This window comes from Apium graveolens, chromosome 4 (genome assembly GCF_009905375.1).
Source record: "Apium graveolens cultivar Ventura chromosome 4, ASM990537v1, whole genome shotgun sequence".
NCBI lineage: Eukaryota > Viridiplantae > Streptophyta > Magnoliopsida > Apiales > Apiaceae > Apium > Apium graveolens.
In genome coordinates this window covers 164,520,930-164,593,018 of record NC_133650.1, presented here as the reverse complement: position 1 = coordinate 164,593,018, position 72,089 = coordinate 164,520,930, and the positions used below count along the sequence as shown (strand labels likewise).

Sequence of the window (72,089 nt, the reverse complement as noted above, 5' to 3'; positions counted from 1 at the left end):
CGAGAATTTTGGATGTTTTTGTCTAAAAAAATGCCTCACAAATATAATTTTCCAAATCCTGACACTGTGGAACAGGGCACATCCAACCCTATTCCTGACCAAAGTGTCTATTTTTCTTCCCTTAAGTTGAAAAACTCTATCACCTCTGGTTCTTCTCAATAGGAATCAGTAGCAAAATCAAAGTCAATTGTGGCGCCCTAAAATCCGGGGTCAGGAATCTCGGAGGCCACGCCATCTAAACTACTACAACCACATAACTCACACTACAATATATAAATACTCACGCTTCACGAGCCCACACTTATGACACACACACACACACTTACAGGTTATTGTCTTGGAAACGAACCATTCATAACTAGATTAATTCAACCATCAAGTGATAATTATTAGAACCCAAAAGTGGATAAGTCTTACCGGGGAGTAACCTATAAGTAAGGCTAGTCCCTCGGACAAATATACGTTTCTTGTTTATTACTTTACATAAGTCATAGTTATAAATAAGCCGAACTAAAAACAACTGAAAACTAATCCAGCTTATTCGGACTACCTGTGGTACAACACCAAACAATCTACGGAACAACTGGCCATTTCCTACCCGTTTCCTGGCTGTGGTTCTCATGGCAGGCATCTTGATTCACTGTTGTGTTGTGTCAATTTAAGAAAACAAGTGTGAGCTATAATGCCCAGCATAATAATGTACAGCATGAAAATGACTGTATAATAACTTACGTAAAGCATCATATATGATAATTATGTTTTATTCGAAATTAGTTTTCCTTGGTGATACCCACCTTCTCATAAAAACAATTCTTTAGGGGATTTTATTATCCTGCGAATACCTTAATAGTAAGCCCAGCACCTAGGCTTGGGTTACGGTATTGCATCACAATTCTAATTGGAAGAATTTGGACACTCGTTGGAGCCACCGTATACGATGATCAGTCGTAATAAGATAATAGTAACCTTTTCTACTAGTAGAAGGACGACACCTTCGTATCCCGGTTATCACCCTTGCCGCATTCGGGCTACGTGTCCCATTTTTGGGTATACACATACTTCACAAGTTCCTGAGTACACGGAGTACCTTTGCCTGCGGTACCTTTAGTAGTCCATCTAGCACACATAGTACCAGAGTCTACTCCTCCCTTGTCCTTTACAAGAATTCTATCAATCTCGAGAACTCGAACCACATCGAATTTCCCCAAGCGTTTTGCTTGTTGATAGAAACAGTTTATCTTACTAAGATATAAATGTATATATATATACATATATATACGTACTTCCGAGATTTTCGGAGGAAGTACTAAGGATGTGAGTTAACCGCTGTCAACATATAATTTAATAAGGGGGAAAAGTTTCTCCTTGAAACTATATTAAATAAGTCGGGATAATAATCTCCGACGATCTGAAATTATTCGAATGATTTTCCGAAATCAGAAAGTATATTTTTAAATCAGGATCTATGATTTTTAAATCGATAATAAACCCTTTAATGAATAATAAATAATTAAATGATAATCGATAAATGATTAAACCTCGAAAGAGTTTACTTTCTAAAAGAATATTTAAAATAATATTCCTCAACTAGTTTATGTCTACGTAATTAATAATCTTTAATGAATAATCAGGTTTGAAATAAATAATCGTTGGAGTATACTACTTCCATAATAAAGGATTAGGTATATAGTATTTATTATTCGAACCATAAAATATAGTTGAGGGAATAAGATCGTTGAGAAATCGTTTTAATAAAAGTTCGAGGTAATTTAATGTTTCGTATGTGGACGTTAAGTCCCTTTAAAACGTACTATTATGGACTTGTACTCGTCCTATAATATCACCGAAATGATTCCCGGGTTTTCATCTTAAAATCCTGACCAGCTCTCGGTCTTATAATCATACGTCACGCTTACAGCGAAATTAAATATTTTATGATATACTTATCGTACAACATCGCTACATTATGCGAAAAAGTTCAATTACTATGTATCATGGCAAGCATGGTATTTATGAAATGATAGTAAAACAATCCTTTCACAACACAACAGTAAAATGGAGTTGGGTTCGTAAACTTGCATGGGTATTTCGATGTGGAGGATGCTCTATGTTCCGCTCGGAAATCTATAATCATAAACACAATTCGTCAGGTCCCGTTCTAAATTTACGGCGACTCGCACTCATGCGCTACTTATTATGCACCCTCTCAATTTGTACTACCCTTATTATTACTTTATGTCCTTATTCACATCATGATTGCTTCATTTTTCTAAGTATCTTAGGTTCATTTTCATTATCGTCGTCGGCTCCGCTTATGGATTCTACGGTTTTTAATCGTGCGGTCTCGGCTCCGATATTTTTATAAAATTGAAAATTCATTATTTTCACTTCAAATTTTTATGGAAGTTAGGAAACTCAATATGTTACTCTCTGTAAAAATTTCATGATTTATAAACACTTTTAAGTAGATCCTTTATATTTTCAAAGTTCGTAATTCGTAGCAGTTTTTGTCGCGTAAATAACTTTTAGTAAAACGGCCATAACCTTTGATCCGTAAATCGGAATCAAGCGATTCAAGCGCCTAAACAATCCTTATATCATTTTCTATCATAATCAAGGGTTATTGTTCAAGAAACTACAGTTTACATCTTCGGGACTTTCTGCAGAAACTTAAAGTTACGATTTGTTCATTTTAATAGAATTACGTTTACGATTGGGGTTTCGTTTACGCCCTAACTCTTAACACAACCACCAACAATAATCATCTCATCATGAACACACAAACTCCTCTCAAGAACATCATGTTCTTGAGGCAACAACAATCAACCTCACATCTACTTAACTAAACATCAAGATTTCAACAATACCACTTCTAAAACTAGGTTTACAACTACATACTAAATGGATCTTGAAGATGAATCTTAAATAAATTTGGGCCAAGGATTTTTAACTTTATTGAAAGCTTGAGATGTGTTCTTGAGGATGGTGGAGTCTTGGAAGTGCTTGGTATGATTTTTGGAACCTAAAACCACCATTCAAATCAAGAAACCAAAGAAGAGTTACTATTCATACTATTCACTAGTAACTTTGTTGATTTTATTTCACCCATCAAACCTTGATAAAAAGAGATGAAAGAATTTTATTACCTTAGTTTGGTTGTTAGGAAGCTTTAGAATTAATGGGTTGATTTTACCATGGCTAGAACTTGTGATTTTGAATTGGATTTCCTTCTTTTTCTTGAAATTGCCGAATAAAAACAATGAAGGGGGGAGAGAATTTTATGCTTGCTTCCTTGGTTGATTCTAGGAAATGAGATTGGTGATATCTTATATTGATTTGATATTCTCCTAGTTTGAATCCTGGGTTTATTCCTTGTTGCAAAACTTGGGGACAAATCCAAGTTGCTTGCTAGCTTACAAGCTAAACTATATGTGCTAGCTTCCTTAGCACACTATTTGGCTAGCTTGCTTGATCATCCTAAGTTTAGCTCACTATTTGATAAAATAACCATGGTTACTTTCTTACCATGGTTAGTTAGTGCATTACGTTTATTTAATCATTTACGCGTTCGCTCGGTCGTTTAAGCGTTTTCGTAATACTTACTCGTAAATGGTTCGCGACGTAATTCCTTTCGTATTTATTCCTTATATTTTGAATTATCATACTTGAATATAAATCCGTAGGGTTTTAATCTTGTAATTATATTGGGATTCCCGTAATCCTCGATGAGTCGTAAATATGGTCGTTTTTCAAAGTTCATTTTCTTCGAAAACTAATAGCGTTTACATATACTCATTTGGTACGTATAACCGTAATATCAACTCCGAAACTCATTTTCTCATGTACTACATAGTGTGGGCTCAAAAATTTTTCCCGCCCGTTAGGGTTACTATTCATTAAACATTTTACAAGGTCTCAAAAATTTGAGTTATTACATAATAGCTAAGACTGATGTGTCTAAGAGACAATCTGGTCTAAAGGTTGTTTCCCATTCAGCTAAATCTTTCGAGCAAAAAGGTGGAGAGAGGAAGAAAAGTGTTTCCTCGGTAAAAAAAATTAAGGAGAATGTAGGAAGGAAAATTAGAGTTGGTGTTAAGTTGGTTGATGAATCATCAAACACTGAGAGTGACAGTGATGATTCAATTGTATTAAAGAAACCTGCTAGACTAGTGGAGGTTATTGGTGCTAATACAGAAGAAGACCAAAGTCTAATTGCAGTTGTTAAACCTAAGAAAAGGAGACTGATGAAGGCAGCAGGAAAGGTTTAAAAGAAATCAGATGGTCTTACAGTGTTGGCTGATATTGCTCTGGATTAGGAATCTACACATCCTGATAAGTCGTTGTCAAATCCTGACAGGTCTCATGCAATTCCTGACAAGACAGTGATAATTCCTGATCAGACAGTTACTAAATCTCAAACAGCCAAGATAGTTGAAATTGCTAAGGAAGTTGGTCTGCAGAAGTCTATCAAGAGAAAAGCACAGACTTCCATAGTTTATCAAGGTAAAAAGACTAAAATTCAATCACCATATAAGGGGTACAGTACACAAGAACCATCTTCTCAAAGTGAAGATGCACATGTTAATGCCCCAGCTACACAACAACCACCTACTCAAAGTGTAGGTGCAAGCATAACATCACATCTGACTATTCATAACATTGCTCAAGGAAGTCATATTTCTATGGATGATGACATTCTCAAGACAGTACAAGACAGGGAAGCTCATCAAAAGCACATTGTTGGATTGGATGTTGTTATCAATGATCCTATCTTTGAGGGAAGCACACAAGAACCTTCAGTTCAAAGGATTGAAGAAGCTTCTACACCTCAAGTCACACAAGAACCAAAATTTCAAAGTATTATTGCAGACTTAGTATCAAATCCTAATATGGGGTCAAGACCTAAAAAACAACACATTCTTGACAAAAGGAGAATTCCTAATAAAGTTGTTCCTGATTCCACAAATCCAGATGTACTGCTCACTTCTCAAGATAGGATTGAAGCCATCTTGGTACAACCACTCACGACTATACCAATGGTTTATACTCCTCAAGGTACAAATCTTATACACTATATTTTATCTAATGACACGAATATGATTAGACCTTTACAAAGGAATACCTCTAGTCATATGATCACAAAAAACTCTTCTCAGCCACATCTTATTTCTGCAAGACAAACTTATCTGAGCTTTTCATGTGAGAATGAGAGAAAAGATTTAGCAAAAAACAGAATTAAAGAGAGGCACGATCTTTACCAGGCAAAAGGAGGGGTAGATAAGTGTCATGATTTAGTTAATGCTTGTGAGGAAGCTATGACTATTGAAAGTCATGAGATGAGTGGTGTTAGAAGTGATGAGATCACTTTAAAAGAACAGAGAGATTTAGGTACTCATGGTTATTTTCTTACGAGATCTACACAGGTAACTAAGCCTTCTAAGTCAAATTCTGATTTAAAGTTCAAAGGCATAGTTCCTGATTCTGATAATCCCGAGAAATCTTTTGGTGATCATGATGATTTTGATGATACTGATGATGCTGCTCTGAAAGATGGTATTGAAGCATCTAAATTATCTACTTTTGGTTCATCATCTGGTCATGCTCCTATTCTTCATCCTTATAGGGCTAATAAATGGAATCATTCTTGGAGATTATCCAGTGAGAAGATCTCTATGGAATCTACTCAGACTTTAGCTGATCATGCTGTTCAATTAGTTTCAAGTTCTGATATGAAAGCATCTATCAAGTCCACTACAGTGTAAGTCAAAGGACTGCATTCTTCTGTCTCTGCCCTCAAGGAAGATAATATTGATCTTAGAGAAGAGATTGTTGATCTTTCCGTGACCATTAAAGGTACAAATAAAGACAGTGGTTTCATAAAGAGAATGTTTAGCTTGGAAGTAAAACAAGATTACATGTCTGAGAAGCTGGTAGCTTTGGAAGCTGCTCAGAATGCTACAAATTCCAAGTTCGATGCTATTTTCTCTGTTCAACAAAGTCTAGATGCCAAAAAGGGGGAGATAGTAGCCAAGAAAAAATGTCAACCTAAATCAGTTTTGAGGAGAAATACCAATTCTGATAATGATGGTGATAAACAAGAGAAGGAGACCTCTGATGCAGTGAAAGTTCAAACTGGAACTGGAATTCAAAGTCGAAAGACGCAGTCAACTCAAGTCTCTAAGGGTAGATCACATGGATATATTATATAGAAGCTGCTCTTGTTAATCTTAGTTCAATTCCTGATGACAAAATTACAAGTTCTGATTCTTTTCCCGACACTGAAAGAGTGATAATGATTCCTGATTCTGTGAAAAATGAAGAAGAAATTCTATTTTGGATGGATTTACAGATTCTCTCTGCTTATGTTGAAGATGTTAATGCTAAAAATTTCTAGGAAGAAGAAATGGTTTTTGACAGAGAAGAAAGGGCACATGAAGGAAAAATCAGACTTGTTGTTGACAAAACAGATCAAGTATACAATAATAGGCTTAAAAGATTTGAGAGGAATAGATGGGGAAGTACAGATATGAAGATATTACATAAATGAGAAGAAAGGAGAGCTCAAGTATTTCTAAAGATCAAGGACAAATACAAGTGGAGAAAAATTGATGATCTCATTTGTAATGATAAATTGAGCTTTTCTCCTGGAGGAATAAGGATGGATGGTTAACTTGGTTCTAATACCATGGGAGATAAGAAGTCTTGGTCAGTACAAGCCAAGAATCTCATGTTGATTGAATGATTCACAAGAGCTGGAATAGGACATCATGAAGCTAAACTTGTCAATTTAAAGTTGTTGAACTTCACACTTGTAGATGGTCCTGGTTAGGAAGTGATTGTTGATTATTTGGATAGACTTGAAGCTGTGAAGATTATTCTTGACAAATATGATGGTTCCAAACCTAAACAGAAGATCTTACTCTTATTGAAAAATGATTAAATTCAAGTTCTTTCACTTGATGAACTGATGATCATGTCTACAAAGGAATTGAAGTACATTCACTATTTGCTAAGAGTTGAAGATAAAACTTCAAAGTTATGGTTAAACATGATTCATGCCAATATCAGAAGAAGGATACTAAATCATGGTCAATATTATTTTGGATCATATGTTCCTAAATACATAAATTTCAAAGGGCAAGAAGTCAACATAAAGAAAGGAGAAGCTGTCATTGAAAATGTTCTTACTCAGAGGCATATAACCATGAATCCTGATGGAAGAAAAACTTGTTATGTGTCACTGGAAGACATGATGACAGAAAGAGCTCAAATCAAAAATCTAAGAGCTGCTATCAATCAATTATCTTATAAAACAGAGTATGAGAAGAATTTGAAGATCAAGTTAGAAGATATTTTGTTGAAAAAGATTGATGACATAGTTAAAGCTTCTGTTTAGAGATACTGCAGAATTTATCAAGAAATATGAAGATCAAAGTCTGAAACAAAGTAAGCTTTACACTACATTTTTTGTCTATCTGGTTTTTAGCACTAGACAATTCTATTAGAATTTATGCTTATTCTGCAAAGCATAAATTGAGGGAGATTGTTGAGAATTGGCTAAGCTGAGAATCAGGATCTGTCTAACAATCAGTATATGATCAACTGCTGTGATATGATAATCCGTTGGAAGCTTCATTATCTACCGTTGATAATCTTTAGTCATCCATTGATATATACAAATGATTATCCACTGAAGCTACAACATATATATCTATTAATCAGGTTATCCGTTGAGAATGATTTGGATGATAAGTCAGGACTACGAGATAAATCAGAAGGTGTTGATTTATAGGATCATAGTTGATTTAGATATATATAGAAAGTGTTTGAATAATACTGTAACATATCTTGAAATTGATAGAGGATTGATTGTATATGTGTAGTATATAAACACAGAATAGGTTATTACTTTGTAAGAGATGAACTCGAGTATTCTCATAATCTAGAAGCTCTTAAAAATATTATTCTTGAGAGAGTTTTGTAACAGTTTATTAAAGGTCAATATAAATTATTATTTGATACATCTTTCTTACTTTAATTTCATAATACATCAATTTGGTTAGTAATTGTATTCAACCCCCCTTAAACAATTACTTTACTTTACTGGGCAACAAAGGTATATTGCATATAGGTAAGAAAAAGCTTCCAAATGAACATGTGCCAGAAGTAACTTTTTTTGGATGGATAATCAATCTTAATACCATTATGGTCCAGTATAAAAAAAATTGAATATCCCAAAACCACTATAGTACACCAGTGCATAAACTTCTTTCTTGGTTTTGAAATCTTCATAAAATAAACCAACATTTTCAAACTTCTTTCTTTCTTTGTTAAAACGGCAGTAGTACTGGTATCCATTTGGCAGTTGGATAATAATTTGTTCGGGCACATGAACTTCTCATTGTTTCATAAAAGGCGAGTGTGATTTCTACATAACAAATCCAGTAAGTAATTAATAACAAAAAACATAAATGATATACTAAATTAAGAAGAGTACACTAAATGTATATTACAGAATTTTAACAAATGTTAAACAAAACTAACCATGTGTGTCTTTGGAAATTCTTGGACATATAAACGAATGAAGAATGAAGGATGTGTGTGTGCTTGATATTGAGAATTGACAACTGAACATGTTAAGTTTCTTTTCACATATAAGCAAATTAGCAATTATTGTATATGATTTTAGTAGGTAAAACAAAAAACAGAGTATGACATAACATATTTAATATGTTGAATTATCATAATATATGTTTTCAAACACAAAGTTAGCATAATCTTGTCTGCATAAGGTACCAAATTTATATAAGTTGTGATATTGAATGATAATCTTTGGAGATTTAAGTCAATATTTGGTAATGAGTTAAGTACATTGTAATTTAATAAAGGCCTTTTGTTATTATGCAAAGGGTTTCATCATGAAACTTATACTCACTCCAGCAAGACTCCGTGCATAATTTAGAAATTGGACAAAGATTATAACAACATATTTATGCGTTGGTACACTAACTTATATCGGATTACTTTCTTGAGAAATTACATAAATTAATCCGACACTAATGTCAAAGATGTAACATTATCTATGGAAAAATCTTTGTACAAATACCAAAAACAACATAACAATCTACGTTGCACTATAATTGATTCTACTATGGTACAAAAAATCATTCAATTTAATATATTGATCAATTATGTATTTACTAATAATAACAGATGTTCACATTGATTTCTTTTAATTTAGTTTTCAATAGATCAAGACGACCCATAAAAATCAAAATATCCATAACAGTTGTATACCGATAGGAACTTCAATATGACAAATATAGAGTCAAACAACGAAGATATCACCATATTAGTATAGGAATGATAGAGATTAATAATGCATGTATAGAACTTACCTCCATTTCCGTGGATTTTGAGTTTGAACAATGATAGGGTTCTGGTATCGTGGATTGAAATGTGAAAGCCCGTATATTATTTATAAAATGAGGTTAGTACAAAACGGGGTTATGTAATGGGATCATGTAACGTAATTTTTTTATTGTTAGGACTAAAACAAATATATGAAAAAATAGTTTTATTGAATATATTAATATATTATAGATCAATACAATACTCTCACAAAAAATAAAAATTTATGATTATTTATTAATCTACGATCAGTTACAAACTTTGTTGTCCATACAATACAAAAATTAATAAATAGCGCTGCATAAAATTTAAAATCAATTTTAATGTGTAGTTCTAATTAATATTTGAAATTAAATTGATTTTTCCAACTTATTTGTTCATGTACTTTATCATGTAGCATTCTTAGTGCATTATGGTCATAACGTGCATTTGTTGGAATTTTACAGATTAGTGAAAAATGATTTCATGCATGCATATCAATTAATATGTGATAAAAAACTTTTAATTTGTTCAATACACACACGTCATAGAATTATTGAGAATATTTGGAAATTAGAGATAATTAATTAATCATATCCGAATTTTCAATTTTTGTATTTTTTGACTCCAAAATTAAACTAAATTTACACTATCTGTCGTATCATTACAAATAGTAACACAATAGTGTCCGTAACAAAATAACTACAAAATGGGTTATAAAGTATATTTTTAATACAAAGATATAAATGCAAGTAAAAGTATAGTACATCAGATGGTGTCAGATTTAAAGAAAATAACATATACTAATAACCCATGTATAAATATATGCCATTCCTTTTTATGTAAATATTTAAAATTGAAGTAACCCATGTACATAATTTTATCGATGAAAAACTACAATTTTAAGCAATTTTTATTACTAAATTGCATATATTACTTAGTAAAAGAAACAATTTTGAGCTCTTTTATCCAAATCACAACTATTATCGTATAAAATTAATTCGTAAGTTTAATATAAAATAATTTTATTATTTTATAACGAATCCTACGTTATATGTTCCCAAAAAGAGGTAAAACCAAAATTTGTATTATCAAATAATATATACTGGTTACTTGGGTCAAAAAGAGGAAACCCCAAATTATTAATTAGCGGAAACATTAGAAAGAATTGCCTGTGGATGAGTAAGATTTTGAAGAAAGAATAACAACCAAAGATCGACATCAATCATAAACAGGTATGTAATTTCGATTACTTGGATCTATATACATTGATTTCTAGACTTTATTGAATGTATTACGAATTAGAAGTTGAGTTTTAAATGATATGAACTTTTTCATCATACTTTAATTCATTGAAGTTATAGATCCAATATGAACTTCTAAATCATACTGTAATTGATTGTTGACTATCATCACCTACAAATAATAAAGAATGTCGAGCTCTATTGTAATGTACTCAAATACAGGTGCTAAGACTTTTAAAATAGCAATTCATTTTATCAACATTTGATGTTTTTCTTTAAATATATCGTATTCCTGTTTCATTACTTAAATTGTACATTTCTCATTGATAGGTGAACAATCAGAAAACCGATTTAAGTTTACTTATAAATGTAAATGAGGTATCTTGATAACCGGTGCTCCTGTAAGTAAATCGCCATTTGGTTTAGGCTTTACATATGAGCCTGAAATAAAAATTTATATAGGGAACTTTGTTTTTTTTAGGCAATACCTTATTCCCTTACATGAAGGTTTGGCTCTAATATTTCAAGAACCGTTACATTTGGTTTGAAAAATGGCGAGATGTACACGGGAACATTCACAAGAAGTAATTAGAGACTTGGTGGACTTGCCTTTAATAATGAAAAAAAATATAAAACCTTATGATAAGATCAATTTCACACATACTGGATCAGGATATTTTATATTACAAATCATTGATATTGACGGCATTGAGAGATTGCTGGATAGAGGCAAGAACTTCCTAATATCATGTCTTATTTGTTATATTTTACATAAACATATTTATAATATGTAATCAGGTTATATGATGAAATTCTAAACTCCATAATGAATTAGGAGAACTGATTCAGAACAACCAAGGAAATGGTAGTATGGATATGGAAGTTGAGATTGCAGAAGGTGCACATGTTCAATTCATATCAATTATGAAGCCATCGAATGCGAATAATAGCTCACACGGAGTGGTACAATTTCAAATTAATTACAAAACTCATCATTTATGAGATAATATAAAACACTCTTTTCGCGTTAATTTGGGATTTTCTCATAAGTTGTATTTAATATTACATTTGTTTCATCTGTAGCTCATTCCTCCAGAAATCCATCCATTAAATCATTCGTTCAAAGTTGGTGATAAGGTAAGATTGGTCAGAAATGCAAGAAGTTGGAAAGTAGGAATTGTTCTTTCTAAAGTGGTACCGAGATTTTCAGCGGGATGGAACAAATTCAGCAGTGATAACAATTGAAAGCCAAGGACGGATTGGTTTTTAATTTCTCAGACAACGTTCACGGTGTTGTTTTCAATGTTGACGTTTAGAACTGGTTTACATCAATCGTGTCATTTCACACCTGGAATTTATGTTTTAAGGAATATTGATGGTTTGATACCTTAGACTTTGAAGTTGTTTCATGTATTCTAAACCATATTTGCTTAAATGCTAATGAGTTGTACACGTTATGATATTGATTATTATTAAATTAATCATTGGTTTGGTTTAAGTGTCATTATAAGGCATGAATATACGGAGTACATTTAGTATGAGGGTACCTTCATTACGAAATAGTTCATTTATTAAAATTCTTAAAATATAATATTTTTGCGATAATGTGACGAAAATTAACTTATAATATCAAATAAAATTTCAATAGCTTGCATCTTTACAATAGTAAAGTATTTAAGTCTTTCATCCTTCTTCTGATCTTTAACAAAAGGTTGGAATTATTTAATCAATCTTGCAAAAACCTACATATAAAAAAGTACAGGAGTGGGAAATATCATATAACTAAGTAAAAAAATTCACAATTAGCTTGATTAATTAAAGTAGCATGTACACTGATTCTTGACTGCTTCCACCTCTGGAATATCAAGATTTACATAAATTGCAGAAAAGGGCAAATTTGTGATGATAGAACGTCATGTATAAACGGAATATGTATTAATTATAATCATTTTATTATAAATTGAATTTTAATAAATAAGTGTGTTTACCAATATCAGCCTTATAAAACTACCGGATATTATTTCTGGTTTAGACAATGATAGTATTACAACTATCAGTTGTTGAATATCATGGTAAAAAAATTCATTCGCCTCTTTAGCCAAATCACCCGTTATTTTTACTTGAACTTTGGAAATGTCATCACTAATATAGAAATTTAGGCATTTAGTTTTTCCATATACTGTCTGTACCGTGCTCGAGTGGATCTCTTGGTAGACAACTCCAATTATAACTAAAATACAAAATACATCACAAATTTGAATGATTATATAAATATTTCATTGTCTGTGCAAATTATGTGTATGAAAATATCACATTACTTTAATCAAATGATATTTTGTGAATATCATTGGTGACATAACTGATGCAGCAAGAGGAGAGTCATCATAGTCGTCATGAGAATAATGAATTTTAACATTATTAGTAAAGTTTTGCAAGCTCACAAAATCATACTTTTGTAACAGAACACTCCAATCATCACCAATGACATGTTTTACTATAATTGAATATGAAAAGTGTATTTTCATCGGTGAGGAATTTTCACATGGTGTTTTCAAAGCTTGAACGCAGCGAAAGTGTGATATTTCATATATACTCATGTTAGCCGCTAAACACGCGCTAAAATTCACGCAAGTGTACGCGTTTGAATACATAAATCAGATTCATTCCCACAAAGACTAGTCTAGGTTAATTTTGTGATTTATGCACATATGCAACAATGATGTGGCTATTATTCGATGCTAAGACAAATAACAATTTGGGGTTTTGATTATACTACGATTAACTATTGAGAATTATACTAGAGAACATTAACTAAAGAGAGTAAAGAGAGTTTTATAATATATGACACAAACATGGAATTCTAACTTCATTAAGTACTTCATTCAGTAGCCTTTTCATTCCTAACCTTAGCATGTAATGGTGATGACACTAACCAGATAACACAAAATTGATAAACGCCAACTTTCGTTGCACGAATACCATACTACCAGACATCTACAAAAGAGATAGAAGCTGAATAGACATCTATAAAATTTGACAACATAACCGTTGAATGCATAAGTTATCTATTGTGATTACATAGGGCAAGTAAGATGGTTAAAATTACCTACGAATCATGCATAACAATAACACATGAACCTATGCTAGCATGGCAAGTTCTAAATCCTTAAATTCACTGTCGCTTCATTAAGAATTAACACACTATCTTATAAGTTCGCGACGCTCATAAGACGAATAAGCACAACCAATACTAGGATATCATAGAATCACCACACACTAAGGCATCGAAGAAATCAACTAAAGAAATCCATAAATAAATCCGCCAGAACCCCACGATAACGATTAACCCATAATCGGACTCATCATCAACGTGGGTTCTGATGAAAGCATGGTATAATAAACGTAGTGTTTATAAAAAAATAATAAACAAAGTAGGAAATCTAGAGTATTAGGTTCAACAAAACAAGAAATGAGCATCCAAGATTACAAATTAGAACAAAGATTCATAAGAATAAACTAGATCTTCTTCGCCTTCGTTGAATTGTGCTATAGGTCTTCTTGTTGTCTTCTCCTTAAGCTCCGTTACGTCTCCTTATTGAAAAATATTTTTTATTTATGTATATATAGCAGCCCATGCAAAGTAGAAGTCCTCCAATTAGAAGCCAAGTAGAATAAGGATTTTAACATCCCGACCCGGCGCGGCGGCGCACTTGATCAGCGCGGGCGCTGTGTCTCTGAAGTTTGGGCGCGTCCACGCGCTATGACAACGCGGGTGCGCTGGCCTCTTGGATAAAATTCTGCTTTCTTTCTTTTCTTGCTGCAATGAGTTGGTTTCCCAAGCTTTATTCCTTGGACACCATCCTAACACCATATTAGCATCAAATCAATGCTAATTCACTTGAATTCCGGATTAATGCCTGAAATGCAAAAAAACTAAAAAACACATTAAAACAACAACAATCTTGAGTACAAATACACCAATTCAAAGCTTAATAGAGCATTATAAAGTGTCATAAATTCCACTCAACATACCCCCAAACTTGAATCGATGTTTGTCCTCAAGCATAAACAGACTCAAAGAACAAGAAATAAAAATGCATAAATGTAACTAAATGAATGCAACGATCCCCATAGAATAACTAAACCAATCAACAAGCAACATCTCAATAAATACAGTTATTCACATAAAGATCAATCAAACTCCACAAATCAACCTACAAACCAGAGATGTGCGTGTGTGCAACTGCTTACAGATATACTATCGCAACTAGATCAATAATCATGACTCAATACTCATCAAAGCAATCACAAGGTTATAAATAAAATATAAGCTAGACTCAAAATAACTTATAACACTTCAATTCTTATTTTGGATTTTCATACGAATTCATGCTTTTATTCACAACAAAATAACACAAGTATGCTTATTTGACCGAGCAATGAGTGAGGTCCACAAAAGACTTGTACAATAGTACCCATGTAACAAGCGTTAGGTTAGCGGATCCCAGACTATAAAAGCCTTAGGTCACTAGGCACAAAGTCCCCTAAGAACTTAATAACTTGAGTACTAAAGAGCCCACTCGTGATCAATTATACATAACACTTATTTTTTTCTTTCTTTTTTTCTTTCTTTTTTTTTCTTTACTTTTTTTTCACAAATTTCTGAACGAGTGTGTTTCGCTCCATCTCGCTCAACCCTAGACTACTCATATAAATATGAGCCGGCTACTAGCCATTTGACACCTAGCCACAACAACTAGCAATGAAATCCAATCTCTCCAATTTTTAAAAATCCATGTTATTTTATCATTAAGAGAATATCCTCAATTCTAAATATAAACAAGCGATTAAACCTCGACAAACAAATAAACCATGATCATGATCTAGCACTCAAGAAACCTATAAGACTTAGTGAAATATAATTGTCTCTAGCATACAAATTAATTCGACAAGACCTAACATCACTAAATACGACATCACTAAACTAGCATCAATATCACAAATCAATCGGAAAATCATCTACGGGATCATGTTATTATGCAAATGCATGAACTATATGAACAAACTATCATAAAAACTACAAAAATAAAAGAAAACTACATGGAAAAATATACCACTATATGCACTAAACGATCATGAATATGCAAACTATATGTGACTCACACAAAACATATTCCTTCAACTACTACCCCGAAACTTAAAATTTTCACTATCCTCAATGAAGGTAATAGTAAGGAATCAGGCATACCTACTCGGAATCAGGATCCTCACCCCCAACGGGTGGAGTGTCGGACGTGTCTGGAGGTGGATACACGGAGTCCTCCCCAAATACTGGCCACTGCATATCAACACTTATGGCTCTGAATACAGTCCCTAGTGCCTGGGTGAGATCACGTGCAAACCGACTATGGATGTCATGCATCGCATCCATCCTCCTCACTAAACGCCTATACTGCATCATGCTCAAACCAACTCCAACATCCGCTCATGCTTCCTCGTGCTCCTTCTACGATGGACTAGCCTCCTCACCTAACTGAGATCTCTATGCAGTCCTGCTCGACTGAGCTGCCCCATCAGCTTGCCTCCCACCAGGAATATGGTCAAAAGAATAACCAAGTCCTTTCAAATCAGGCTTGCCTCCATCCCACTCTTGTATCATCGCCAAAGTAGTGCTGTTAATCGGAGCACTCGGAATTTGGAGCTGCTCGTGTGCTGGCCAATGAACACCAAATACGAAGCACAACTTCGTCATAATGGACGCATACGCATTCCATGCACGGGAAAACCTGTTCATGATCGAAGTAGGGAACGTGGAATAATCAGTCGTGCCCCTCTTGAACTTCCAATGAGTCTCCGACACACACAGAGTAGCAACTATCAAATCCAATTCAAATTCCTCCAGAGTCTTATCATTTCAGGTGTCCTGATCGGGCTTCCTCATGGGTTGCTCAATCACCCTCCTTATCACATCCGCACTGTACTCCACCATCATCCCCCTAACCACAGTGAAACCATCCTTCTCCGCCTTAGCATTTGCATTAAACTCTCGAACAACACTCATGGGCACATCAGCGGGTACCTCACAAAAAGCAACCCAGCCCATCTCCAAGATCATCTCCAATAACTTTCCATCCTTTCTCGATGGCAGAACACCTCGCTCCTTTGCTACAGGCTTCGAGAGAAGCCTCGTATACTCTGCTTCAGCCTCGGGAGTCGAAAACCTCGGCCTCACACCACCTGCACTCGAAGAATCAGTGGTGTTGCTACTGACTTGAGTTCTTTGTCTCTTGGGTGCCATTGGGATTGAATAAGAGAGAATAAAAGATAAGTGTTTGAGAGAGAATTGTGTTGAGAATTTGAGAAGTGGTGGAGAAGTTTGTGTATAAGTGTATGTATATATAAGAGGTGAGAAGAGAATTAGATATGGAGTAGAAGTGGAAATTGATTATGGGAATAGTGGGAATAATGGGTTTGATTTGGAGAGGGAAATTTGGGATGTGGAAGAGTAAAATTCGGGTAGAAATCGATTTTTATAAGAAGCCCTCGATTTTCTCTTCACAACTGCCTTTTATATTTTTTTCTAAATCGGGAGCCCAGCGCGGTCGCGTGCTAGAACAGCGCAGGCACACTCACCTTCTTCCAAATTGGTGCGGTCGCGCGCTAGATCAGCGCGGGCGCGCGCTAGATCAGCGCGGGTGCGCTTGGTTTCTGTAATTACAGCACGGTCGCGCGCTAGATTAGCGCGGGTGCGCTCGACTTCTGAACTTGGCCCTGAAATTTTCTGTTTGTCTGATTTTTTTTTATGTTTTTCTCTTTTCTTCTTGCTTCCTCTACCTACTAATGTACAACAAACTTGGGTTACCTCCCAAGAAGCGCTTGTTTTACGTCATTAGCTCGACGTAGAAATGCGAGATCAAACAGACAACAAAACGGCATTAACCACCTCACGGTTTGCCATGTCACCATAGTAATGCTTCAACTTCTGACCATTTACCTTGAATGCTTGGCCTGGATCATTCTCAAAAATCTCCACCCTCCATGTGGAAACATAGTTTTGACAACAAACGGCCCTGACCACCTTGACTTTAATTTTCCTGGAAAAAGACGGAGACGAGAGTTGAACAAGAGAACTTGTTGCCCAGGCACAAATGATTTGAGCACTAGACCCCTATCGTGCCACCTCTTGACTTTCTCCTTATACATTTTGTTATTTTCGTATGCTTGAAGTCGAAACTCGTCGAGTTCATTCAATTGAAGCATCTTCTTCTTTCCAACTGCATCCAAATCAAGATTCAACTTCTTCAAAGCCCAATATGCTTTATGCTCCAGCTCCACCGGCAAATGACACCCCTTACCATAAACCAACTGAAACAGAGACATTCCCAATAGAGTCTTGTATGTTGTTCTATACGCCCAAACATCTTCATCAAGCTTCAAAGACCAATCTTTTCTTGATGGACACACAACCTTCTCTAAAATGCGCTTGATCTCTCTATTAGATACCTCGGCTTGACCATTCGTGTGAGGATGATAAGCCACAGAAATGCGATGATTTACATTATATATTTGCATCATAGCAGTGAACTTGTAATTGCAAAAATGCGACCCCTCATCATTGATTATGACTCTTGGAGTTCCAAATCTTGTGAATATCTGCTTGTGAAGAAAATTAAGCACTACTTTCGCATCGTTCATTGGCAACGCCTTAACTTCAACCCATTTTGACACATAATCAATCGCCAACAAGATATATTGATTGTTACAAGATGAGACAAATGGCCCCATAAAGTCAATTCGCCAAACATCAAAGACTTCAACCTCGAGAAGAACATTAAGAGGCATCTCATCCCTCTTGAACATATTACCCACACGTTGACATCGATCACATTTCAAAATAAACTGATGAGCATCTTTAAACAAAGTCGGCCAAAAGAAACCTGCTTGAAGAATACAAGCTGCTGCCTTTTCTCCACCACAGTCTCATCCATAAGCCGTTGAGTGGCAATCTCGCAAGATCCCCCCTCCCCCGTTTCGCTGTAAAGAATACATCTCCTGATGATTTGGTCTGCTCCTTGTCAAAAAAGAAACGGTTCATCCCACATATACCACTTCACTTCATGAAGAAACTTCTTCCTTTGAGCGTATGTCAAGTCGGGAGGCATGATATTACTCACAAGGTAGTTCACAATATCTGCAAACCACAGTTCTTCCACTTGCACTCCAAATAGCTGCTCATCGGGAAAAGACTCATTGATCAACGACTTATCTTGTGAAGTAGCAATTGGATCCTCTAAAGACGAGAGATGATCAGCGACTTGATTTTCAGTCCCTTTCTGTCCTTGATCTCTAACTCAAATTCTTGAAGTAAAAGAACCCATCTGATCAATCTAGGCTTCGAGTCCTTCTTTAAGACGAGATATCGAATTGCAGCGTGATCAGTGAAAACTGTCACCTTCGTCCCAAGCAGATAAGATCGAAATTTCTCAAACCCATAGATAATAGCCAAAAGTTCTTTCTCTGCACCATTTAGGGTATTACTAGCATAGTAGACCACATGAAATATGTTGTTCTTTCTCTTCTCAAGAACTGCTCCAAATGCATAGTTACTTGCATCGCACATCATCTCAAAAGGTTTACTCCAATCGGGTGTAATTATGAAAGGTGTCGTGATTAAACTCTTCTTCAAGAACTCAAAAGTAGCCACGCACTCATCATCAAACTTAAATGGGACATCCTTCTCTAGAAGATTGCACAAAGGTTTAGAAATCTTTGAGAAGTCCTTGATGAACCGCCTGTAGAAGCCCGCATGACCAAGAAAACTGCGAACTCCCTTAACAGAAATTGGTGGGGGAGATTTTCGATTACCCCCATTTTAGCTTTGTCCACCTCTAGACCCTTACTAGAGACCTTGTTCCCAAAAATAATGCCATGTCGCACCATAAAGTGACATTCCTCCCAATTGAGAACCAAATTGGTCTCAACACACTTCTTGAGAACGTCGCCTAGATTCTGCAAGCACTCATCAAATGAATCGCCAAACACAAGAGAAATATTCCATGAAAACCTCCACATTCTGACCAATCATATCAGAGAAGATAGCCATCATGCATCTCTGAAATGTGGTCGGTGCTCCACATAACCCAAAGAAAACTCTTCGAAAGGCGAAAGTACCAAATGGACAAGTGAAAGTAGTCTTCTCCTGATCTTCTAGAGAAATGCAAATTTGAATATAACTAGAATAACCATCCAGAAGACAATATTCCTCATGCCCAGCCAATCTGTCAAGCATCTAATCAATAAACGGCAGAGGGAAGTGATCTTTTCTTGTGGCCTTGTTCAACTTCCTGTAATCCATGCTAACTCACCACCCCATGACTGTTCGAGTAGGAATGAGCTCATTCTTCTCATTAGCAACGACTGTGATACCTCCTTTCTTTGGTACACACTAAACCGGACTCACCCAAGAACTGTCAGAAATGGGATAGATGATCCCTGCATCCAGCCACTTAAGAATTTCCTTCTTCAAGACTTCCTTCATGATAGGGTTTAACCTTTTTTGTTGTTCAACAGTAGGCTTGCTACCTTCCTCTAGCAGAATTTTATGCATACAATAAGAAGGGCTGATTTCTTTGATATCTGCTATAGTCCCAACAATTACCGATTTAAACTCTCTAAGAATTCTTAAAAGATTCTCCTCGTCGCTACCTGAAAGGTCAGATGCAATAATAACAGGCAAAGTAGATGCATCATCCAAAAATGCATACCTCAAATGTTTAGGTAAAGGCTTAAGCTCAAGAGTAGGGGCTTCCTCAATAAATGGCTTGAGGTGCTTAGGGGCTTTGTTCAACTCCTCTATTCCCATAGATTCAAAAGGCATATCAATCTTCCTCTTCCAGGGAGAAACATTCAGAAATTGCAACTGCTCATCTCCTTCATTATCTTCACTATCAAAATTCCCAAACAAGGCCTTCTCTAAGGCATCAGACCTTAGCAATTGATCAAGTTCTGAAGTAACCACAGAATCAACCAACTCCACTTTTAAGCACTCCTCATTTTCCGTAGGGAACTTCATGGCATTGAACACATTAAAAGTTACATCCTGATCCATCACTCGAATGGTGAGCTCACCTTTCTGCACATCTATCAAGGTTCAGCCAGTAGCCAAGAAAGGTCTTCCCAAGATTATGGGAATCTTTTTATCCTCCTCAAAATCAAGAATTATAAAATCAGCAGGGAAGATGAGTTTATCCATCTTGACCAAGACATCCTCCACAATACCTCACGGATATGTAATAGAACGGTCGACCAACTACAAAGTCATATAAGTAGGCTTTGGATCAGGCAAGTCCAACTTCTAGAAGATTGACAAAGGCATCAATTTGATGCTAGATCCCAAGTCATATAGACATTTGTCAAATGACACATTTCCAATGGTGCATGAAATAGTGAAGCTTCCGGGATCTTTAAGCTTCGGAGGCAACTTCTGTTGCAACATAGCACTGCATTCCTCCATGAGAGCAACGGTCTCTAAGTCATCAAGCTTCACCTACCTAGAGAGAATACCTTTCATGAACTTCATGTTACTAGGCATTTGCTCAAGAGCTTCGGTGAAAGGTATATTGATGTGAAGTATTTTGAACACCTCCAGAAACTTCTCAAACTGCTTGTCCGGCTTTTTCTTCTACAACCTCTTAGGAAAAGGAGGTGGAGCATAGATCTGTTTCTCCCCTGTATTACCCTCAGGAGGAGTGTGCTCAACAGTAGTCTTCCTTGGTTCCACTTCTGCTTCCTTCGGCACTTCTTCTTCATCAGCCTCAACTTCAGATTCTGGAGTCTTAGCTTTTTCAGGATTTGCAACCTTGCCATACCTCAATGTAATTACATTAACATGCTCCTTAGCTTCCTTCTTGCCTGGCACTTTAGTATCGCTCGAAAGCGTGTCAGGTTGACGATTCAGTAATGTATTAGAAATTTGCCCAATCTGATTCTCCAAGGTCTTGATAGACACGGCTTGGCTCTTGCACATGAGCCTTAACTCCTCCGATTCAGATTTTTCATTAGCTTGCGGTAGCTGCTGAAGTTGAAGTTGTTGCCTAAGGGCTTATTGCGGTTGCTGAAAAGCAGGAGGGTTAAAACTAGCTTTGTTGTGTATGGCTGATAAAATTGTTGTACCGCATTCTGATTATTACTCCAACTGAATTTAGGATGATTGCGGTTATTTGGATGATAAGTGGCTGGAGCTTGTTGTTGTGATCTTTAAAAGTTGCTCACAAATTGAGCTGATTCGCTAGAAATAGCACACTGCTCAGTTTCATGTGCCCCGCACAAAGCTCACAAACACTAGTGATTTGATTAACTCCATAATTAGCCAAAGTGTTCACCTTCATCGTCAAAGCCTTAAGTTGGGCAGCTATAGCAGTTGCTGCATCCAACTCCAAAATTCCTGCTACTTTACCCTGATTTAGCCTCTGAGAAGGATTCTGGTATTCATTAGCAGCCATGAGCTCAATCGACTCATAAGCTTTATTATAGCTCTTAGCCCACAAGGCTCCTCCTAATGCTGCATCGAGCATGGGTTTAGAAGTAGCACCCAATCCTTTGTAGAAATGATTTATAATCATCCAATCAGGCATGCCATGGTGTGAGCAATTCCTTAGCATCTCCTTATATCGATCCCAAGCCTCACACAGAGATTCTCCAGTTTGTTGTGCAAACTGAGTAAGAGCATTCCTGATTGCAACAGTCTTCGCCATAGAAAAGAATTTAATGAGAAACTTTTGAGCAAGATCCTCCCATATGGTGATAGACCTTGGTGGTAGAGAATGTAACCAGCACTTTGCTTTATTCCTCAGAGAGAATGGGAAGAGTCGTAGCTTGATAGCATCTTCAGTCACCCCATTGAACTTGAAAGTATCGCAGATCTCGATGAAATCCCTGATGTGCATGTTGGGGTCTTCTGGAGGAGAACCCCCAAAATGGACCGAGTTCTGTATCATCTAAATCGTGCTCGACTTGATCGCAAAAGTGTTAGCCGAGATGGATGGTCTGATGATGCTTGGATGGTCTTTTTGCCTTTGTTGGAACTTACACTTTCGACAATAGCCTCACAGGCTTTCTTCGATTCTTTATTCAACTTGATATAATTTTCATCATGTTTCTTTCTCATTTTTTTATATCGTACCCTGTTTCTTCAATAATTAAACCATTGCCACTATTGTAAAAAAGACTTCTGGAGGATACGATATTTTTGGGAAATCTCTTAAGTTCTTTGCAGTATCGTTCAAATGTTTTTCAATTTCTGCAAGAACATATATAGCATTGTTTAAAGTATTCTTTTGGTATATTTATGAATTAAATGGATAAATAACATGAATAACGTGCTTTGATCCTATTGATAATATATAGAAAATGCGACTACATTGGGTCAGTGATGATGTAATTTTTAGAATGAAGGCCAATTTTAAATATAATTTTACCTGCACGAGCATAATTTTGAATGTCACCATCTGGGGGGTTGTAAATTTCTATTCTGACATTCTTTATGCTTTAGCAAGAGGATATCGTCACACATACATTTCCATTGAGCATTCCATAAATACAGCGGAATTGATATAGAGCAATATGCCAAAATGTTGACAAACATTTCATGGAGTTATTTCGTAAGTGATGAGTGAGAATTCTTGATCATTGCTTCATGCCATTGGCTGTCATTCTGAAGAAGACCCATAGTAACACATGCTTCCTTGAAAAATTCAAAAACATGACCTTCGATCGTTCTTAGCTCTTCGAATGAAGTACAACCTTTTCTCTGCATTCGTAACATGCGGAGATACAATAAATCACCGCCAGTAGCATGTACTTCTGTTAATCTACCAACTAAATCACCTCTCTACCAAGGTCTCAATTTATACTCTCGGGGTAGCCACGTAAAATGCGTAGGAAATTCAGCATATGTAAAATCTCGAGCGGTTGGAAAAATTTTATTAGCTACAAATCAAGCTTCAAGTTTTGTCCTATTAGAATCAGCTTGTTGAACAACTTTCGATAGTGTTGTACCTGTTCTAAAACTAACGTACTTGTTCAGGGTAAATGAATAAGTAATCTATCAACGGATGGCCACTGAGAATATACATCAAAACCAAATATTCTCCATGCTGCTTCAGAGGCACAAACATAACGACCATCAATATATTGTTTTACTTCATCTAGACATATTTGCTTCTTCTTTACAGTTTTATCTAGCGCTGACTTCTTTTTTTAAGGACCATAGTAGCAGTATCATAACCTTTAAGACAATATTTGAATAGATACTTAAGGGACCGAGCACTGTTACAGACTTCGAGATTTATATGGCATTGGAAAAGAACCAATAAGTCTCTATCAAATGGAACAACAAACTTGTTGTCCAAAAAAACACCTTTCTTTTTAATATTTATGCCAATGTTGTGTCTGTGATAAATGGGAAAACCACAATCATCATATATGTGTTACTGTTGAACCTACAATAAATTTTACCAGTCATTACATTATCAATGACAGGAGACTGTATATAATTACATGGTTGTGCACAAAAGTATATATATATATATGGTTTCAAATGATTTGCTGAAATAATATAAAAATAAATTGCAAAGTTTATAACATTTTATAATACCTCTTAGGAAAGTGTCTCATACATCTTCCTTTAACCATGCAAGGTGACTATGTGTTGTCAACTCCACAAGGCCCATGAATCATATAGTTGCTGACAACGACACAACCAACAGGATTTGTATTTTTGTCAAGAATTTCAGCACCGACCAGAGCATCTATTTGAGCAACTATTTAAGGCCTAGCATCCGGGTGTAGCCAAATCAATATATGCATGTGTGGAAGACCCCTTTTTTGAAATTCTATTACATGCATAACTTACATTGTATTTTAGTAGAATTTTCAGAATAAAGAGTTTTTAAATCATCATGATCGGAAAGGTTCATCAAACATTACCTCATATGCAATTTCCAAAGTAATTTTTTTTCTTGATCAAATTGATGAGTTGATCCAGCTTGAGTTTAAAAACTCTGGAAACTATGTCAGGTGCATCGCACACATCAACACCGGGTAAGGCTTTCATCATCTCTTTTATTTCAGACCACTTTGTATTATATGTCATTGTCAAGAAAAGAAAAGGGTGTCCAATAGCCCTACATGACGCAAGTGCATCCTTAAAATGTTGTGATATATACCTTTGTGAACCTGTGAAGGATGCTGGTAATACAACAACTTTTTTGTAGGATTTTATACATCACGGAAGCATGGTGAAATAATTTTCTTGATATAAAATCCAAATAAAGGCATACAAATCGTGATTAAATCATATGGGATCGTTTCTAACCTTTAAAAGTGATCCAAGAACGACGAGCGGAGATCCCTAGCAGCTGCTCCTCAAGTGTGAAGCACTCCACCGGTATCCACCGAGAGATCAATGTGATGGAGGAGGAAGGGGTTGGGAGAACTAGGGTTTTGTTTAACTTTTTAGGTTGAGGCAAATAGGGTTTATAATAGTATATTTATAGGCCAAATTTTCAGCTGAAAATTTTTCATAAAATATTATTATTATTAACCCTTTAATTGATTATTCTTATTAACCAATTAACTAATAATTAAAACACCTTTTAATCATTAATCCTTTTTTTCTAAACAATTTAGAAAATAATTCTCTCACTTGATTTAATTTCCAAAAGTTAAATTCTTAATTAATAATATTAAGAACTTTTCTTAATTAATTTATAATTAATTAAATCTCATTTAATTAATTAATAATTTTTTTAATTATTTATTTATTTCACAAATAAATAATTACCAGCCATTATTAATTAATTCCTCCACCATTAAATCATTCTCTTTTATGGTCTGACCCTGTAGGTTCAATATTAAGCCGGTAGAAGAAATAAATAATAATAAAACTATTTTATCATTATTTATATAAATTCTCTAATTTATTAAATATGATTAATTAATAAATTAATCATGTTTATTCTACATCGTGAGGGATACTTCTCAGCATATCGCGACTATCCGGATAATACGAATTCACTGCTTAGAATACCAAGAACCTATTCAGTGAATAGTTACCGTACAATTAATTCCTTCTACCCCGCAATGTCATGATTAAATACAAGGCATGGAACTCGTGTCAAGCCTATCTTATTTAATCATATGCTTTCCCATTCACTATGCTTAGTTCTAATTAATGTAAATTAGAAACTCCTTTCTAATTTCATTCACTGTGGCCAGAGATTCCTGAACTAGCATAAGTGGATCAGCATTGAACATTCTCTTCCTTTACTGGAAGGGGTAGATCCTTATTGATCATACACTATCTTCGTGTACAAATTCCTATACCCAGTAGAGCCCTTATAATTGTCCCTAGAGACTAAGAACTAAACCAAAGCATAGTTCAGTGTACACAAGATGACTATGATGACCTCAAATCTAAGGATACTTGTACAACTATCACTATATGAACAACTATTGACACGTGAGTGAACTCCATCAGTTGTTCAGCTGTGTGAGTCATGTTCAGTGAACTTATTCTATAATAAGTACCTACATACTAGCTATAGTGTCACCACACAAATGTCTATGAGTACAGACAGCCTTCATAATGAAGCAAGCATAGTATGTACCGATCTTTGCGGATTATTAATTACCAGTTAGTAATCCTACGACCAGGAACTATTTAAGTTTAGAGTTATCATCTTTTAGTTCTCATTATTATGATCTCATCACAATCCATAAAAAGCTTTACTCTAAACTGTGGTATATCTTATTTAAACACTTAAAATAGATAAAGCCCGTAATAAAAACAAAACAAGTCTTTTATTAATATCATTGAAATCAAAACAGATTACATAAAAGTTATTCCTAAATTCTCATACATGATTGGACTTAGGACACATCTCTTTCATTTTTAACATAATTGGGATCGTGATCACCTTTATGCAAAGCATCACGGATGGAAGAACACAGATCTGACCTTATAGTTGTCTGATGAGTAGTAACCCAATCCACCCGATATCATTTAATTGCATAAAAAGCATCAACGATGTACTGTTGCCATAAATGACCTGATAAATTAAGAGTCAACCCTGACAAACAAAACGTTGGTTCAGTTAATGACCATATATGAAAATTCTTGAATAAGTTCTTATAGCTATTAAACATTAATTGCTAAAAATTAAACATTTAAGAATATCCAGTATACCTTCAGAAAAGAGGATCATCAACTTATAGCAATAATATTCTTTCATGAAAACATATTCTCACTACTTCTTTTCAAAATCATTATCATCAGGATTTATATCGCCTAATTTGGATGCCTTTGTTTTTTCAATGGAATCTTTATATGAAAACCTTCATCTGTATATGGAAAAAAGTGGATACTTGAGCTCTATAAAAAAGTCAGTTTCCCAAACCTTCTTAAGTGATTTCGTATGCATCTCCACAATTGTATCCCAAAAACCCAATGAGTCTCCACATATTATAAGACCTCCAACCTCATCTGTTGGTCCAATTATATTAGGAAGACCACTCGCTGATTGAGAAGATAAGAGAACCACTCTAAACTCATCATGTTCATTATCTTTGAAGTGCTCGCGTGGAGTATGAAAATGTCTAACTAGTTCATTGTGTTGATTAACATATCCATCAAAGCTTCAATAATACTTTCATCAATTTCATCTATGCATCCACCTACTAGGTTCCTCCTATTCTCCAGTTCATTTTCAGTATCATAAATGTATACTTGACAAAAATTTGGGAGATTTACCATCTTGCGGAAGCATACTACCAAAGAGATGAAGATTTTGACCTTTGACCTTAAAGCAATAGGGAGCTCCTCCATTATTAATTTTATGATCCATTTTACCACCACTTGAACATATCACAAATAATGAATTGTAAAGATGATGGTTTATCTTGAAGTGGATTGTCCTATCATTTCCATATAGCATGGATCTTAAAGGCTCAAGAGGTTATTTCTCAGCTGGGAGCTGAACCTGTCCATTTTTGCAGCATGGAGAGAAAGTAGGCGAACTATTTTTGAAGGATTTGTTGTTCCATTCTATGTTCCACATAAGGGAACTACACTTCACACATGTAGAGGTTGGCAGACCAATATTAACTTAACTTTCCCAAAGATCAATCCCAGGAAAATCTACGTATTCAGCTTCTTCATAACAACCATAAACAAAAATTATAATAAATGAAATTTATTTAATTGCGTGAGACATGACATGTATAATTTTGAACAAACAATAATCAAAATACCTTCGTCAAAAATTTGTTCTTCCACATTCGTTCCATCATATGCTTCATCAAAATTATTAATGAGATTGGAAGCCACAGGAGAAAGTAATCGACTATTGCTCATATTGAAGTTCTGCCTACGTGACAAATCTGCATGAATGAAGATATAATATTTACTCAAAAAAACAAACAAATTCAATTGGTAAATAAGAATAATAATCAAAACAAATTAGAAAAAATATAATAGATGAAATTTATTTAATTGTGTGAAACATGACATGTATAATTTTGAACAAACAATAATCAAAATACCTTCGTCAAGAAGTTGTTCTTCCACATGTGGGTCATCATATGCTTCATCAAAATTATTAATGAGATTGGCAGCCATGGGAGAAGGTAATCGATAGTTGCTCATAATGGAGTTCTGCCTACGTGACAAATCTGTAGGAATGTAGGTATAATATTTACTAAAAAAACAAACCAATTCAATCAGAAAATAAGAATAGTTATACTAATGGGCTATCATAGAAATAAGGTAAACATAACAAAATTAAGCTTCTCATACTTTGTGAAGCATGATCAATATTTTCCTTTATTTTTTCTTTGTCTATTATGACGCTGTATATATATCATAAATATGAACATAGACGATGTACATATATCATAAATAAACCATGTTAGAATTCTATTGCCAATAAATACAGATTCAGCACCACCATTAGAAGTTTGTTTATTTTTAGTATTTGATTTGACAATTGAAGGCAGAGTGGTACCTACATAAATCAGTTCGTAAAGCATAGTTGCACGTAAAGTATGATATATATATGTTATGTGAATTAAAAAGGAAATAAGAAATGAACACTTACGATTAGATATACAGGATAATATTTGGCTGTTATTGCAAAGCGGTGTATGATTCTGTATAGCTTTACCAGAGCCTAGAAATAAAAAAATAATTAAAAAATAAACCTTATAATGACAAACAAAAATTTAGAACGTAAACTAGAAATATGAGATATTGATGTAACATACTAAATGTTAACTAAATGGTATCTAAATAACATACAACTATTGGCAATAAGAGATCTCGATGACATTATTGTTGAGGTCTTGCTAGATGTAGAATATCTTCTTATATCACGTTTGTAACGCCCCCAAATCCGGGATCAGGGGATTTGGTCGTCACTATGAAACCTAAACCTCAATCTAAAATAACCTGTTTAATCAATAAATAAATGCCAGCGGAAGATATTTAGCATAATGAACCCAAACTATTCCAAGATCTTTTAAGGTTACAGTTCTAGAAACAAGATATCTAAATTCCATAAATAATTTTTCACTTTCTTTTAAAACTCTTTTTAATAAATTCCAACTCAAAACTAAACCCACTAGTATAACTTCGAAATAAAGTATACTAGGCCCAAATAAAATAACACAAATATAATACAATATAATATAAACAGATTTACACAATAGAACTTACACTAGCCCGCAAACCCTGGACCAATCACCTTCCAAAAGCTTCTTCTTTGCTTCCTCGAATTACGCAGCTAAACAGCGCAAGTTAATCCTCACTGGAGGTTAAATTTGAAAACAGGCAAGTATGAGCGGAAGAAATGCTGAGTAAGTTCATTATAACATATATAGGGTCTTTTGATATAAAACTGATGTCTGCAATAGAGCAGAATCTTTAAAAATCATAGTTGCTGAATCATAAAATTTTAGTTGAGGAATCCCAGAATTGGTTCCTTAATTGTATTCAAAATCATTTTGATATTTTTGAGCAAAATGCTTCAGCAATACTTTGAATCTTGACGAGAATAAAACTCGTAAAATAATGTTTATGGAAATATCGTAAATGACAATAACAAGAAGCAATGATTATGGATGGAATCACAAACTTTGTTCAAAATCGAACTCATTTTGTTGTCATATCAAATTAGATATCAATAGGAACTTTGATGCTCACAACATCCCATATTGAAGTCAACATCAATCATCTATACTAATACCACCTTTGATAGTTCACAACAAAGTAAGTATCAGCATAAATCAAAATCTGAATAAAAACTGTATTTCACCTTTAATCCAAAACAGAAATAATTGATAAATCATTTATTCTATGATTATCAAAATAATAAAGAAATTTAGATATCAATTTAGATTGGAACCAATTATATTTCATGTTGTTCCCGATGATCAGTCGTGAAACAACACCGGTATCCCGCACCCATACCGTAAATATAGGTACTACCCGTATCCCACAGCCATACGGTACCTATAGGGCGCCAGAAAAGGCATATACTCGCCTTGAAAGATATTACAGCTGGACCGATATCTCGATCACCTACGCTGTAACCAGTAACCAGTAACCATTCCAATCTTAAAACCTTTTTATGGAAAAAGGAGCTGAATCAATCGACATCCTAAATAATTTTATTCCCCCATTCACTAGGGAATAAATACTCACAACAAAATCATCTTTCTCAAAATCCAAAAAAATTATAAATCCAGTAATTTGATAAGTAAAATCACTTAGCTATTCTAAACATAGAATAACAGAGGGTACTTGCATAATAAGCATTTTAATTCAGCGATATATAAAACATTTATCTATTTTGAACTGAGAATAGGGAAAGCAATATTTGAATAATAGGATTCAAAATATATATCACTTGAACAATAAGTGATGATAGAAATACTTGCCTTTGGGTTTTTAGAAGTTAGTCACACTCGCAATGACGCATCTATTCTGACATTTTGTTTCAAAACATCATCGTCTCTTTATCTCGATAATTCATTTATATGTTGTTCCTGCGATTTCTAGAAGCCAGATAACCATCACTATTCCATTTCACTCTTTATCCTACATCTGGTTCTAATGGTCTCGAATGACCCGCATCTTGCAGAGCTCTTCCTACCAAACTCCAGGTTATTCCTACACCGACTTTGGAACTTGGTTCTTTCATCTGGAACCCATAGAGTTGAAATACCCTAGATTAGACGATCGCTTAAACTTGGCATATCCTCACTATCAGTTCTACCCTTACGATTACATAGCCCGACTCGTAACATATTTTATATAATAATACACATATCATTTAGGGTTCACATTCTCGAAAACCGGTTCAGTGTTCGTTTTTGGAAAATATGTATATCTGTCCTTTTTCGAAATTAGGGTTATCGGTTTTTGCAAAGTATTTCATCACAACACATAATCAGGTTTCGTATAAATATTTATATATAATTGATCGACGTTTCGATAATTACTGTGTTCGGCCTCGCATTTCCGTAATTTAATTTTCCGAAAATTGGGCAGCACCTCCTTTAATTATCGGCTAACCCGTCGAATTTCCCGACATCAAATCAATCACAACCGAATTCAAATTAACTACAATCCAATTCCCAACCACTGATTTCAGTTCACAATATTAATTCGCAAATTCACAAACACCAATTAAAAACAATTATCAATTAATACTCGCATTTTTACATTTTATTTCACATTTTATAAATTTTATTCGTATTTTGTATTTTAAATCATAGGGCTCAGAAATATTCATCATAGCCCACCGTCGGCTCTCCATGCTCATTGCCGACGGCGGCGAAATCGCGGGTACCCGATAAAGTCGGGTTTCCAACACAGATTTCACCGATATAACCTTCGAATAATTAAATAATTAATCAAATAATCATCAAAATTTTCATTGGAATATTTCATGAATAATCCAAGAAAATCATATTAAGTAATCAACACCACATATCAGTAATAGGAGCAACATAAACTGTATCAAGTAAATACACAGAATCGCGCACCACGCGCCACCGCCTCGCCGGAAAGTAGCGAGGGGCGGCGGCAGAACAAGGGAAACAATGGGGCAGGCGGCACAGAGACATACACACAACACATACGCTACAACTGCTTAAAAAAAACTGAATAAACGACAGGAAGGAAAAAGGGAAGCAGGGCGAGGATTCCTCCGGAACACGGTGCAGAGCAGCGGCGGCTTACCGGAGCTGGAGAAAACAGAACAAGGCGCAGCGAGGGAAGAACAGGGGAAAAGAGAGAAATAGAGATGAAAGAGATTAAGAGGGAAAGAGACGAGAGAGACATGAGAGATTGAGAGATTAAAGAATTGAGAGATTAAGAGATTAAGAGAGGAGACAGTGAACCGAGAAAGAAAGAAACGGGTAAAAACTCGATTGAAATAGCTTCCCCCTTTTATTTTATTATTTATGTCGTGATAACCCTAAATTGGACATTACAATTCAAGAATTTATCGAGCATTTTAACGAATAAATAATTTGAAAACCCTCAAAAATAGTTTTCAGAATCCCAAAGTAAATAAAACTAATAAATATAAAGTGTTCATAATTTTAAACCCAGCTTTAAAATGCAACTCGTATACACATCTATCAATTAAATGAAACAACGCGCGGCTAAATTAAATCCAAAAATCTCCAAACAAATTTTAAAATTCTCGGAATATTCCAAACTTAAATAAATAAGAGTTTCATAATTTTTGAAACTTTTCTGGATTTAATATGGATTTTACAAATAAATGGAATCAGAAAATCATACGGGCCCAAATAATCGATTAAATATTGATTTCTAAATTTTATAAAATCCCAAAAATATTTATTGTAATTATAAAATCATGAAAACAATTTTTTAGAGATAATCCGAATATTTATGCAAATAAATCTGCCATAAAACCATTTTTTTAAAAGTAATAACGAGACAATACAGCTCAACAAACAATTATATAGATAATCCTCGAACACCAACGATTACACGTAATGAACAACAAAATAATATCCAGCTGACAGAACCCATACACCTAGTTTATTTATTTAATAATTTGATAATTACCTTTGCATATCAGATCCAAAAATAGGTTACTTAGCCGCTAAGTAACTATAAAATGATATAATTTTAATAACAGATATGGATAATTATCAAAACTGGGCTTCTTATAGAATACTTTATGAGAAAATAATGTAAAAATTTCTTGTCTTTCAAGAATACGAGTTTTGTTGATCTATTGATTGTCGTACCGAAAATTTTACGCCGAGACGCGTACGGGTCAAACCGTAATCCAGATTGAAAAAGTTAAAACACGGAAAATGTCCGGAATTACCAAATTAGGTTAGGAAGGAGTTTTCGGAAGAGTTTCGGGTTATAAAAATATAAAAACGGTTGAAGTTGGACGATTCCCGGTTTTTGTAAAATAGTTTTGTAATTATTCAGAAAATAATTAATAAATACATAAATCATTATAAATCATATAACAGTCCAAAAATTACCAGAAAAATATCATAATTATCTATATTTTATTCTGCACATATAAAAATGAAAATACTCAAATAATATCATATATAAACATCCAAGCATCAACTCCAATTACCAGATATTTCACTAAAATTCACATAAAATCACATAAACCATTCCAAATAATAATAATAATAATAATAATAATAATTGAGAATATGGGATATTACAACTTTGTGGAATGCATAATAATTGAAGAATGATATCGGATCACATATTAGTTTTGGCAATATATTATAGAATATATATGATACTATAATGTCATCAAGTGACGTACCCATGCTATTTGGAGCAAAATTCTCTTTATCAATACCTGTTAAGTGAACTACATAATAATAAATGGATATGACAAAAACAAACAATGAAAGATGCATAGCTAGAATTTGTTAATATATGCTACGAATACAAAATACGTTGTTCATTAGTTGATTGATTTTTTAACTTCACAGTAGAACTATCCTGAACCGTACGATTTATATTGAGCAATCTATTACGTAAAAATATGTCCAAAGCTGACTCACGACCTCGACAAACTGCACCAACAATTCAAAATTTATACATTATTAAACTTAATCATTTGATGCTACATTACAGATCTTTCATTTGTTGAATAAAATCTATAGATTGTACTCACTAGACAGTAAAAATGCTTCGGTGTTTGTTACAGGCTCAGCTATATATTTCTTCGGATATCTGGTTTGCTTTCGTCCTGACTTTGGAGAATTGTTAGGGCGAAAACACGCACTAATATTCACGCAAGTATACGCGTTCGCAAGTAATATAGAATATTTTCTAGTTCGTTCCCTCAGAGACTCAGACTAAATTATTGTCTAATTAAACTCACTCACCAATGTATGATTACTTCTCAATGTTAAGATAATAACACTTAAAATTGTTGATTAAATATTAACTATAATTAACTACTTAATTAACCACTTAACTAACACTTCAATTTATCAATAATAAAACACTCATGAGATCACAACTTCATTATTACTTCCTTCTATAGCCATTGTTATTACCTTTAGCATGTGACAGTGATGATATTAATCGAATAACACGAAACTGATAAAAGCAAACTTTCATTGTACTAATACCATTCTACCAAGCATCCACAATTAAGATAGAAGTTGAATAGTCATCAATTATGTTGAGTTCCTATATGTCTACAGAAATTGACAACACAACGATTTAAGCTCAAGTTATTCCTTTTGATTACATAGGGCAAATAAAACTGTTAGAGTTACCCACTAATCATGCTCAACGTACATGAACCTATGCTAGCATGGCAAGTTCTAAATCTCAAGATCCACCGTCGCTTCACAAGAGATTAACACCCTATCTTATATGTTCGCGACGCACATAAGACGAATACGCACAAACAATACTAGATATCATGCAATCATCACACACTAAAGTATTAAACAATTAACTAAAGAATTCCATAATAAATCCGTTGCAACCCCATGATCATGATTAGCCCATAATAGAACTTATCGCCATCATGGGTTCATATGAAATCATGATAAATAAACACAAGAAAATAATAACTAAACTAATTATATTAAAACAGAGTACGTCATAAGAGTAAATAAGTCAAAGCAAGAAAACTAGCATCCAACGTTACAACGAAACAAGAATCACAAGAAAATATGCTTCCTCTTCGTTACGGTGTGCTAAATCGGTCTTCTTCCTTATCTCCTTCGCTTCTTGCGTAAAACACAATCTAAAACATAATCCCCTTAATAATCTCTGTGAAAACGTCTCAAATCTACCTATATAATAGTCCCATAAAACTCAGATTACATAGAAGTTGGAAGCCAAACAGAAGTAGAAGTCTAAAATAATTTATCTTTTTCCCCGACCCTGCGCGGCCGCTCAGCATAGCTGCGCGGGTGCGTAGGTTGCTGCGCGGCCGCTCAGCATTGCTGCGCGGGCGCGCAGGCCTCTACTGGAAAAAATCCAGGTTTGCTCCGTTTATTCGCCGTAATATGCCCATTCCTTTCCTCTCGCAATGGTGAACACATGCCAAGGCTTATTCTTGATGATTCCTCCCCCGAAATGCAACTAATACCCTGAAATGCATAAACACTAGAAAAACGCATCAAATACACAAAATACTTGATTTCAAGACACCAATTTAAGCCATTTTAAGACGTTCTAAGTGGTATAAAATGCCACTTATCACACCCCCAAACTTAAATCGATGCTTGTCCTCAAGCGTCACAGACTCAAAAACAAATAAAAATATGCATGAATGCAATCTATATGAAAATGCAACGATCCCCCTTACTACAATTAACCAACCAAATTGTCACATCTCAACGAATGCAGTTAGACAACTAAAGATCAATAAACTCATGCAAACGGACATACAGCCAGAAACGTGGTGTGTGCAAATGCTTAACAGATATGCTTCGGAACTAGACCAATTACTATGACTAGACTATCCTCAAGGCAATCCTACGATTATACAAAGAATAAAAATTCTAGGCACAAAGTGATATACAACACTACAAGAACTCTGGAGCTTACTACGGAATCGTGCTTTTTATTTACAACTCAAATGCTTATTTGACCGTGCAATGAGTGAGGTCCACAAAAGACTTATACAATGGTATCCATGTAACGAGCGTTAGGTTAGCGGATCCCAGACTCTAAAAGCCTTAGGTCACTAGGCACAAAGTCCCCTAAGAACTTAATAACTCGAATACCAAAGAGCCCACTCTTGATCAATTATGCAAAAACTTCTGAGCAAGTGCGTTTCGCTCCATCTTGCTCAACCCTAGACTACTCGCAACATATGTGAGCCGGCTACTAGCCATTTGACGCCTAGCCACAACTAGCAACAACTTCCATATTTTTTTCTCCAAAATTTTTTCTTTTTTCATGTCTTTATCACTAAGAACCTATAATCGAATTCTAAGCATAATAAGTAGATTGACCTTGAAAATAACCAAATCATAACAACAATCTAGCCCTTACGCATTCTTTAAGACTTAGTGGACTTACAATTGTTTCTAGCATGCATATCAACCTACACAACTTAATATCACTTTAATGCTATCACTACACTCGCATCAATATCACAATTCAGTCGACAAATCATTGCAAAAGGGATAAATCATTGCAAAAGGGACAAATCATTGCAAAAAAACTAAATGGCATAAATTATGCAACTATATGAACTAAACTATCATGAATATGCAACTAAATGACACACACACAATATTCCTTAACTACCACCCCCAAACTAAAAATCTTCACTGTCCTCAGTGAAAGTAGTAGAAAGGAACACAGGGTATACCTACTCGGAGTCATCATCATCATTACCCTCAGTGGGTGGAGTATCAGGCGGTGGGTATGCAGAGTCCTCACCAAAAACTGGCCACTGGATATCAGCTCCAAGGCCTCGAAAAGCAGTCCCTAACGCAAGGGTGAGCTCCTGAGCAAACCTGCTCTGCGTCTCATACATGGCATCCATCCGCCGTGAAAGCCTCCTATACTGGGCATCACCCATCCCAGCACCCTCCTGAGCTCTCGAAGAACCAGCCTCACCACGCCCTGGCCTAGCCATAGTAGCACCTCGTGCTGGACGCCCTCCTGGAAGACGATAACCCAGCCCATGCTCCTCAGGCTCACCACCGGTCCACTCCTGCATCCCATTCAGAGTGCCAGAATCAATCGGAGCTGCTGGCAACTGCAACTGCTCATGAGCCGGCCAGTTCACTCCCACTGTTCGGCATAGCTTCGTAACCGTGGATGCATAAAGGATGTTCATATGCTTTGCTCCCCTCAAAAACTTCAGAATTCCTTGGTAGATAAACTCACCAAGGTCCACATAGTACTCCTCATTCAGAATTCCCCACAACAGCTGTGCTCTCTCAACTGTGACCTCGTGTGCATGCGAAGAAGGCAAAATATTAGCACAAATAAATGTATTCCATGCACGGGCATACCTGTTCATGGCGATCGCCGGAAAGTGACGATACTCATTATTGCCTGTACTGCGGGTCCAAACTGTGCCCGGTCGACAGAGAGTCGCACAAATCAAATCCAAGTCAAAATCCTCAGCAGTCTTTTCATTCCAGTTCTCCTCCTCGGGCTTCCTCTCTCGCTGTCCAATCACACGGCGAATCGCCGCAGGATGATAATCAACCGTTAGCCCACGGACCACAGAAAACCCATTCTTTTCAGCCTTCGCGTTCGCGTAGAACTCGCGAACAACGTTCATCGGTACTGCTTCGGGTGACTCACAAAAAGCTATCCACCCCTTCTCTGCAATCATGGGCAACAACTCACCATCCCTCCCTGATGGTAAAAACCCCCTCTCCTTCAGAATCGGCTTCCCCATCAGCCTAGTGTACTCCTCCTCCGCAGCTCTGTCAGTTAACCGAGGCCTTGCAGCAGTACCCCTCGATGAATCAGCAATAGGAACTGTGCTGCTGCTGTCAATAGTGCGTGCTCTCTTGGGTGCCATTGATTCGTGAATAAAAGTATGTAAGAACTGATTTTTGATGTTTGTGAGAGGGTTTAAGTGTAGGAAGTTTTGTGGGAGATATGTAGGATAGGTGTATGTATATATAGGGTGTGGATTAGATTAGGTTTTGGGAATTAAGGGATAAAATGATGGGGTAGTGGGAACAATTCGTGGGTTTATGGGCTAAAACTGTTTTTCTGTTTTTGTTTGTTTTTTTTTTCTGAACTGTAAAAAAAATTCTGGTCCTCGACCCCTGCGCGGCCGCTCAGCTTAGCTGCGCGGGCGCGCAGGGGGTCACTGGAAAAAAAAATTTTCAGCCCCTGTTTTCTGATTTTTTTGTATTTTTGGATAGGTTATTAACTTCTAAGGGTTCCTGTAACAACAATTCATGGGTTGCCTCCCACGCAGCGCTTCTTTTTCGTCATTATCTTGACGTTCCGTACCTTTCTCAAGTAGTCAACAAAATGGCACTAACCACCTCTCGGTTTGCCACGTCCCCATAGTAGTGCTTCAACCGCTGACCGTTAACCTTGAATGCTTGGTCCGAATCATTCTCAAAAATTTCCACCGCTCCATGTGGAAACACAGTTTTGACAATAAAAGGTCCAGACCACCTTGATTTCAACTTCCCAGGAAAAAGTCGGAGCCGAGAGTTGAATAAAAGAACTTGTTGCCCTGACACAAATAACTTAGGATGTAGCTTCCTATCGTGCTACCTCTTCACCTTTTCCTTATACATTTTGTTATTCTCGTACGCTTGAAGTCGAAATTCATCAAGTTCATTAAGCTCAAGCATTCTTTTCTTACCAGCTGCATCTAAATCCAGGTTCAATTTCTTCAATGCCCAGTAGGCCTTATGCTCAAGCTCCGATGGTAGATGACATCCCTTACCGTACACCAACTGAAATGGTGACATCCCAAGTGGAGTTTTGTATGCTGTTCTGTAAGCCCAAACAGCTTCATCGAGCTTTAAAGACCAATCCTTCCTTGACGGACAAACAACCTTCTCTAGAATGCGCTTTATCTCTCTGTTAGACACTTCCGCTTGACCATTTGTTTGCGGATGATAGGCAGTAGCTACTCGATGATTCACATTATAACGCTGCATCATAGAAGTGAACTTACGGTTGCAAAAATGTGATCCTTCATCACTTATGATTACCCGAGGTGTTCCAAACCTTGTGAAAATTTGCTTATGAAGAAAATTTAGTACTGCCTTTGCATCATTTGTCGGTAAAGCTTTAACTTCGACCCATTTTGAGACATAATCGACTGCCAGCCAGATGTACTGATTATTGCAAGACGAGATAAAAGGCCCCATGAAATCGATTCCCCATACATCAAAGACCTCGACTTCAAGCATCACATTTAATGGCATTTCATCCTTCCTTGACAAATTTCCCACTCTTTGGCAACGATCACACCTTAAAACAAACTGATGAGCATCCTTGAACAAAGTAGGCCAGAAAAAACCTGCTTGCAGAATACGAGCTGCCGTCTTCTCACCTCCATAGTGTCCCCCATAAACCGTGGAATGGCAGTCTCGTAATATCCCCTCCGTCTCATAGAACGGGATACATCTCCTGATGATCTGATCAGCTCCCTGTCTAAACAAATATGGTTCATCCCACATATACCACTTCACCTCATGCAGAAACTTCTTCTTTTGAGCGGATGTCAAATTAGGAGGCATTATATTGCTGACGAGATAGTTTACAATATCTGCAAACCATGGTTCTTCCTCCTGAATTGCAAACAACTGCTCATCCGGAAAAGATTCATTGATTAACGTCCTATCTTGTGAAGTAGAATCGGGATTCTCCAACCTAGAGAGATGGTCAGCTACTTGATTCTCAGTACCTTTTCTATCTTTGATCTCTAACTCAAATTCCTGAAGTAAAAGCACCCAACGAATGAGTCTCGGCTTCGAATCCTTCTTAGAAACCAGATAGCGAATAGCTGCATGATCAGTGAATACTGTTACTTTCGTACCAAGCAGATAAGATCGAAATTTCTCAAAGCCAAAGACTATAGCCAAAAGCTCCTTCTCAGTAGTGGTGTAGTTCAATTGGGCACCATTTAAAGTCTTACTCGCATAGTAGACCACATGGAAGAGATTTTTCTTGCGCTGTCCCAGAACTGCACCTACCGCATAATCATTCGCATCACACATCATCTCAAATGGTTCTGTCCAATCTGGTGCTGTAATGACTGGTGCCGTGATCAAACTCTCCTTGAGAGTCTCGAATGCTGCCAAACATTCATCATCAAATTTGAAAGGCACATCTTTTTCAAGCAAATTGCACAACGGCTTAGATATCTTTGAAAAGTCCTTGATGAATCGCCGATAAAAACCCGCATGACCAAGAAAACTACGGATTCCTTTCACAGAATTAGGTGGGGGAAGATTTTCAATGACTCCCACCTTGGCCTTGTCCACCTCCAGACCCTTGCTAGAGACCTTATGCCCAAGGATAATGCCTTCACGCACCATAAAATGACATTTCTCCCAATTAAGCACCAAATTAGTTTCTACGCATCTTTTGAGTACGGCGCGCAGATTATTCAAACATTCATCATATGAGTGTCCAAAGACGGAGAAGTCATCCATGAACACTTCGACGTTATTTCCAATCATGTCAGAGAATATAGCCATCATACATCTCTGAAAAGTGGTCGGGGCGCCACATAACCCAAACGAAACTCTGCGAAAAGCAAATGTGCCAAATGGACAAGTGAAGGTAGTCTTTTCCTGATCCTCTGGTGCAATACAAATCTGATTATACCCGGAATAACCATCCAGAAGACAAAAATACTCATGACCCGCCAATCTGTCAAGCATTTGATCAATAAATGGAAGGGGGAAGTGATCCTTCCTTGTGGCTTTGTTCAATTTTCTATAATCCATGCATACTCTCCATCCTGTAACTGTTCGAGTAGGGATGAGCTCATTCTTTTCATTTGCGACCACAGTGATACCTCCCTTCTTAGGTACACATTGTACGGGGCTCACCCACGAGCTGTCAGAAATAGGATAAATGATGCCTGCATCTAGCCATTTCAGAATTTCTTTCTTCACCACCTCCTTCATGATGGGATTCAGTCTTCGCTGTTGTTCCACAGTTGGCTTACTACCTTCCTCTAGCAGAATTTTATGCATACAATATGAAGGACTTATCCCCTTGATGTCTGCTATGGTCCATCCTATAGCCGATTTGAATTCTCTCAAAATCCTTAAGAGCTTGCCTTCCTCACTACCTGAAAGGTCAGATGAAATAATAACAGGTAACGTAGATGAATCACCTAAAAAAGCATACCTCAAGTGTTCAGGTAATGGTTTGAGCTCCAAGGTAGGTGCTTCCTCTATTGATGGTTTGAGCTTCCCTTCAGCATTCTTAAGGTCAGAAGTACCAAGAGATTCAAATGGTATGTCCAGCTTTCGCTTCCAGGGAGAAGCGTTCAGATATTGTAATTGCTCGTTGCTATCTTCATCATCGCTCTCAAAATCCCCCACTAAGGCCTTTTCCAATGCATCAGACATTAGCATGTGATCGAGTTCCGAAGTAACCGCAGTATCAATCACATCCACTTTTAAGCACTCCTCATCTTCTGTAGGGAATTTCATTGCCTTGAATACGTTGAAGGTCACATCCTGATCTTGGACCCGCATAGTAAGTTCACCCTTTTGCACATCTATCAAGGTACGGCCAGTAGCCAAGAAAGGCCTCCCCAAGATTATGGGAATCTTCTTATCTTCATCAAAATCCAGAATAACAAAATCTGCTGGAAAAAAGAGCTTATCCACCTTGACGAGCACATCCTCAACTATGCCCCTTGGGTAAGTAATGGAACGGTCAGCCAATTGTAGCGACATGTATGTGGGTTTTGGATTAGGCAGATCCAACTTTTTAAAGATCGACAACGGCATCAGATTAATGCTTGCTCCCAAATCACAAAGGCACTTGTCAAAAGTTAGATTGCCAATGGTGCAAGGAATGGTGAAGCTTCCTGGATCTTTCAGTTTTGGTGGTAACTTTTGCTGCAGAACAGCGCTGCATTCTTCCGTGAGAGCAACGGTTTCAAGGTCATCCAGTTTCACCTTCCTTGAAAGAATAGTCTTCATAAACTTCGCATAACTAGGCATTTGTTCCAGAGCCTCAGCGAAAGGTATATTGATGTGAAGTTTCTTGAACACCTCCAGAAACTTCCCGAACTGTCTATCCAGCTTTTGTTGCTGCAATCTCTTAGGAAAAGGTGGTGGAGGATAGAGCTGTTTCTCCCCTGTATTAGCCTCAGGCAGAGTGTGTTCAACAGTAGTCTTCCTTGGTTCCGCCACTTTCTCCTTTTGCTTAGATTCTTCACCTCTAATTTCAGCTTCTACTTCTTTTGCCTTTTCAGCATCAGCTAGTTTTCCAGACCTTAAGGTAATAGGCTTGACTTGCTCTTTAGCTTCCTTCCTGCCTGGTACTTCTGTGTCACTGGGAAGAGTGCCAGGTTGATGATTGAGTACTGCATTGGCTAATTGACCAATTTGATTTTCCAAGGTCTTGATAGAAACCGCCTGACTCTTGCACAACAGCTTAAGTTCCTCAAAATCAGCACTAGTAGGTGCAGCTGTACTTTCCTGTTGAGGATATGATTGCCTTGTAGCATACTGCTGTGGTTGCTGGAATCCAGGTGGGTTAAACTGTTTACTCACTCCTTGCTGATATGGTGGCTGAATAGCATTCTGATTATTCCCCCAGCTGAAATTTGGATGATTTCTGTTATTAGGATGATAGGTCGCTGGCACAGGCTGCTGTTGTCGATGATAATTATTCACATACTGAACAGATTCGTTGACAAGAGAACACTGATCCGTAGCATGAGAACCTGCACAAAGCTCACAAACCATAGCTATTTGATTAACTCCATACGTAGCCAGAGAATCAACCTTCATTGATAGCGCTTGGAGCTGGGCTGCAATAGCGGTGGCTGTATCAACTTCCAGAATACCTGCTACCTTGCCTGACGTCATCCTCTGAGTTGGGTTTTGATGCTCATTTGCAGCCATCGTCTCTATAAGATTATACGCCTCAGTATAGCTTTTAGCCCATAAGGCTCCTCCAGCTGCTGCATCGAGCATGGGCCGAGATTGGGCCCCCAAACCATTATAGAAACCAGTGATCACCATCCAATCCGGCATTCCATGATGTGGACATTTTCTCAACATTTCCTTGTAGCGTTCCCAAGCCTCGCACATAGATTCTGTAGGTTGCTGCGCAAACTGAGTAAGAGCACTCCTCATAGCAGCAGTCTTTGCCATTGGATAAAACTTCACCAGAAACTTTTGCGCAAGATCTTGCCACGTAGTGATGGACCCAGCTGGTTTAGAATGTAACCAGTCTTTAGCCTTATCCCTCAGTGAGAATGGGAAAAGCCTCAACTTGATAGCCTCATCAGTCACGCCATTATACTTAAAAGTGCTGCAGATCTCGACAAAATTCCTTATGTGCATGTTGGGGTCTTCAGTTGCCGCTCCTCCAAAAGAAACAGAATTCTGCACCATCTGAATAGTGCCCGGCTTGATTTCAAAGGTGTTAGCTTGAATAGCCGGATGAAGGATGCTTGACTGAATGTCATCAATTTTAGGCCGAGAAAAATCCATAAGAGCTGGATCAGCTTGAACAATACGATCTCCCATGTTTACTGGTTCTTTCTGCTCAGTTCCTGAATCCGAATCCTCAAAATCTAACTTCTCCGGAATATCAAGAACTGCGTCTGTCTCCTCAGCTGTATCTAAAGTCCTCTTGCGAGCACGAGAACGAGTTTGCATAAACGCTTGCTAAAGTACCTGAAACACAACCGAAAAGAGTAAGTAACTACTACGTCCTAATCACTGAGTCCTAATGACCAATGATGGTAAGTACATAAACTAAACAAATACGCCGAGTCCCCGGCAGCGGCGCCAAAAACTTGTTAGGGCGAAAACACGCACTAATATTTACGCAAGTATACGCGTTCGCAAGTAATATAGAATATTTTCTAGTTCGTTCCCTCAGAGACTCAGACTAAATTATTGTCTAATTAAACTCACTCACCAATGTATGATTACTTCTCAATGTTAAGATAATAACACTTAAAATTGTTGATTAAATATTAACTATAATTAACTACTTAATTAACCACTTAACTAACACTTCAATTTATCAATAATAAAACACTCATGAGATCACAACTTCATTATTACTTCCTTCTATAGCCATTGTTATTACCTTTAGCATGTGACAGTGATGATATTAATCGAATAACACGAAACTGATAAAAGCCAACTTTCATTGTACTAATACCATTCTACCAAGCATCCACAATTAAGATAGAAGTTGAATAGTCATCAATTATGTTGAGTTCCTATATGTCTACAGAAATTGACAACACAACGATTTAAGCTCAAGTTATTCCTTTTGATTACATAGGGCAAATAAAACTGTTAGAGTTACCCACTAATCATGCTCAACGTACATGAACCTATGCTAGCATGGCAAGTTCTAAATCTCAAGATCCACCGTCGCTTCACAAGAGATTAACACCCTATCTTATATGTTCGCGACGCACATAAGACGAATACGCACAACCAATACTAGATATCATGAAATCATCACACACTAAAGTATTAAATAATTAACTAAAGAATTCCATAATAAATCCGTTGCAACCCCATGATCACGATTAGCCCATAATAGAACTTATCGCCATCATGGGTTCATATGAAATCATGATAAATAAACACAAGAAAATAATAACTAAACTAATTATATTAAAACAGAGTACGTCACAAGAGTAAATAAGTCAAAGTAAGAAAACTAGCATCCAACGTTACAACGAAACAAGAATCACAAGAAAATATGCTTCCTCTTCGTTACGGTGTGCTAAATCGGTCTTCTTCCTTATCTCCTTCGCTTCTTGCGTAAAACACAATCTAAAACATAATCCTCTTAATAATCTCTGTGAAAACGTCTCAAATCTACCTATATAATAGTCCCATAAAACTCAGATTACATAGAAGTTGGAAGCCAAACAGAAGTAGAAGTCTAAAATAATTTATCTTTTTCCCCGACCCTGCGCGGCCGCTCAGCATAGCTGCGCGGGCGCGCAGGTTGCTGCGCGGCCGCTCAGCATTACTGCGCGGGCGCGCAGGCCTCTACTGGAAAAAATCCAGGTTTGCTCCGTTTCTTCGCCGTATTCTGCCCATTCCTTTCCTCTCGCAATGGTGAACACATGCCAAGGCTTATTCTTCATGATTCCTCCCCCGAAATGCAACTAATACCCTGAAATGCATAAACACTAGAAAACGCATCAAATACACAAAATACTTGATTTCAAGACACCAATTTAAGCCATTTTAAGACGTTCTAAGTGGTATAAAATGCCACTTATCAAGAATCGGAACTCATATATGTCCACGACCTCATCGCTTAACGGCTAAAACATATAATAAAAGTGTCAACGATGACTATAAACTATCAATACCAATTATGAATTAAACACGCTATAACGTTTTAAAACTAAATTCTGTGACATAATTTGATTATGCAGATTCATACCAGACCCGTTGTCTTGAAAGGTAGTAGAATGTTTGCTCCCATTCATAGCTTTAATGTTATCCAATTAGTCTAGATCATTACTGCAAAATAATAAAAAGAGGATTTTGTTAAAATATTAACAACAATATGTACATGTTTGCACGATAGATAACAGATCATCAGTAATAGAAATTCAATAGAAGATGATGATGTATACAAATGTTGAGTTTCATGCATATGGCCTCTAACAAAGAAGAATATTAGGTCTCTGATTATGAATTTTTATGTTAACGTGTATTATGGATCTATGATTGATATGGTATAATAACAAATATATTTTAATAATAGGTTTGATATTATTAATATTGATAAATTGATTTTTAATAATTTTAAAACCCATGTAAGTATTGGATAGTCTATGGATCTAGGCTGATTTGTATATAAATTAGTATGTTTAGGAATATGGGTCGACCCACTGCTCAAATTTCAAAAATATGGGTTATCAATACTTGCAATAGTGTTATTTTTAGTACTAATTCGAGGGTGCATTCACTACTACTGATTAAGATATAGTAGATAATAGATAATAGAAAATGATAGTCTAAATACACAAAATACACAACATGTTAACATGCAAGAGTGTCATGCCACGTAAAAATTGACACCTCTACTGGAGTTGCTTTAATGGGTTTATCATGCATGAAAATCAGTTCTAGGAAAAAATGACCCTAGTCCTCCTACGTAATGGGGTAATTCTTTTTAGTTGTTACATTTGAATTTGACCCGGTCAAATTGACTAAATTTTGATCGAAATTTATAAATATTTTATAATTGAACAAAATAAAAAGATTACATTACCAGAAAGTAGATTTAATCTATTTTAATATATAATTTTTAGTTTTTTTAATAATATAAGAGTAATGTTTAATATTTGGTCAATTTGACTTTTATAAATGGAAATGTGATAACTAAAAAGGGATGAAGGGAGTAGTATATAAAGTAATAAAATAACTGAAAATTAAGTAAAATTAAAAAATTGAAGAAAAATGAAATGGACGTGGGCCCCTGCTGAGACTGTCCTTTTTTTAGAACTCATGCAACATTAGATGCAATTATTTTAAAAGATCGATGGCAGGGTCGTCATTGGAGGTCCAACCCAAAACAAGCAATTGGGCTCTCCCCAGAACTGCCGTAAAGGATTGTCGTTGACTCATTTTGGCTGCAATTAAATCCATGTCAACTCTTGACGTATTTATAACTAGGATACAAAGTACGTTTTTCAAAAAAAAACTAGGATATAAAGTAGTGTCACGAGCTGCATGCAAATTATTTTAAAAACTTTATTTTTATAATGTTATCGGGCGAGAACAATTATTTGACAATTAATAGCGTAAACTGAAAATTTTACATTATATATTACGTAAACATGAACATAATCGTGTTTCACGTAATAATACAAAAAAACTATTCTATACATTTTATGTAACATGCATTAATTTTTTATACGAAAAAATTAACGAAAAAAAATTGTTTAATATATCGATCTCATGTCTTATTTTTTTTAATTTACATTAATAGAATAAACAAAATGTTAATTAAATAATGTTTGTATAAAAGTAAATGAAATTGCCGAACATTTTTTTGATGTGCGAGCGTTCAGGGAGCGTTTGAATCAAGAAATGTCCAAACTAGAAAATTCGTAATTTATATTCAAGCTATATAATTGTTTGTATCATATAATATCTACCCGTTTAAAATAAAATATAGAAAATTGATACATTTTCATTGAAATCTTATTATTATTCACGTTAGTATTGTTAAAATCTATGATCAAATCAGTACCTAAACACTTTAACATAAAAAAGTAATGAAAATCAGCAATTTCATTTACTTTTATATAAACATTATTTAATAAATATTTTATTTCATATTAATTAATTTTACTATTAATATAAGATAAGACATGAGATTGATATTTTAAACCAATTATCCGTTGTTACATTTTTTGTATAACAAAAATTAATGTATGTTATATAAATTTATATAATAAAATTTTTAGATTATCACTTGAAATGCGATTCAATTAAAGTTTATTCGATATATACTGCACAATTTTAAATTTACGGTTAATTGTCAAATAATTGATCTTGCTCAATAACGTTATTAAATACATAGATTTTAAAATAGTTTTTGTGCTTGACGTTATAGTTTTATAAAGTATAGATGTTGTTCATAACTTATCACAGTTCATTTACTAACATCGATAAAATTAACCATCAGATATTATAAGATATTAAAAAACTAAACAGAATGGCAGTGAAACAAAAATCTCAAAATTTTTACCTCAAAATAGTAATCTTGCAAATTATTCATCACTTTTAAAATTTTAAAAAAAAGATTAATAATTAGATTAAAACAATTGATACTCGAGCCAATGTGTGAGCCACCATATTTGCAGAATATTTTATAAAATACAATGAAATATTGTTTGTAAAAGAGATATGTCTACGACAATCCTCAATCACCTGGCCAAAGTATGAACGCATTGGCATTTTACATCTGATCGCTTGACTAGCTACTAAGCAATCCGACTCAATTATGGTGCTTCCCAAATGCATTTCATCTATCCAACTTAAGGCTTCCTTTATCGCCATTGCTTCTGGAAGTATAGGTGCAAACTGACCTGTATGAATCACAGCTTTGGTTTGAAGTAAACTTCCCGTTGAGTCCCTGGCTATTAGTCCAACTCCCGTCTCTTGTCGTTCCTGAAAGATAGCTGCATCAACCGAGACCTTAACTGTATTTGTGTGAGGTTTGATCCAAGTAGAAGCTCCATCTCCCTCAATATTTGGCTGGAGAGGAACATAATATAACCAATCTTGGGCTGCTTTCCTTTGTGTAAGGCCCTGTTTAGCTTAAGCAACGATCCTTTTCACCGTACGACTTTTGATTCTAGACAAATTCATTTCGAGCACGCCAAATAGCCCAGTACAAAGTGACTTTCTCCGCGCTATGATCTTTAGAACTGACTTTAAGCACATGATTCAACCATTCCGCAAAATCCATAGCTGTTTCATAGATTATATTATCACTTAAAATTGACCAGCATTGTGGTTTCAATGTACAGGTTACCAGGCTATGTAGTATGGTTTCAGCCTCACTATCACAGATTGGACATCTAGCTAAAACTGTAACCTGTTTATGTTGTAGTTGACCAAGGTTGGTAGGCAGTTAGCAAGTGCTCTCCAAACTAAGTTCAATGCTTTTGGAGGTGCTTTGATTTGCCACAGTAAACTCCATAGGCTGTCCTTGTCCTCTACACTCCACACTCCTTTCTGCATCTGCAAATGTTTGTAGGCACTTTTTACAGAGTATATCCCAGTGATTTCGTGTCTCCAGTACATGGTATCTGCATTATTATCTGCAACTAGTGGGATAATGAGAATGCATCTCTGGTCTCTGTCATTGAAAATGTCTTTCACTATATCTACGTCCCATTTCTTCATATCTGTGCGCAACAGTGATGCCACTGTTTTGTTCTCCAAGGCCTGATGGTTTATAGTTATGTAAGGGTTATCCTCCAACAGCAACCAAGGTTGGTCACGGATTAGAATTGTTTCACCTGAACCCACTCGCCAACGAATCCCCTCTTTCAGTAAATCCCTTGCTTCGAGGATGCTCCTCCAAATGAAGCTGGGGTTATGCCCTCTACTCGCATTAAGGAAATCCGTGTCCACAAAATACCGTGCTTTGTACAGTCTGGAAACTAAAGTGTTTGGATTTGTTATGATTCTCCACCCCTGTTTACCTAACATAGAGACGTTGAAGTCCCTGAAGTTTCTAAACCCCATTCGCCCTGATGATTTATGCTTCACCATTTTATCCCAACACATCCAGTTTATATTTGATTTTTCTCCCCCCGTGTTCCACCAAAACATGGAAAGTTGTTTTTCTATGTCTCTTGTGATTTCTAAGGGGAGCAAGAACACCGACATGGAAAAGAAGGTAGAGCCTGCACAACAGACTTAATCAGCACTTCCTTTCCTGCTCGTGACACAAATTTGCCATCCCAACTCCGAGTTTTAGAGCAGTCTTTCAAATATCCCAACAGAACTGACTTCTTTCTACCTAGCAAATTAGGGAGTCCCAGATATTTGCTACTTTCATTCGCCTCCACCATTTCCAATTTTCTTTAAATCATTTCCTTATTGTACGAGATCACATTCTAACTAAAGAATACAGATGATTTGCTTCTGTTCACCATCTGTCCTGATACTTTTTCATATAAACTTAAGAGCTCTAGCATCTTTTCAGCTTCATTCAAATTGGCCTTGCAATACAGGTAACTATCATCATCAAATAGTGTGTATGAGAGTGTGGGTGCTTTACAACAAATTTTGACTCCATGTTACCATTTCATTTCCTCATACTTGCGAAGCAATGACGACAAACCCTCCGCACATATAATAAATAAGTACGGGAATAGGGGGTCGCCCTGTCGAAGTCCCCTACTTGGAATTATAGGTCCCATAATGTTATCCCCATGGACAATGTGATAAGAAATAGTAGTCACACATCTAAGAACCAAATTTACCCACCATGCACTAAAACCCATTTTCCTCAAGATAGCTTTTAAAAATTCCCATTCGATTCGATCATAGGCTCTACTCATGTCTAGCTTTAAAGCCATGTATCCATCTTTTCCAACCTTCTTTCGCTTCATATAGTGCATAATCTCATACGAAACCATAATATTGTCTGTGAGTAGCCTTCCTGGTATAAACGCGCTTTGGTTATCTGAGCCTACATTATCCAGCAGAGCTTTCATTCTATTTGCAATGACTTTTGTGTTTATCTTCACTAGAACATTACACAATGCAATAGGACGCAAGTCCCCCACACCCGTTGGATTCTTTTTCTTCGGAATAAGCACTATATTAGTCTCATTCAGTCCTTCCATTAGTTCTCCTATACTAAAAAATTCCTTCTTTAATTTCAGAACATCCTTGCCCACTATGTTCCAGTATTTCTGAAAGAATGCAGGAGTCATGCCGTCAGGCCCCGGAGCTTTATCCGGGTGCATCTGAAAAATTGCTTCCTTCACCTCGAGTTTAGTCACCTCCTTTAATAACTCTACATTCTGTATCGCAGAAATAGATTGTGGAACACACCTTATCACTTCATCAATATTAACCTGGCCAGCAGTAAACAGATTTTTATAAAAGTCTGTGATTAATTGAGCCAAGCCATTACTCCAAGTCACCTACTCGCCGTCATCAGTTTTAAGTTTTTGTATCTGATTCGTACGTCTACGAGTATTACACGCAGCATGGAAATACTTTGTGTTCTTATCTCCTGCTTTTAACCACAGTTGCTTCGATCGTTGACGCCAGAATAACTCCATTTGGTCAAGAATTTGGAATAAATGATGCTTTGCTTCCTTGTACTCCTGGGCTGATTGTCTATCTTGCTTGTTTCTGAGTTGTTTCAATCTGACTTTGCAATCTTTTATACGCTTATTAAAGTAACCTGTCACTTTTTTGCCCCAAAACACCCAGTTTTTCTCCACACTGCTTCACTTTCTACATAATGTTCATGTCAGAGTTTTTCTGCATAATGTCCAAGTCTTGTACTCCTATTTCCTGAATCGTTTCATTGAATCCATCTATCGACCAATGTGGGTACATTGCTCCTCCTTTTTTATCGATCTGGGACACTATGTTATTCATATCTCCCAATATACACCAAGGTAGGTTGGAGTCCCTTGCCAGGTGTCTTAACAGATCCCAAGTTCTCTTCCTTAACGCCCTATTTAGTTCACCATAGAATCCTGTTAGTCTCCACGGCTGGAGACTATTGATTTTGATTTCCACGTCAATATGGTTCTTTGACATACTTACTAACTGAGCCTGACCAGCGTTCCTCCATAACAATGCTAATCCGCCACTTCTTCCCTCTGGTTCGACAACTATCAACCCATCAAAACCCAGTTTTCTTCGAACCTGTTCCATTCGCTCTTTACTACTCAATGTTTCATACAGAAAAATAACCGAGGGCTGTTCTTGATGAATAACGTCTTTCAGGAACTGAATCTTTCCAGGTTGCCCTAGTCCCTTAGTCCCTGACAGTTCCAGCTTAACGAATTCATGATGAGTGCCGGGCCTGCATTGCAGCACCCACCAGATACAAGTTTTTTTGGTTCTCCTCATTACCGTTGTGTGTAGTCATGTCTACGTCTTCTATGTTGTCTGTGGATTCTGGAGGCCCATGTTCGTGGCCCAATCTGCGGTGTTTCGGGTCAATAACTCTAAGCCCATTAATTTCAACATCTGTATTGTTTCCCGCTTCCAGCACGCCAGCTATATTTTTATAATTTGAATTATCTGAAACAGGTATTACTCCTTTATTTTCTCCCAGATTTTGCGGGATAGTTGTAACTTATTATCATTAGGAATCCCAGTATCACCGCTGCGTATTATCACATTTGCGTCTGTCACGGTAACTGACTTACCACTATTGTCTTCTGTTGACTTACTCGCCGCCGTCACTCCTCCCATTTTCAGCCACTTACTTCCCGCTATAAAATACATCTTTTGGGATCCGCCCTCATCCAAGCTCCATCTCCATTGGGGTTTTAAACAGTTTTTCACAAAAAATTTCTCTTTGACCAATGTTAGATATATTTGTGATGTCATGTCTAATAATGATTTGTATTTAGTTTTTAGATCTTGACTAACAGGACAAATCAGGACTTAACTGGAAATCAGTACTTATACTGAAGTCAGAACTTAAGATAGCAGAACTTAAGATATCAGAAGATATTCATCAGGAGATAATATCAGGACTTAAGAAGACTTTCAGATAAGGAAGGCGGTTGATTGAAGGGATAGAAGATCAAGACTAAAACAAGAAAAAATATGCATGGAGAAAAATTCTATGAAGAATAGAAGACTTGGAGGAAAGATAACTAATTGATATATTTTAGAATATATAATTATATTCGATATCAATTAGAGATTATCTTGTAACTGTGTGGTATATAAACACAGCGTAGGGTTTACACTAGAAGTGTTATCATTATCATGAATATTATTCATTGTAACCCTAGTAGCACTCGTGATATTTGTTCATCACTGAGAGAGAACGGTTCCATTGCAATACTATTTTATTAATAAGATTATTCTGTGTTTCATACTTGTGTTCTTAATTCGATTTGATTGTATTATACACTGTATTCAACCCCCTTCTACAGTGTGTGTGACCTAACAAGTGGTATTAGAGCCTATCTGTTAACACACATACAGTAAAGATCCAAAACAATCATGTCTGAAGAAGAACAAATCCAACCAAGCCCACCAAAACTGAAGAAACTCCAAAGACTCAAATCCACAGTCGATATGAGACAATTAGGGTTCCCATGCTGAGACCTTTTGAGTATCCCATATGGAAAGTGAGGATGGCTATGTTTCTGGAAGCTACAGATCCAGAATACCTTGACAGAATTAATGAAGGACCACATAAGTCAACCAAGCTCTCTGTTGTAGTTCTAGATCAGCCAACAAAGACTATACCAAAGGAGAAAAGTGAGTATACAGCTGAAGATATCTCATCTATTGCCAAGGATGCAAATGTAAGATATTTGCTGCATAGTGCCATTGATAATGTCATGTCAAATAGGGTAATTAAATGCAAGACTGCAAAGGAGATGTGGGATGCCTTAGAGACAAGTTGCCAGGGAACTGATGCAATTAAGAAGAACAGGAGGACTATACTCACTCAAGAGTATGAGCACTTTGACTCAAAACCTGATGAGTCATTAACTGGTTTATATGACAGATTTGTCAAACTCTTGAATGATCTGTCACTGGTGGATAAGGAATATGATCTTGAAGATTCCAATCTTAAATTCCTTTTAGCTCTTCCTGAAAGTTGGGATTTGAAGGCAACTACTATAAGAGACAACTATGCTCTTGATCAAACAACTCTTGATGAAATTTATGGTATACTCAAAACTCATGAACTTGAGATGGATCAAAGAAGCAAGTGACATGGGAGAAAGTCAAGGACAGTTGCTCTTAAGGCTGAGGAGGAATCCCCCAAAGTGGCTGTCTCAAAGAAAGGAAAAGGAAAGGCTCTCATCACAAAGTCTGATTCAGATTCATCAAGTTCTGATAATGATGAGGATTCAGAAACTGAAAGTCTATCTGAGATGGATGCTGATGAAGAGATGATGAGATTGTATGCTCTTATGGTGAAGGGTATCACATAGATAGTCTACAGGAAATTCAGAAGGGGAAAGAAGTTTTCCAGGAAAAGTGGAAGTTCTGATTTTACGTCAAGCAATACGTGGAGTAACTCCCGATATAGTAGTAAAGAAGGGATTCGGAAAATCTGAAGGCAAAGCAGGAAAGTCTGACAGAGGAGATTACTCAAATGTTAAATGCTACAATTATGGTGAGAAATGCCACATATCTCCTGATTGCAAGAAAGGAAATGGTGACAAAGGCAAGGCACTTTTCACAAAGAAGAAAAGCTGGACAGACACTTCAGATTCTGAAGATGAGGTGAACTATGCCTTGATGGCAAATGCTGATAGCAGTTCTGATGCTGCTGAGTTAAAGGTACCTCAAACAACTTATGCTTTTCATACTGATGATATTACTGAGTTGAGATCTTATCTTAAAACCATATTCATTAGCTATAGAGATCAGACCTTAACATGTGATAGGTTAACTTCTGAAAATCTGGCTTTTAAGAAAAGGAATGACTATTTAGAAAAAGAGTTAGTTATGTTCCATCAAACTCAGAAAGAAAGAGATGATGCTTTTTATGTTAGAGATGAAGTGTTAAAATTGAATAAATCTCTAAAAACTGAGTTAGAAAAGGAAAGAGCGATTATCAGGACTTGGACTAACTCTGGCAGAACAACTCAGAATTTGCTAAGTAGTGGAAACTGGAAAGAGGACTTAGGTTATGGAGATGATAAAAGTGAAATAGGAACTGAACAAATTAAGCCAATTACTGTTAAACTGACCACTAAGCCAAAGGTAAATCCTGTTAAGTTTGTAGCTAAAACTGTAAAGTCTGATTCTAAAAAGATGAAAGATATTGATACAGAAGTTAAGGCAGAGTTAACTTCTGATAAATTAAAACAGGATAAACCAGCTGAAGTTAACATAGGCTTAATGACAAAGAAGCAGATTAAGTATAAGTTGAAAGCGATTAAGAATGTAAACAAGGTAAAGCCACCTAGGAAAAATAGGAATGGAAAGGAAGGTGTGAATAAAAGCAATAATTATAAGTCTGTTCCTAATATTCTTAGAAAAAATGCAATAACTGTGGAAACACTAACCATCTTGCTTCTTTTTGCAGGAAAAATAAGGATATAAACTCTTTACCTCCTAAATCAGGAGTTAAGAGTCATACTGTTAGGTTTAAACCACAAAATCCTTGTTTTCATTGTGGTAGTTTATGGCATTCCATTTATAATTGTAAGGAATATCATGTCTGTACTATGATTATTATCAAATAAAACCTTCTTTAAAGAAAGTTAGCATTATTCCTTCTAGTGTAAGTTCTGATGCAAAGTCTGATACTGTAAAATCTGATAAGAAAAATGTTAGCATAAACTCTAAAGTTAAATCCGATGCAAATGCTACCAAACTTAATAAGGTCAAAGGATCCAAGCAAGTATAGGTCCTTAAAACTAATCATTAGTGGTTTTTGTGATTGCAGGGCAACATGAAAAACATCCTAGTTCTGGACAGTGGATGTTCAGGACATATGACTGGAAATAAAGCCCTGCTATCAGACTTTGTGGAGAAAGCTGGCCCAGGAGTTTCTTATGGAGATGGCAACATGGGAAAAACTCTGGGATATGGCAATATCAATCTTGGGAATGTCATCATTGAAAATGTAGCTCTAGTCTCAGGAATTAAAAACAATCTGCTGAGTGTTAGTCAAATCTGTGACAGAGGTTATCATGTAGATTTCTTTGAAGAACACTGTGAAGTTGTAAGCAAATCTACAAGCAAAGTTGTTCTGAAGGGATACAGGCATGGTAACATTTATGAAGCCAAGCTTTTAACAAGTTCTGATGGTTCTGCAATCTGTCTGTTAAGCAGAGCATCAATTGAAGAAAGCTGGGATTGGCACAAGAAACTTTCTCATTTAAATTTTAACAATATAAATGAACTAGTCAAGAAAGATCTTGTGAGAGCACTACCAAAATCAGTATTTGCTCCTGATGGCCTTTGTGATTCATGTCAAAAGGCAAAATATAGAAAATCTTCATTCAACAGCAAGACTGAATCTTCAATTCTTGAGCCTTATCACCTACTACATGTTGATCTATTTGGTCCAGTTAATGTCATGTCTATTACAAAGAAGAAATATGTTATGGTCATAGTAGATGAGTTTACCAGATACACATGGGTGTATTTCCTGCACACAAAAAGTGAAACTGCATCCATCTTGATTGATCATGTCAAACAACTAGATAAATTGGTCAAAGACTCTGTGAAGATCATAAGAAGTGATAATGGCACTGAGTTCAAGAATTTGATCATGGAAGAGTTCTGCAAAGACCATGGAATAAAGTAGGAATTCTCTGCTCCTGGAACTCCACAGCAAAATAGATTTGTTGAAAGAAAGAATAGAACTCTTATTGAAGCTGCACGAACTATGCTTGATGAAGCAAAGTTACCAACCTACTTTTGGGCTGAAGCTGTGCAGACTGCTTGTTTTACTCAGAATGTAACACTTATCAACAAGCAAGGAAAGACACCATATGAGATGGTGAAGAAAAAGAAGCCAAATCTGAAGTACTTTCATGTATTTGGATGCAAGTGTTTTGTTTTTAAGACTCATCCTGAATAGCTATCCAAATTTGATCTAAAAGCTGATGAAGGAATTTTTGTTGGATATCCATTTTCCACAAAAGCCTTCAGAGTCTATAATTTAAGAACAAGGGTTGTCATGGAATCTATCAATGTCTCGTTTGATGATAAGAAGATTACTGGACTTGAAGATTTCAATGATCATGATCAGCTGAGATTTGAAAATGAAGTTTTAAATTCTGATTCTGTAAATTCTGATAGTCTAAATCCTGATACTACAAACTCTGATGGGTTAAACTCTGATGTTATTGAAACTGTGGTGACTACGCCAAAGGAAAATACACCTGTGCAGGGGGAGCATATTGAAGATCCAACCACATCTCAAAAAGCATCAGAACCTAGAACAGGCTCTTCAAGTTCTGATTCATCAAGTTTTGATGGGCCAAGTTATGATAATTCTGGAAACTCAAATTCTGAAGGATCCAACTCAGAGAGCATAATTTTAGGGGGAGTATCAGAAAATGTTGATGGAGACAGTATGGATCATGGGGGAGCATCCAGTTCTAGAGATCACCTTCCATCTGCAAGAAAGTGGACTAAAGCATATACACCTGACTTGATTATTGGAAATCCTGAAGCAGGTGTTAGAACTAGAACAACAACAACAAATGAATGTCTCTATCATTCTTTTCTTTCTCAGACTGAACCAAAGAAAGTGGAAGAAGCTCTTCAAGATGTTGATTGGGTGCAAGTAATGCAGGAAGAGTTAAATGAATTTGAAAGAAATAAAGTCTGGACCCTAGTGCCAAGACCAAAGAATAGATCTGTTGTTGGTACAAAGTAGGTATTCAGAAATAAAACTGATAGTGATGGCATAATTACAAGAAATAAAGCAAGGCTGGTTGCAAAAGGATATTCTCAACATGAGGAAATTGATTATGATGAAACATTTGCACCAGTTGCTAGATTGGAAGCCATAAGGATATTTCTGGCTTATGATTCTCACAAAAAGTTTAAAGTCTTTCAAATGGATGTAAAAAGTGCTTTTCTTAATGGAGAATTGGAAGAAGAAGTATATGTTGAACAACCTTCAGGTTTTGTAGATTCAAAGTTTCCTAATCATGTATATAGACTTGATACATCACTTTTTGGCCTTAAGCAAGCTCCAAGAGCATGGTATGAGACATTAGCTCAGTTTCTTCTGGAAAGTGGATTTAACAGAGGGACTATTGACAAAACTTTATTCTATCTCAACCATGGAAATGACTTAATTTTGGTGCAGATATATGTTGATGATATCATTTTTGGTTCCACAAATGACAGACTTTGTAAAAGGTTTGCCAAACTAATGCAGTCAAGATATCAAATGAGTATGATGGGAGAACTTAGCTATTTTCTGGGCCTTCAAGTCAAGCAGAATGAAGAAGGAACTTTTATTTGTCAATCTAAGTACACCAGAAATTTGTTGAAGAAATTTGGAATGCAAGATTATTCAAGTGCATCCACTCCTATGGCCACTGCAATAAAATTGGACAAGGATACTGGTACATCAGTAGATATTACTGATTATAGAGGTATGATTGGCTCACTACTTTATCTAACTGTAAGTAGACCTGATATCATGTATGCTACCTGTCTTTGTGCAAGATTTCAAGCAGATCCAAGAGAACCTCACTTAACAGCTGTGAAAAGAATTTTCAAGTACCTTAAGGGTACAACTAATGTAGGATAGTGGTATCATAGGAAATCAGACTTTAAGCTAATAGGTTACTCAGATGCAGATTTTGCAGGGTGCAAAATTGACAGGAAAAGCACAAGTGGAAGCTGCCAATTTCTTGGAGGCAGGTTAGTTTCTTGGTTTAGCAAGAAGCAAAAGTCAATCTCCACATCAACTGCAGAGGCAGAGTACATTGCTGCAGGAAGTTGTTGTGCACAAATTCTTTGGATGAAGAATCAGTTACTGGATTATGGGTTAACATATTCTAAAATACCTATTTACTGTGATAATCAAAGTGCTATTGTAATGACAGGTAATCCAGTTCAACACTCAATGACAAAGCACATACTTATGTACTCTCACATGTACCTATGTATTGACTTTAGTATCCCCATACTTATAACCAATAAGATGTGGTTATCTTGTCAAACAACATACTAGTCTATCTATGTATTATTATTGTCATATATAATAATACTCGACTATGGACCTTTAAGAATATGATATATTATATAATCGCAAGTTCAAGTCATGTACTTAAACTATACAATGTGTATCATGATTCTAAGGACATTTATTATGCTACAAAAATATCGTAGTAATTAAGGTCATAATAAATACATTTATTGAATGATCAACTGACATAAAGATTTAAAAGAATAATGTATTGTCTCTAGGGCACCTACACTAACAGTTGCTGCACCAAGAGTTTTGCAGAGAAGTTGGTCCATGGAATCTTGAATGTTGACAACACAAATTTCTGCCCACAAATAGTAGCAAGTTGGTCCATGTCATGTCGACAACAAAACTTCTGCCCCATGTCTCATAAATTGTCTTAAAATGCTCTCCCATGTCTCAAATTTTTTAGAAAACAAAGAGAGTAATAAGTATGAGTGTAAATGAACAACGACGGATTGTAAATGCTGCTTAAAAACGCAAGCATGTGAATCTTTTGTGGTGAACTAATCAATAGTAACCATAAATAGGTAATATTAGATGTCAGTGAGAATATATATAACCTCACAGTTTTTTCATGTGGGAAAAAAATAGTCAAGCATAAAGGTATTGGCCCGTGAATGAAGAGAATAATACTTACGCCAATTCTAAGCATTTGATTTTCAAGTATTAAAGGCAAAAAAACTCCGCACCTGGCACCTTTGATTTTAGTCACTGACCTTCAATGAGAGCAGCTTGAGATGATCATCATTTAAGACCAGTGGAGAAATAAAACATGTATTGATGAAAGTCAGAAAGATCTGAATTTTAAAATCTATAAACTATGCTGCAAAAGTTTTTACCCCAAGTTGTTCTACGCAGTTTCAAGCTTATTAGTTGTCGCTAACTCTCAAGAACTTAAACCTTGTGAGTGTTGGATTATTATTTGTAACTAGCATAAATCCCGTGCGATGCACGGGTTCCCATTAATATTTTAAATTTTTATTTATCCAGTTAGATTATATTTTTAAAATATTTATATAAATATATAATGATTATAAATTTACAATAAAAATAATAGAATAACATGTGGTCGTAATTTAGTAGAATAAATAGACTATTTCTAGTAGTTTAACAATTTAGTAGTTTAGCAGATATATAACACTATTATATATATCTTTTAATAATAGGATAAGTTGTATTCGTAGTTTAGTAGGATAAGTATACTATATTTAGTAGTAGTTTAATAATTTAGTAGTTTATTAGATATATAACACTATTTATCTATTTTTGTAATAATCAAAATTAGGGAATTATCGTTGAACCAAACCGTTGAACCAAATTATCTCTATTCCGGCTATTATAGTATAGTATAGATATGAAACTATATTTACTTATTCTGGTTTTTATTTGTTCAGCTGGGTAGTTTGCTACTTGTTTGAATAAGTCATCACATCTGTTCTAGTCGTGTGTTAGTAGAGATGTTGTAGGTGATGCACGTTAGCAGTTAAAGTCATTGTAGGAGTAGGTTGCTTAGTGTGATCCTACTTTTTATCTATTTTCTTATCAGCATTTCTTTATATTGTATTGCATGGTTCAGTAATAAAATCAGAGCTTCCACGGAAATTTTTGTCTCTCAGTTTATATATTAAACACCTACATATATATATCAGTCTGTTTTTCTATATTTGGTATCAGAGCTTGGGATCCAATATATATATTTGCAACTATATATATATTTGCAACGACAGAGACGAACAAGTTGAAGGAAGGTGCGATTGGCCTAAATTATCTGATGCTGGCCAGAAGTAACTATAGGGCTTGGGCACTAAAGATGAAAGTATTTATGAAGGCTCAAGGGGTGTGGAATGCAGTTGAGACTAAAGAAAAGGGAGCTAAGGTTGATGACAGACAAGATAAAATCGCCCTGGCCACCATATACCAGGGGATTCCGGAAGATGTTCTATTGTCTGTAGCTGATAAAGAAACAACAAAAGAAGCCTGGGTGGCTATCGAGACTATGTGTCAAGGAGCGGAGCGTGTGAAAAAGGCCAGAATCCAGACGTTAAAGAGTGAGTTTGAGTCCTTGTGTATGAAAGATAGTGATCAACTAGATGAATCTGTTTAAAGTTGAATGGAATGGTTACTAAGATACGCGCTCTGGGAGAAGAGATTGAAGAGAGTTATGTGGTAAAAAAATTACTTCGTGCTGTACCATCCAAATTTCTCCAAATTGTTTCTACCATCGAGCAGTTTGGTGACTTAGACAACATGTCAGTAGAAGAGGCTGTAGGTTCCTTGAAGGCCCACGATGTAATAACCCCAATTTTTGGAATTTTTGAAACCCTTATGAATAGTGATTTTTCCGATTATGCTGAATAAGAAAACTTTTCATACCACACTATGTAGGGGTTCTTTTATTGATCTTCTGAGATATTATTAGTACTCTATGTGGTATATAAGTGTATGTAAAGATCGGCTAATGCAAGGATGTCCGAGCTATGCATAAAAAGGTTTAAAATTTTGAAGGTCTGGAAAAAAAATTCTATTTTTTAACCTTTTTCCTGAAAAAATTTCATTCTCACTATAGAAAAACAGACTGTTATATATATATAGGTGTTTAATGTGTAAACTGAGAGACAAAAATTTCCGTGGAAGCTCTGATTTTATTACTGAACCATGCAGTACAATATAAAGAAATGCTGATAAGAAAATAGCTAAAAAGTAGGATCACACTAAGCAACCTACTCCTACAATGACTCTACCTGCTAACGTGCATCACCTACAACATCTCTACTAACACACGACTAGAACAGATGTGATGACTTATTCAAACAAGTAGCAAACTACCTAGCTGAACAAATAAAAACCAGAATAAATAAATATAGTTTCATATTACAAATAATAATCTAACAATCACCCCCTTAATATGAAACTCCCTTTAATTTTAGCTCCTTGAATCCCAGCAATCTCCTCATCCTTTCGAACTTAACTGTGGTGAGTCCCTTTGTCATTATATCTGCATGCTACAACTCTGACTTTATATGCTTAATGATTATTTCCTTTCTCTCCACACACTCCCGGATGAAATGGTATCGTATATCTATATGCTTGCTTCTCCTATGAAACACCGGGTTTTTTTCCAAATCGATAGCAGACTTGTTATTGATATACAATATAACGGGTCCTACTTCTTCACCTGTTATTTTGCTCAGTAGAACCAAATCGCCTGACATGCAGCTGCAGTGGTAGCCATAAATTCTGCCTCACAAGATGATAATACAACACACCGTTGCTTTTGAGAGAACCAGGTTATGAGACTATTGTTCAAATAAAAAACCATTCCTCTTATGCTCTTCCTGTCATCTATTTGCCCAGCTAGATCACTGTCGGAATATCCCACCAGCATGTTGTTTGCAGTGTACCTGGAGTATACCAAACTAAATTCCAATGTTCGTTTTACATACCTGAGAATATGTTTTACAGCATGTTTGTGCACAACAGTAGGTTTCTCCATGAAACGAGACACTATTCCCACAGCGTAGGCTATATCAGGACGTGTGTGAATCAGATATCGGAGCCCCCCAACCATGCTTTTGAACTCCATTGGATCTACAAGTGTGCCACCTTCATCTTTAGTAATATGCTCATTTGGATCCATAGGATATTTGGTGGGATTACACTCTCCCATTCCTGCCTTTTCTAACACCTTTCGAGCATATCCAGTCTGTTTTAGCTCGATAAAGTCCTTTTTTTGTTTCACCTCGATTCCCAGATAGTAAGACAATTTTCCCAGATTATTCATCTCGAGCTGATCGCTCATCTGCTGCTTGAACTCCTCAATTGCAACGACACTAGTACCTGTAATTAACAAGTCATCCACGTACACTCCAATGATGAGTGTATCACTTCCTTTACTTCTGGTATACAGTGCATATTCATGTAGGCATTTGATGAAACCCATGTCCTCGAGACTCTTGTTAAGCTTAGCATACCATGCACGTGGCGCCTGTCGTAAACCATAAAGGGCCTTTATCAATTTATACACTATATGTTCTTGCCCCTCCTTAACGAAGCCCTGTGGTTGTATCACGTAGACCTCTTCCTCTAATTTGCCATTCAAAAACGCCGTCTTAACATCCAAGTGGTGAACCTCCCATCCGTATTTTGCTGCCAAAGCCAATAATAGCCTAACAGTCTCAAGTCTTGTGACTGAGGCGAATATTTCATCGAAATCCACCCCCCGCTCTTGAACATATCCTTTTGCCACGAGCCTCGCCTTATATTTTACTATTTCACCATTTGCATCTCGCTTAATTTTGTAAACCCACTTCAGTCCTATCACTTTTCTACCAACTGGTAATTCTCTTAACTTTCAGGTGTCATTTTTCTCGGTGGAGTCTATCTCTTGCTGCATTGCCTGCCTCCAGCTTCTCTCTTTGACAACATGTTCATAGTTCCTTGGTTCATCCACTCCCATTAAAAGCAACTCATCGTCTAATTCAATTTCTTCGGTGTCATTGTATAAATCAACAATAGACCGAAACCATTTTGGTTCACAGCTTGCTTCAGTCCTAGAGCTTTGTATACTCGATTGTGATGACCCCTGCGTACTTGACTATGATATTGGTGTTGTATGCAATTCTTTTCTGGATCAAATAACCGATATGCCTTAGTTCCAGGTTCATTTCCTAGGTGCACCACCATCATGCTTCTGTCCTCCAATTTCTTTATATGAGTCCCTGGAATCCTCATATGGCCCAAACATCCAAAGACCTTTACATGAGCAATATTCGGCTTTTCACCCTTCCATGCTTCATAAGGTGTCTGCTCATTCATGGATCGTGTAGGCAACCTGTTAAGAAGATAAATTGAGTGTCTTACAGTTCTCCCCATAGTGTCAATGGAAACACCATTTGTTTTAGTAGACTGCGAGCCATAGCCACTACGGTGCAGTTTCTACGTTCCATCACTCTGTTCTGTTGAGGGGTATAAGGAGCAGTATATTTTCTTGTGACTCCGTTTTCTGCACAAAAAGCTTCAAATCCTTTAGAACAGAACTCTCCTCCACGATCAGTCCTAAACGCTTTAACTTGCTTTTTTGTCCCCTTTTCCACTTGAACCTTTTGAACATTGTCAGTGCCTCGTCCTTCCTTTTCAACATGTAAACCCAAATCCAACGACTAAAGTCATCTACAAGAAGTAAGAAATATTTGTTACCTCCCGTTATCATTGGATAAATTGGACCACGGAGATTGTTAGGCACAAAACACGCGCTAATAATTCACGCAAGTATACGTGTTCACAAGTAATATAGAATAATTTCTAGTTCGTTCCCACAGAGACTCAGAATAATTATGTTCAATTAACACTCACTCACCAATGTATGATTACTTCTCAATGTCAAGATAATAACACTTAAGACTGATTAACTAATTATTAACTCTAATTAACTACTAGAATAAAACACTTAAATAACACTTGAATTGACTATATTAAACACACACGAGATCATAACTTCATTACTACTTCCTTCAATAGTCATTGTTATTACCCTTAGCATGTAACGGTGATGATATTAATCGAACAACTCGAAACTGGTAAAAGCCAACTTTCGTTGTGCTAATACCATTCTACCAAACATCCATAATTAAGATAGAAGTTGAATAGACATCAATTATGTTGAGACCCTATATGTCTACAGAATTTGACAACATAACGATTTAAGTGCAAGTTATTCATTATGATTACACAGGGCAAGTAAAATGGTTAGAGTTACCCACTAATCATGCATACACAAACATGAACCTATGCTAGCATGGCAAGTTCTAAATCTCAAGATTCACTATCGCTTCACAAGAGATTAATAGACTATCTTATATGTTCGCGATGCACATAAGACGAATAAGCATAACCTATGTTAGATATCATACAATCATCACACACCAAGGTATTGAACAACTAACTAAATAAATCCATCATAAATCCGTTACGACCTCATGATCACGATTAGCCCATGATAGAACTCATCGTCACCATGGGTTCATATGAAAACATGATAATAACACACAGTATACTCTAATAAAAATACTTATTAAAACCAGAGTACGTCACAAGAGTAATAAGGTTCAAAGTAAAGAAAACTAGCATCCACTGTTACAATGAATAAAAGAATCACAAGAAAACGCATGCTTCCTCTTCTTCGTTGCGATATGCTAAAACGGTCTTCTTTCTTCTCTCCTTGCTCTTTGATTGATACCACACGTCATGAGACGTCTCTGAAGATTACTTATATAGAAGCCCACAAGAACCATCCGTCTCAGAAGTCCATCAGAATAAGAAGTGTAAAAATCAGATTTTAATTTCCCGTCTCCGGGCGGCCGCCCCAGCTTCCCGGGCGGGTGCCCCAGCTCCCAGAAGGCTGCCCCAGATCCTAAGCGGGCGCCCAGTAGGTTACTGGAAAATATCACATTCTGCTCCTGATTTCTGCTGCATTCTGCTCCTAACTTCCCACAACCAATGCCAAGCACTTCCTAGGCTTATTTTTGATGAAATCTTCCTACATATGCAAGTTATACCCTGAAATGCAAAACACTAGAAAAAACGCATCAAATACACAAAATACTTGATTTCAAGACATCATTTCAAGCCATTATAAGACGTTCTAAGTGGTATAAAATGCCACTTATCACACCCCCAAACTTTGTGTGTGTCATGTAGTTGCATATTCATGATAGTTTAGTTCATATAGTTGTATATTTTTCCTTATAGTTTTTTTATTTTATAGCTTTATGTATCATGTCATTTAGCTCATGCATATATCATGATCCCTTTTGCGTTGCTTTACCGATTGATTTGTGATATTGATGCGAGTAGTGATAGCGTAAGAGTGATGTTGAATCTTGTAGGTTGACATGCATGTTAGAAACACTTGTAATTTCACCAAATCTTAGAGTATGCTTAAGAACTAGATTGTTGTCATGGTTTGATGGTTTTTGAGGTTAAACTATTGATTATGCTTAAAATTTATGATAGGCTCTTAATGATAAAAGGCATGAAAAGAAAAAAATTAGAGTGAAAATTGGAATTCATTGCTAATTGTGGCTAGGCGTCAAATGTCTAGTAGCCGGCTCGTATTTTTATGCGAGTAGTCTAGGGTTGAGCAAGAGGGAGCGAAACGCACTTGCTCAGAAATTTGAAAAAAAAATTCAGAAAAAAAAAGAAAAAAAAAGAAAAAAAAGAGAAAAATAAAGTTTAATGCATAATTGATCACGAGTGGGCTCTTTGGTATTCGAGTTATTAAGTTCTTAGGGGACTTTGTGCCTAGTGACCTAAGGCTTTTATAGTCTGGGATCCGCTAACCTACCGCTCTCTAAATGGATGCCATTGCATAAGTCTTTTGTGGACCTCACTCATGGCATAATCAAATAAGCATTTGTTTGTTGTGTTGAATAAAAGCATGATTTCATAATAAGCTCCAGTGATCTTAAAGTGTTATAAGTCATTTTGTGTCTAGAATTTATTCTTCGTATAATCATGTGATTGCCTTGAGGATAATCGAGTCATGATAATTGATCTAGTTTCGAAGCATATCTGTTAAGCATCCGCACACACCACGTTTCTAGTTGTATGTTAGCTTGTGTAGTTTGATTGACCTTTAGCTGCCTAATTACATTTGTTGAGATGTCATGAGTTGGTTGGTTTAGTCATTGTGAGGGGGATCGCTATATTTCATGTAGTTTGCATTTATGCATGTTTTTGAGTCTTTGACGCTTGAGGACAAGCATCGATTTAAGTTTGGGGGTGTGATAAATGGCATTTTATACCACTTAGAACGTCTTATAATGGCTTGAATTGATGTCTTGAAATCAAGTATTTTGTGTATTTGATGCGTTTTTTCTAGTTTTTTGCATTTCAGGGTATAACTTGCATATGTAGGAAGATTTCATCAAAAATAAGCCTAGGAAGTGCTTGGCATTGGTTGTGGGAAGTTAGGAGCAGAATGCAGCAGAAATCAGGAGCAGAATGTGATATTTTCCAGTAACCTGCTGGGCGCCCGTTCAGGATCTGGGGTGGCCGTCTGGGAGCTGGGGCGCCTACCCGGGAAGCTGGGGCGGCCTCCCGGAGACGGGAAATTAAAATCGGATTTTTACACTTCTTATTCTGATGGACTTCTGAGACGGCTAGTTCTTGTGGGCTTCTATATAAGTAATCTTCAGAGACGTCTCATGACGTGTGGTATCAAGCAAGGAGCAAGGAGAGAAGAAAGAAGACCGTTTTAGCACATCACAATGAAGAAGAGGAATCATACATTTTCTTGTGATTCTTTTATTCGTTGTAACAGTGGATGCTAGTTTTCTTTACTTTGAACCTTATTTCTCTTGTGACGTACTCTGGTTTTAATAAGTATTTTTGTTAGATTATACTGTGTGTTATTATCATGTTTTCATATGAACCCATGGTGACGATGAGTTCTATCATGGGCTAATCATGATCATGGGGTCGTAACGGATTTACTATGGATTTCTTTAGTTAGTTGTTCAATACCTTGGTGTGTGATGATTGTATGATATCTAGCATAGGTTGTGCTTATTCGTCTTATGTGCGTCGTGAACATATAAAATAGTCTGTTAATCTTTTCTGAAGCAACAGTGAATCTTGAGATTTAGAACTTGCCATGCTAGCATAGGTTCATGTTTGTGTATGCATGATTAGTGGGTAACTCTAACCGTTTTACTTGCCCGGTGTAATTATAATGAATAACTTGCACTTAAATCGTTATGTTGTTAAATTCTGTAGACATATAGGGTCTCAACATAATTGATGCCTATTCAACTTATATCTTAATTGTGGATGTTTGGTAGAATGGTATTAGTACAACGAAAGTTGGCTTTTACCAGTTCCGTGTTGTTAGATTAATATCATCACCGTTACATGCTAAGGGTAATAACAATTACTATTGAAGGAAGTAGTAATGAAGTTATGATCTCGTGTGTGTTTAATATAGTCAATTCAAGTGTTATTTAAGTGTTTTATTCTAGTAGTTAATTGTAGTTAATAATTAGTAAATCAATCTTAAGTGTTATTATCTTGACATTGAGAAGTAATCATACATTGGTGAGTGAGTGTTAATTGAACATAATTAGTCTGAGTCTCTGTGGGAACGAACTAAAAATTATTCTATATTACTTGGGAACACGTATACTTGCGTGAATTATTAGCACGTGTTTTGTGCCTAACAAGTTTTTGGCGCCGCTGCCGGGGACTCGGCATATTTATTTAGTTTATGTACTTGCCATCAGTGATCATTAGGACTCATTGATTATGACGTGTTACTTATTGTTTCCAATTTTGTTTCAGGTACTCTAGCGAGCATTTATGCAAACACGTTCTCGCACTCGCAAGAGGACTCTAGATACGGCTGAGGAGATAGACTCAGTTCTTGTTATTCCGGAGAAGATAGATTTTGCAGATTTGGATAAGGAAAGTGAGCAGAAAGAACCAGTAATCATGGGTGATCGTATAGTTCCAGCAGCAGATCCAGCTCTTATGGACTTTTCACGGCCTAAAATTGATGACATTCAGTCAAGCATCCTTCATCCGACTATTCAGGCTAACACTTTCGAAATCAAGCCGGGTACTATTCAGATGGTGCAAAATTCTATTTCTTTCGGAGGTGCTGCGACTGAAGATCCCAACATGCATATCAGGAATTTTGTCGAGATCTGTAGTACTTTCAAATATAATGGTGATACTGATGAGGCTATCAAGCTGAGGTTTTTCCCATTCTCTCTGAGGGATAAAGCTAAGGACTGGTTACATTTTGAACCAGCTGGGTCCATCACTACTTGGGAAGATCTTGCGTAAAAGTTTCTGGTGAAATTCTATCCAATGGCCAAGACTGCAGCTATGAGGAGTGCACTTACGCAGTTTGCGCAGCAACCAACAGAATCTATGTGCGAAGCTTGGGAGTGCTACAAGGAGATGTTGAGAAAGTGTCCACATCATGGCATGCCTGACTGGATGGTGATCACTGGGTTCTACAATGGTTTGGGGGCCCAATCTCGGCCCATGTTCGATGCGGCAGCTGGAGGCGCCTTGTGGGCCAAAAGCTATACTGAGGATTATAATCTTAGTGAAACTAGGGCTGCAAACGAGCATCAAAACCCAACTCAAAGGATGATGCCTGGGAAGGTAGCAGGTATTCTAGAAGTTGATGCAGCTACAACTATTGTAGCGCAGCTCCAAGCACTATCTTTGAAGGTCAATTTTTAGCCAATTATGGAGTGAATCAGATAGCTATGGTCTGTGATCTTTGTGCAGGCTCTCATGCTACGGATCAGTGTTCTCTTGTTAATGAATCTATTCAGTATGTAAACAAATATCAGCAACCGCAGCAGCCTGTGCCTTCTACTTATCATCCTAACAACAGAAATCATCCCAATTTCAGCTGGAGCAACAATCAGAATGCTGTTCAGCAACCATATCAGCAATCTGTAAGTAAATAGTTTAATCCACCTGGATTCATGCAACCTCAGCATTATGCTCATAGGCAATCATATCCTCAACAACGAGGTGCTGCTCCATCTTCTAGTGCTAATTTCGAGGAGCTCAAGCTGTTGTGCAAAAGTCAGGCTATTTCTATCAAGACCTTGGAGAATCAAATCGGTCAAATAGCTAATGCTTTGCTCAATCGTTAACCTGACACACTTCCCAGCGATACTGAAGTGCCAAGCAGGAAGGAAGCTAAGGAACAAGTCAAGGCTGTCACCTTAAGGTCTGGAAAAGTTGCTGATGCTGAAAAAGCAAAAGATGGAGAAGCTGAAGTGGTTGATGAAGAGGAGAAGCAAAAGGAGAAAGAGGCGGAACCAAGGAAGACTACTGTTGAACACACTCTTCCTGGGGGTAATACAGGGGAGAAACAGCTTTATCCTCCACCACCTTTTCCTAAGAGATTGCAAAAACAAAAGCTGGATAAGCAATTTGGTAAGTTTCTAGAGGTGTTCAAGAAACTTCACATCAACATACCCTTTGCTGAGGCTCTGGAGCAAATGCCTAGTTATGCAAAATTCATAAAAAATATTCTTTTAAGGAAGGTGAAACTAGATGACCTTGATACCGTTGCTCTAACGGAAGAGTGCAGTGTTGTGCTGCAACAAAAATTACCTCCAAAGCTTAAAGATCCAGGTAGCTTCACCATTCCTTGTACCATTGGCAAATTGTCTTTCGACAAGTGCCTTTGCGATTTGGGAGCAAGCATCAATCTGATGCCATTGTCTATCTTCAAAAAGCTGAATTTTCCTAATCCAAAACCCACCTACATGTCTCTATAATTGGCTGATCGTTCTATTACATACCCACGAGGCATCGTGGAGGACATGTTAGTAAAGGTGGATAAGCTCATCTTTCCTGCAGACTTTGTCATTCTGGACTTCGAGGAAGATAAGAAGATTCCCATAATCTTGGGATGACCTTTCTTGGCTACAGGCCGTACCTTGATAGATGTGCAAAAAGGTAAACTTACTATGAGAGTGCAAGATCAGGATGTTACTTTCAATGTATTCAATACGATGAAATTCCCTACAGAAGATGAGGAGTGCTTAAAGGTGGATTTGATTGATTCTGCGATAACTTCGGAACTTGATCATGTGCTAAAGTCTGATGCCTTAAAGAAAGCCTTAGTGGGGGAATTAGACAGTGAAGATGAGGAAGGTAATGAGCAACTACAATATCTAAATGCTTCTCCTTGGAAGCGAAAGCTAGACATGCCATTTGAATCTCTTGGTAATACTGATCTCAAGAATGCTGAGGGAAATCTCAAACCATCTATTGAGGAAGCACCTACTTTGGAGCTTAAACCATTGCTTGAACACTTGAGGTGTGCTTTTTTAGGTGATGCATCTACTTTTCCTGTTATTATTGCATCTGACCTTTCAGGTAGTGAGGAGGATAAACTCTTGAGGATCTTAAGAGAATTCAAATCGGCCATTGGATGGACTATAGCAGATATAAAAGGGATCAGCCCTTCGTACTGCATGCATAAAATTCTGCTAGAGGAAGGTAGTAAGCCGACTGTTGAGCAACAGCGAAGACTTAATCCTATCATGAAAGAAGTGGTAAAGAAAGAAATTCTGAAGTGGCTGGATGCAGGAATCATATATCCTATATCTGATAGTTCTTGGGTGAGCCCCGTGCAATGTGTACCTAAGAAAGGAGGTATAACTGTGGTAGCAAATGAGAAGAACGAATTCATCCCCACTCGAACAGTCACAGGATGGAGGGTATGCATGGATTACAGAAAGTTGAACAAAGCCACGAGGAAGGATCACTTCCCTCTTCCATTTATTGATCAGATGCTTGACAGGTTGGATGGTCATGAGTATTATTGTCTTCTGGATGGCTATTCGGGTTATAATAATATTTGCATTGCACCAGAAGACCAAGAAAATACTACTTTCACTTGTCCATTCGGCACATTTGCTTTTCGCAAAGTTTTGTTTGGCTTATGTGGTGCACCTGCCACTTTTCAGAGATGCATGATGGCTATATTCTCTGATATGATTAGAAATAATGTCGAAGTGTTCATGGACGACTTCTCCGTCTTTGGACATTCGTTTGATGAATGATTGAATAATCTTCGTTCGGTGCTAAAAAGGTGTGTGGAAACTAATTTGGTGCTCAATTGGGAAAAATGTCACTTTATGGTGCGTGAAGGCATTATTCTTGGGCATAAAGTCTCTAGAAAAGGCCTTGAGGTGGATAAAACCAAGGTGGGAGTCATTGAAAATCTTCCACCACCTATTTATGTGAAAGGAATCCATAGTTTTCTTGGCCATGCAGGTTTTTATCGGCGTTTCTTCAAGGACTTCTCGAAGATATCTAAGCCGTTGTGTAACTTGCTTGAGAAAGATGTGCCTTTCAAATTTGATGATGAATGTTTGGCGGCATTCGAGACTCTCAAGAAGAGTTTGATAACTGCACCAGTTATTACGGCACCTGATTGGATGAAACCTTTTGAGATGATGTGTGATACGAGTGATTATGCAGTGGGAGCAGTTCTTGGGAAGCGCAAGAATAATCTTTTTCACGTGGTCTACTATGCTAGTAAGACACTTAATGGAGCTCAAATGAACTACACCACTACTGAGAAGGAGCTCTTGGCTATAGTCTTTGGTTTTGAAAAAAATTCGATCTTATCTGCTTGGGACAAAGGTGATAGTATTCACTGATCATGCTGCCATCCACTATTTGGTCTCAAAGAAGGATTCGAAGCCTAGACTTATTCGTTGGGTGCTCTTGCTACAGGAATTTGAGTTAGAGATCAAGGATCGAAAAGGTACTGAAAATCAAGTAGCTGACCTTCTCTCTAGATTGGAGAATCCTGATTCTACTTCCCATGATCAGACATTGATCAATGAATCTTTTCCGGATGAGCAGTCGTTCGCAGTTCAGGAGGAAGAGCCATGGTTCGCAGATATTGTGAACTATCTTGTCAGCAATATAATGCCTCCTAATATGAATACAGCTCAAAAGAAGAAGTTTCTCCATGAGGTGAAGTGGTATATGTGGGATGAACCATATTTGTTTAGACAGGGAGCTGACGAGATCATCAGGAGATGTATCCCATTCTGTGAGACGGAGGGGATATTACGAGACTGCCATTCCACATTTTATGGTGGACATTATGGTGGTGAAAAGAAAGCAACTCGTATTCTTCAAGCAGGTTTTTTCTGGCCTACGTTGTTTAAGGATGCACATCAGTTCGTTTTAAGGTGTGATCATTGCCAAAGAGTTGGGAATCT

At 36.5% G+C, this 72,089-nt stretch overlaps 1 protein-coding gene and 2 non-coding genes across 3 annotated transcripts; 2 read left to right on the top strand and 1 right to left on the bottom strand.

Annotated features, from left to right (window-relative positions):
• The first annotated feature begins 22,265 nt into the window (after nt 1–22,265).
• On the top strand, nt 22,266–22,372 carry LOC141722920 (small nucleolar RNA R71). Its single transcript, XR_012575917.1, has one exon. It is a non-coding gene; the product is annotated as a small nucleolar RNA R71 (small nucleolar RNA).
• A 5,427-nt stretch (nt 22,373–27,799) lies between these two features.
• Nucleotides 27,800–49,175, bottom strand: LOC141719122 (uncharacterized). Its single transcript, XM_074521504.1, has 6 exons — nt 48,493–49,175; nt 48,256–48,388; nt 47,855–48,149; nt 28,236–28,364; nt 27,945–28,073; nt 27,800–27,846 (listed from the first exon to the last, which is right to left on the bottom strand). The coding sequence occupies exons 1-6, from the start codon at nt 49,173–49,175 to the stop codon at nt 27,800–27,802; spliced, it is 1,416 nt and encodes a 471-aa protein (XP_074377605.1).
• LOC141722330 (small nucleolar RNA R71) lies at nt 42,919–43,025 on the top strand. Its single transcript, XR_012575351.1, has one exon. It is a non-coding gene; the product is annotated as a small nucleolar RNA R71 (small nucleolar RNA).
• Nucleotides 49,176–72,089: the final 22,914 nt, after the last annotated feature.

Coding starts and splice junctions, on each gene's coding strand:
- LOC141719122 (XM_074521504.1), bottom strand. CDS start 49,175: ATGGTGAAGCATAAATCATCAGGGCGAATGGGGTTTAGAAACTTCAGG. Junction 48,389..48,492: donor GTCAACTACAACATAAACAG/GTTACAGTTTTA, acceptor GTCAATTTTAAG/TGATAATATAATCTATGAAA. Junction 48,150..48,255: donor GGCGTGCTCGAAATGAATTT/GTCTAGAATCAA, acceptor GTTCCTCTCCAG/CCAAATATTGAGGGAGATGG.